This window comes from Juglans regia, chromosome 1 (genome assembly GCF_001411555.2).
Source record: "Juglans regia cultivar Chandler chromosome 1, Walnut 2.0, whole genome shotgun sequence".
Taxonomy (NCBI): Eukaryota; Viridiplantae; Streptophyta; class Magnoliopsida; order Fagales; family Juglandaceae; genus Juglans; species Juglans regia.
In genome coordinates this window covers 38,093,959-38,166,047 of record NC_049901.1, presented here as the reverse complement: position 1 = coordinate 38,166,047, position 72,089 = coordinate 38,093,959, and the positions used below count along the sequence as shown (strand labels likewise).

The 72,089-nt window shown below is 36.1% G+C and overlaps 2 protein-coding genes and 2 pseudogenes across 4 annotated transcripts; all 4 read left to right on the top strand.

Annotated features, from left to right (window-relative positions):
• Positions 1–3,529: 3,529 nt before the first annotated feature.
• On the top strand, positions 3,530–4,143 carry LOC118348778 (annotated as a pseudogene).
• A 3,681-nt stretch (positions 4,144–7,824) lies between these two features.
• On the top strand, positions 7,825–19,071 carry LOC108987246 (golgin candidate 1-like). Of its 3 annotated transcripts, XM_018960127.2 has the most exons (22): positions 7,863–7,893; positions 8,013–8,153; positions 9,478–9,558; positions 10,026–10,072; positions 10,156–10,776; positions 10,928–10,990; positions 11,556–11,633; positions 11,747–11,950; positions 13,301–13,357; positions 13,478–13,552; positions 13,627–13,698; positions 13,951–14,013; positions 14,119–14,217; positions 14,988–15,065; positions 15,418–15,486; positions 16,408–16,455; positions 16,557–16,652; positions 16,808–16,884; positions 17,677–17,722; positions 17,800–17,898; positions 17,983–18,027; positions 18,641–18,712. In XM_018960127.2, the coding sequence occupies exons 2-22, from the start codon at positions 8,126–8,128 to the stop codon at positions 18,710–18,712; spliced, it is 2,118 nt and encodes a 705-aa protein (XP_018815672.1). In that variant the 5' UTR covers positions 7,863–7,893; positions 8,013–8,125. The 3 variants fall into 3 exon arrangements, with proteins under 3 accessions (XP_018815673.1, XP_035548892.1, XP_018815672.1); XM_018960128.2 differs by having other exon boundaries at positions 7,825–8,153; positions 14,994–15,065; positions 18,641–19,071; XM_035692999.1 differs by having other exon boundaries at positions 7,826–8,153; positions 18,641–19,071.
• Positions 19,072–28,433: 9,362 nt separating this feature from the next.
• LOC108987250 (probable RNA-dependent RNA polymerase 5) lies at positions 28,434–52,895 on the top strand. The gene is made up of 19 exons (XM_018960139.2): positions 28,434–28,833; positions 30,756–30,876; positions 30,956–31,088; positions 31,827–31,901; positions 32,506–32,698; positions 33,663–33,858; positions 33,947–34,034; positions 34,163–34,306; positions 34,556–34,630; positions 34,750–34,821; positions 35,455–35,561; positions 40,585–40,733; positions 41,018–41,240; positions 47,982–48,207; positions 48,876–49,036; positions 49,634–49,799; positions 51,210–51,348; positions 52,297–52,460; positions 52,568–52,895. Exons 1-19 carry the CDS (start codon positions 28,524–28,526, stop codon positions 52,802–52,804), a joined length of 2,979 nt encoding a protein of 992 aa, XP_018815684.1. The 5' UTR covers positions 28,434–28,523; the 3' UTR covers positions 52,805–52,895.
• Positions 52,896–64,772: 11,877 nt separating this feature from the next.
• Positions 64,773–65,526, top strand: LOC108987243 (annotated as a pseudogene).
• Positions 65,527–72,089: the final 6,563 nt, after the last annotated feature.

Here is a 72,089-nt window from a genome sequence, read left to right as displayed (position 1 = left end):
ATAGGGCTGAGGAAAAGTAAGAGTCTGTTCCCTGTTGCCACTTGACTCACCTCCCGAAAAGCATGATGTACAGATAAGGAAAATGAAGAAGCCTAGCATTGCCAATCTGTTCCCTGTCCAATTGATCTCTCTCCCCCAAGACTATCAGGTCACAAGATTCTATATACAGTCTGGATGTTATACTTTAAGTTCTGGTTATGTATGTGCGTTTTCTTTGTTCAAACTTTTGACACTATTTTAGGATAAAGATCCACCGCAGTTAGATAAATTCTGTGTGCCATTGATTCTTTATTCCTGTGAGGAATGTTTTTTTTTTTTCGTCTTTCTTTTCACTACCAGTTTACACTTTTTAGCATACATCAATCAATATTGATTATGTTGTTCAGCCTTGTGGGATGATAGTCATGTCAGGTTGGTCTAGTAAATAAATACATGGTGTCCAATATCACAGAGTTTTTTTTCTTTGGACAAAGCTGGTGGTCCTGTATCTACCTTTCTACACAACACAGCAAGAGTTGCAACTCTTGCTCCAAAAAGATCAAAAAATAAAGAAACTCACCATTGTACTGAATTAGCTGTTGCATGACTTCGTTGTATTGCTTCTTAATAACGATCATTCTTGAATCTATTTCTGATCTCCAGGGCTAGTGTTAATTTTAAAACTATCATCGCCATGAAGTGATCATGGGTTGGTTATAACTAAATGTTGAGCAAACTTGCTGACTTATTTGGTATTCTAAATAGTCCATCATTTATTATCTTTTAAAGTACTCCAAAACAACTCAAAAGGCAATTGAAATAATTAGCAGCCATGCCATCACGCATGATCTTCATGATCAGCCAACGTTACCCTTGCTTAAGGCACTACTTAGTTATATTATGCTATTCATTTCTTTACTTTAAACTTAGTTAACCCCTAGTAAACTTGTAGCAACATAAAAAAGTGCACATACCAGTTAATTAACAAGCTTATATACAATGGGTTGAAACATCCTTGGCCGGGGTTCTTGAATGTGAGGTTCTTGAATGTGAAGCCTGCTGCTACGTCAACTTAAAAGATCAGCACTCGATGTAAAAGTCTGCCACATCATTTACAAGGTCATCAATTAATGTAGAGCATACGCAAAGCGTATTTTATCACTAAAATATTGGATCTTATTGGTTTTGAATCTATTTTTAGATATGCACTAACTTATAAACAACAAAACTGATGATTTGTCAATCGAAATGGCTTACCCTTCAAGAGTAACATCTAGGCAACTTCGGGAGAGCTCATGCCATACTGATGATTTTCAGCATTTGCAAACTTCTCTAACAACTTCGTCATCACCCCACCACCTTTCCTTGACAACTCCCGGCCTGGCCTGCTGCATTAGCTTTCCGCGCTCCTCAGGTACATTATATGAACATTGAAAACCCTCCACGTGCAGTAAATGAGATTCACCTATATGGACAAAATGAGATTGCAGCGTATTTTATTGCTGTTTCAGTCCTACCCCAGTTTATGGGATTCACTTTATAGTTCATTACAAAGATCCAAGAAATTAGTTATTCCATCCATGTACCAATTTATAATTTAAAACATCAATCCAAGCTACACAATTAAATTCAAAATCTGTATTGTAAAAAGCCCTTCCTCTAACCATTCAAGTTAGCTACCTGGGCCCAAAAATACGTTACAACACATATTATGATTTCAAGTTCCATAAACCCTTTCATATTCTATATTACATTTAACAAATTCAAGACCTTCTATTGAACAAACATACATGTATAACTGGCTAAGTAAAAGTAACATATAACATCACATGGAACCATTACTTGGAAACATGTTCCAATATTAGTTATAATCTGTCCAAACTAGTACACTGCATTATCTCATAACCACATCAACCCAAATGACGATATGTTAGCTTCAGCAGCCCAATCTAGTCATCTAAAAATATGCATTCCTGATTTTGTATATTACATAGGCAAATTATAGTTTAACTTTTCTATTAAACATCATGAACTTGCATCAATTCTGCTTGACCAGCAGCCAAACAATGAATTTGGGTTTGGCACTTAGTACCAATGCAACCCAGTCATAATCCACTTCTCAAAGGTCATCATTAAACCAATGCTTTCACAGTCCAGATTATCCAAGAAACTTCACATACGAAAATGGCAAATATGGGCTTCAATTTCAGTCATTTGAAATAAATGATCAACATAAAAAAAGACTTGATTGTTTTAAGTCTTACAGTTTTGTTTGAGAAAAAGGTGGATGGCATGCATTATGAATGTTCCATTTAACACCACTGGATCATTAAGGACAACTTGCTTAATAGGAAGGAAAATGAAACTCGTACGATCTATAGATGTATGCATACCATAACTTATTTGTGTACATAAAGTAGGCCTATCTATACTTGGGCAGCTCCACAAATTTTGTATAAAAAATATACAAAATAAAAATTACTCGAAATTCATATCATTTGTATAGAAGTGCATAACTCTTTGAAGTAAACCGTACATGGAAACATGAAGACATCACCTGCTTGTTCAGCCTCCCATGAATTTGGGCAAGATGACTTCTTCAGGTCAAGCATCAGAGAAATACTTGTACCACGTACCAGCAGAACATAACATGCACGAGGAAGAAGATTACAAAATTCCAGGACACGCATTAGGCTCTGGCGTAGGCCGACCCTTTCCCATTCATACCATGTACAGACAATATGGTATGAATTAGCCTGTACAACAAGCAACCAACTGCTTGTTAAGCATGCCACTACACCCAATCGATATGTATAGTGAAGGTGGTGGCGTAGATACTTACATGTTTGACTCGTGTTCAATAAGGCCTAACATCATCATATGATAATTTGCCAACATATTATCATACCTATTTAAGTATATATCTTGGGCCAAAACATCTGCTTTCCCAACCCAGCTTGCTCCCACAAAACATAAGCATATAACCTCCCATTGGATATATATACTATATATATATATCTCAAAAATCCACCATCTTACGCCAAAAATGCACCAAAAATGCCCCAATTAATTATTACTAGTAAGTACATTATTACTAGGGTAGCAAATTGCCAATTAATTAGTTTGTTGATTTGCTACACATGCAAGATAATCTTAGCTATCTCCTTGTTCTTTGTTTATCTTTCCTCAGATTTGTTTTCATAATATAATCCAGCACCACGTGTTTCTGAATGACTTTGCTATCTTGTAGTTTACTTAGAACTCACCGAGAAAAGATTTGTTTACATGTCCATGGCTGATGCATGGGTTTCCAAATAATTAGCAGGATTTTAATGGGGTGTTGAATAAATGCAGTCTGAACTAACCTTCTAAGATAATATGAATTTTATCAGCAGATCTAGGTTCAGTTCATGCTGTACGTCAACCAATACAGTAGCTCCGACTGGTGCTACTGTATTTACTATATATACATACATGCATCATGTATCACTCCACGATCGAAGTTCTATATATATATATATACATATATGTATATATACACAATATAAGAATGGTGTCCGTTGGCAAGCTTGATGTAGAAGTTGAGGTGAAGTCTGATGCAGATAAGGTCTGGGGAATCATTAAGGATTCTGTCACCATCCAACCAGCTAGCATGCCCTAATGACTACCAGGTGTGAAGTTCTTGAAGGCGATGGCTAGTGTATTGGTTCTGTTCGCCTAATCACATATGGGGAAGGTAATTATATTTGGTTCATTTCTTGTACCTACATGTAAAACTGCAAGGTTTAATTAATGCAGTAACTGAGCTGCATATTGCCTTCTTTTGATCATTTTAAACAAATATGTATTGTTTTGTTTTGTTAATTTTTGGCTTGTCTGTTTTTATTTCCAGGTTCTCCTATTGTCAAGATTTCTAAGGAGAAGATCGACAATTTTGATTAAGCAAACAAGACAGTTGCTTTTACTGTGATCGATGGGGACCATTTGAAATTCATATATTATTTCAAATGCCACATTACTGTGACTCCAAAGGGAGATGGTAGCCTGGCAATATGGCTATGCGAGTTTCAAAAGACTACTGACGAGGTTCCAGATCCACACGTCAGTAAGGACTTTGTAGAGAAGAACTTCAAGGAGCTGGACGAGCTTGGCCTCAAGCAATAATAGAGGCAATTTTGGGTCTGATACATATATGGGGATATTTGAATATTTATGGTCTAATAAATAGCACAAGTAGTAGTTTGCAGTGCAGTACCCTGTCCAATCCGTAACGTACGTGTTTCTTAAATAATATCGACAGTTAGTTAGCCCTATAAAGTTAATGTTACTGTATGTGTTAAAATCTATGGTAGGTGGATTAGATTTTCCATTAGAAGAACACAATTATAGACTCTGTAACTGGAAATTGAGAGCTTCTTCTAGTATTACAAACAGGGCTCTGTTATGACTTATTGAGAGCTTCTGCTGTAAATAAAAATTTTTATTTCTCACTCTTGATGTTCATGGGAAAAATAATTAAGTTATGCACCCTACCATTTGGACAATTCCTGGGAAAATTGCATGATCTTTTGACATTTTCCAAATTAGAAAGAGGGCCCAGCTGATTATTATTAGCAAGTAATTCACGTGGGGATAGATATATCTATGTTTTTTTTTTCTCGATCTCAATCAGTACTAGCCTAAACCTATATATGTATGAGATGTTTATGACAAGACCTCGCCTACTTCATGTTTGGACGAGTGAACCTAATTCTGCAGTCCATTGACAGGAGCCCATCACATTCAGTCTATGCAACCCTCCTTTAATTCCAAGTTGCCAACCTCATCAATGGCATTTCCTATTGTGACTGTGAGCAGCAATATTATTGGTTTGAAAATGATATTTACAATCACCCTAATTCCAAAAGTATATATTAATAATGATAAACAATAGTACAAATGGAAGCTAACGCATCATGCATCATCTCCGGCCCCTGGCCCCTGGCCCCTGGCCCCTGGCTAACTAGGGAACCCACCAACAAAACAGCCAAATTAATGACGTATATATAGAGGCCAAGAAGAAGCCCACACTTGGAACAAAGCATAGCAACAAATGAAGCAGAAGTAAATTTGTGCATCCCTACATCCAAAACGGCAAAAAAATCAGCACCTAACCCTTATAACACAGCAGCAGAGCACACAATGGCAACGCCAGTACCACTTAGGAGCGAACAGTTTGTAACTTCAAGTTACCCATCATTTTCACTAATTTTGAATGGGTGACAGTTTGGAACTTCAAAGACGGTCGAAGAAGACAAACACAAACAATGCACTAGGAAGGGGCGATGAATAAAAGGGAAAAAATAGATACAGATCAACAAAAAAAAATTCACTCAGAAACGAGGATACGCAGAGTGCAGTTAATTTAGACACTCTTAATCAGTACCCATTTTCAAAATGCATAATTTTTGCAATAACCAACTCATGCGCCTATGAAGGGGGAGAACTATTTCTTAAAGGGAACCACAGATACCTGTCAATGGACGATCTCGACCGCCGATATTGGCCTTCCTAAAACAATCACTCGAAACCGGACCGCGGGGAGGCACTGACTATGGTACGCAGTTGGTGTCTGTGACTCTGGAATGAGGGGCCTGGGATTTTCAGCTCCACAATCGCCGGGTGCAAACAGGGGCTTCTGACTGGTAGGCAAAAATGGGGACGAAGGATTTCGGCATTTGGGGGGAAATCGTGATTTGGGGGGGAAATCTCTGATTTCTGTGGAGGTTTTGGCGCCGAGATGGATAAAGCGAGATTTGGCAGCGAAATTGTGCGTCGGGAGAAGGATTTAACATTTTACGGCGGTCTAATTCGCCGTAGTTATCATTAAAATCGCTGCAAAAGTAGAAATAATATTTGCGTTGAAATTTTACGTCGCAATTAGCATTAAAATCGCCGCAAAAAACTCGAAAAAAAATGTTTCAGTTGGAAGCTGCGTCGACCAAGAAATCGCCGTGAATAACGACTTATTGCGGCGATATTAGTTCCAGCAGTCCAAAAATCGCCGCAATAGGGCCTTTTTATTGTAGTGCATTCATCACAATTAAAAGAGATTTCACAAATTCTAATGATTCCACCTAAAGCATATATAGTATCAATTATAACCTTGGGAGATCAGAAAATTGACCAAATTAGAAGTATCAACTAATTATAAATGTCGAAGTCCTACTTCACTCTCAAATCATAGAAAACCCGTCATGGATCTTTATGCAGATCGATTATTGTTCTAAATAAAAAGCCAATCCTTTTTTTGGGCACATGTAAAACGTATACATGATTTAATCAAAAGTAGTGATACGTATGGTCGACAGACACATGTAAACAACGATTTAGCTGAACTATAATTGTTGAACTTCTAACTAAAAATACTATTAATCCTTTATTGGGTACATGATGTAAAATGTCACTACAAGAAAATCGAGTATTTGTAACGAAAGTTTGGTTTTAGATGAAAGTTTAAAATATTATTTTTTAATATTAATATTATTATTTTGAGATTTGAAAAATTAGTTGAATTGAGATTTGAAAAAGTTGAATTATTTATTATATTTTGTGTAGAAATTTGAAAAAATTGTAATGATAAGATGAGATCATATGAGAATTTTGTGTTTTTTCCCACTTGCCAAGCATAATAGAAATACTAGTTTTAAGGATAAAATTTCAATGATGAGAAGTTTATTCGACCATATATACCAGTTATATTATTAGATGAATTTTTCTTATTTTTCAAATACTCAATTTTTAATGACCAAATTTGTAATGGTAGTAACAATGAACTTCCTTTTTATTAGAAAAATCTATAGATTTTCCTCTCCCGTTTGTGAGTGATCTCTAGTACTAGCCATGCATGATGAACAATAGAGAAGGAGATAGTATCTTCACTATGGATCACCGAATCGATAAAGCTGTTATCAAAACAGTCAAGGAGACAGCAAACCAAGTCATGGCCATTCCTCATCATTAAGCTAATTAACATCAATCAATATTCTTAAGATCCATTACTATTTTATTCCTTCATCAAGATGTTCAAATATCGATGTACTTTCTACGAGAAGACGTTGCTGATCATGAAGATATAATTAATTGTTGGGTTTTGGTTAAAGAGTTTGTATAATATGGTGAAATCTCTTGGCGATTGATCGAATCTAAGGAAAGGTTTGAAAAATGAGTTGAGATGATATGATATGATATGAAATAAAATAAAATAAAAGTTAAATAAAATATTATTTTTTAATATTATTTTTGTTTTGAGATTTAAAAAAATTAAATTATTTATTGTATTTTATGTGAAAGTTTAAAAAATTTATAATGATTAGATGAGATGAATTGAAAGGTCTCTCGATCCAAATAATACAAATTATATACTCTCTCATATATTTTCTTCCACTTTGCTAAATTATCATTTTTCAATGTTTATGTTATTCAAGATCTTTGTCAAGCCTTGTTAATATTGCAAGAAATATATATTAATAGTGTCTTCAAGTTATTAATGTACCTTAATTCATCAATCTCTTCCTCCACAAAGAACATTGGTAAGAAGCATGCCACGTCACCAAACATACACGACAATCCCGTTGTAGCTGAAGATCATCTTTCCTTGCATGACTTATTACAAGATGCTAATGGGCCTTACAGAGTTTTCAGGCTTAATGGGCCTTTCCGTGTTTTCAGGCCTTGTTTTCCTCGAAAGCCCGAAATCTTCTACTGTTCTTACCTGCCACGTGGAGGTCATACATTAGTGAGACCTTTCATAATTCAGTAGTAAAGGTAGCACTTGATCGCTCCCAACTTCCTTCAATTTTACTCCGAACCAAACACATCCTAACTACCGACTGTCTTGACAAAATCACGACGTTCCGATCCGATGCGCTAAACGTAGGCATCGCCGAAATTGTTTGATTGTTTTTTTCATGGTTTTGTAACTTTTATCAGCTTCTTCTCTCCAAACCAGATCATTTCATTTTCTCCATAACCAATCCTTTTTCGGATTCTAGTTGTTGGGTATTTTGCAACGACGCCGTCTGGTGCACTCTCCCTCTGGTTCATGGGATCCCCGTTGATTGGTCTATAGGGCGCGGCTGTTTCAGATCCTAACCACGTTTATTCAATGGCTTCGTGGCTCAAAGCCGCAGAAGGTGTAGATCTTTGGGCCTCTGTTTCTTTCGATTATTTGCTCTTGTTCGATATTCGGCTTCATGCTGGGGATTTAATTGTGTTTCATGCCTGCTCCGAAGCTTTATCGGGATTGATTTTGTGTGTAGACCCTAACTGTGTATTAGAATTTGCAACACACATTGGAATTGGTAGAACTCAAATGGACTCTGTTAAGCTTGATTGTCCCTCTTTTGGTTTTCATATTTATTTCGTAAACCAATTGTTTTTTTTTTTTTTGGGGGGGGGCATTCTTTGTTTTTAATCAGTATCACGTGGCATCAATTTCAGATGGTTTCAGTGACAACATAACAGCAAATGGGTGGGTGTTTCCTTGTGACTTAAAAAAAAACTTCTAGTATTACAAATGTGGTTGTTACCCCCTCCCCCCTTTGGGAAGTATTTTGCAGCCATCTGAATAAAAATGTAGCTTGGAGAGATCAAATCATTTTTTAATTGTAAAGGAAATCTTCCTACAAAAGTAATCAAGTTCATTGATTTATTTACATCCCAAACTACTTCTTTCCTAGAACATACATATTTAAATCTATTTTGTATGGTAAATGGTTAAAGTTAGCATCCCATAGCTAAGCATTATGAATTTGTATCATGAAAAGGTCCATTTATACTTGAGTTGATCACTACCTGTGATACCTTATACTGACTGATGAGTGTAGGTGGTGTATGAGATCCCACATTATTTGAGAGGGAGAAGTTCTTACTCTATATAATGATTCAAGGGGGCTCTAATTGTACCATTGACTAGTCCTTTTGCAGTATGGTACAACTATGGATTGGGCCTTCCCTTAGGACGTTGGAAATGATATCAAAGTCTATCCCACCCAGAAGTGTGGAACTTGAGCCATGCCACCTATGAGGAATAACCCAACAAGGACATCGGGAATTTAAGGGAGATTGTGATATCCCATACTGACTAATGAGTGTAGGTAGTGTCTAGGACCCCGCATTGCTTGAGAGGGAGAAACTCTTACTCCTTATAATGATTACAATGGGGCTCCAATTGTACCACTAACTTGTTCTTTTGAAGTATGGCCCAGATGTGGTTTGGGCCTTCCCCTGTGGCATTACCACCATTCAGGAACATTTTACTTCAAATATGGTGTCAGTTAAAGGTGGAAAACTATAGCTGTGATGTCCTTTAATTTATTATGTCTACATATAGAAGGTTTAGATTGAATTTCTTTATCCTAGTTCTTTCGCTTTTGAATTGGAACAGTACCTGTTGTAGGATTTAGTCACGCATTTTCCCACATTAAGAACCTGAAATTGTTTAGTTTTTTTGGTCAGATTTGTTTGAAGTTGTAGATCGAAGGGCAAAGCTGGTTGTCAGTGAGTTGGCTGACGAGCAATCTGATTCTCAATCTGCAGGTATAGATCTCAATTAACTGGGAAACTTTTAAATTTATCTCATTTTGCAGGATATGTTCTTGTTGACACTTCGCATAGGGTTCTATCTTGTAATTCTTTTTGTTTGTTATAAAACTATAATATTAATGTTTCCCTATGAAAAATAATATTATTTTTATAAGTTATACCTATAAAAAGAATATTAATGTTTCCCTCCTGAAATGGTGAGGGTTAAACTCTTCTCCTTCCACAGGAGTTGGGGTGCCTGTGGGGTTCATGTTTTTGGAATTTGTTAAATGAAGAAGTGAACAGAATTCCACTGATTATGGGGAAGTTGGACTTCATTTCTTGACTCCATAATGAATAATAAGCACAAATGATTTTCATAGAATTTAAAATGCTTTTTAGCTGGCCACAAGTGGTCAGGTGTTTGTGAACAAATATCTGGTGCTTATTTCTGTTTTTGTTTTCCTTTCTGAATTATTAAGCTTCTAATGGGCAAGGATCTCATGCCAAGAGGAAGTCAAAGACCAAGGTATTTTCCAGTATACCTGTACCCAGAAGTAGTTCTTATGTATTCTTATCAAAGGGCTCTTCTCACATGTTGATTTCTTGCAGTCCCAAAAGAAAGTCCCCAGAATTGAATCAGATACTTCACAGGATCAAACTAGTGCGTTGATGCCACTAGTAGATGTGAAACCCCAAAATAATATGGCTGTTCAATTAGTTGAAAATGATGGGACTCCTACTATATCTGTCGCCCAAACAAACAATGTCCAGGAGCACAATATTGAAAAAGATTCCCCTTTGGTAGGCATTCCTCTAACAGAGAGACCGGTAAGTGATGTGATTGAAAATAACGACCACCATATGGAAGTTCCCTCAATTCTTACAGATGTGGAAGCTGTCTCTTCAACTTCAAATGATGAGCTTGTCAATGAGAATGCTTCAGATGTTCCTAAAGAGCATCCCCTTTTGTCATTACCTGCCGAAAAAGTTGAGATTTTTAATGAAGATATTCCAAATGATGCTAGCCAAAGTATCAAATCCAGAGACACAGATGTTATGTTGAAGATTGACCTAGAGAGATCTCAATCTGTGTCTACTGATTTCCCCAGTAATAGTGATACTCAAGTGAAAGATGCTGATATCAAGGTTGAACCTCTCGTTGATCAAAAAAGACAACAGGAGCTTAAAGTTGATGATTCTCAAATGAAAGTGCAAGACCAACTTGATGAGGTAAAAGTAATTTTTTTTTTTTTTTGGGGGGGGGGGGGGAAGGGGAAGGGGAAGGGGACTATCTATATGCACTTTATTTGTTTGAGCTTTATATTTCTTGCATGCCTGCAATTAAGAGCTTCTGTTGACTAGTTCCTTTATTTATGTGCAGGCTCAGGGACTGCTTAAAACTACAGTTTCCACTGGTCAGTCTAAAGAGGCAAGGCTAGCTCGGGTAAGCTCCAAAACTGCCCCTTTATTCACACTTGCAGATGTATACCATAGTAAGAGGAATTGACATTGGGATCTCTCTGGTCTACCTTTCTTTCTTTATATTCTATTATGCTGATACTTATAAAAAAAATATTATTTTGATATTAAATGAAGCATGGTTGTTGGATCTAACTATTAATGGAACTATGGGATCATACTTGTTTCGTAACGAACAATGAAAAATGGCATATGTCTTGTTCTCCCGACCTGATTGGATCAGAAGTCTGAAGGGGTGTGTTTCCAACCTGATTGGGTTGGTGTACACTCCTACCTGCATTTATCTCTCTGACAGACCAAATAAAAAGGATCTGAATCGGATTTTTCCTCCTTATACAGGGTTGTTTGCCTCATTCCTGTTTATCTAAAAAAATAAGTTTGTTTAAATCATCTCATCAAATACAAACTGCTCTACCTGGGATAAGCATGCTCTACATGTAATCTAGAGCAGCCCCCCAGTGCAGGGTTACTTGCTTGTCAGAATCTTCTGTTTACATTCTTTTTTAATCTTTTTTGTTTTAAGTGCTCAGGTCTGTGCCGGACTTTCATCCCGTCTTCAGGAGTACAAATCTGAGAATGCACAGCTTGAGGAACTTCTTATTGCTGAGGTAGAACACCATCCCTGTTCAATTAAGTAATAAATTTCTGGTTTTTTCTTCTGTAATCTTGATGTTATGCGAGTAAGGAGTGCTGATCACTAGTTAAATTGCTATCTTTTCAGAGAGAGCTGTCTAAATCATTTGAGGCTCGTATAAAGCAGCTGCAGCAAGATCTATCTGAATCCAAAAGTGAAGTGACAAGAGTAGAGTCAAATATGGTTGAGGCTTTGGCGGCAAAAAACTCTGAAATTGAGGCACTTGTCAGTTCTCTGGACGCAGTTAAGAAACAAGCTGCCTTGTCGGAAGGAAATCTAGCTTCATTGCAGGTTCACCACACTCACCATATGCATTATGAGTCTATTCTAGTGTGCCATACCTAAAGTAACTGTCTTCACCAATTCTTTCTTCAGTTCCCATATTTATGATTTTATGTCAAATACGAGCTTTATTTTGTCTTACTAGAAACTCTAATAAAAAAAAATGTATTAAGATAAAACATATTGGGTCACTTAGATGTTGGTGTGACTAGGCCTTGTTTGGTTATGCAATTTAGATGAGATGAGATATTTTGTTGAAAGTTGAATAAAATATTGTTATAATATAATTTTTTAAAATAATTTTTGTTTTGGCATTTAAAAAAGTTGAATTTTTTATTATATTTTGTATGAGAGTTTGGAAAAGTTGTAATGATTATATGAGATGAGATGAGATAGTTTGGTTTTGTGTAACCAAACAAGCCCTAAATATGCAGATACTTCTCTTGTAGTATTCATACGTTGGTTTATTCAACCTTCTATAACTTGTATATCAGTTTGCTTTGCCTGTTTATTAGAAAAGATCCTCTCTTTAAATTATCAGCCAGAAAGACCTATATCATCTCAGGTTATTTTTCTTGTAAAGTATCTCAGCTGTTTCACAAAGTGTGTCAAGACCATTTATTGAGTTAGGACTAAGCATGAATCAGAGGGAATATATAAATTTTGGAAGGAAGCACAGGGATTTTCATGGATTTTGAAGGTATTGATGAAGCTTGTAGGTGCATATTTAATGCCATAGGTTCATAAGTTGTTATCCTTTCACTGAAATTGTTGTTATATTACAACGTGATGTTTTTTTTTTCCAATCCCCTGCTTATGACATTGTAGATTAGACTATTAATATCTGGGTTATGTAATTTATTCGTAAACTGAACTAAGTTGTGAGTCATTTCCAAACTCTCATTTTTCCTAACCTTTCCAACCCATCAACCTTTGGGAACAACCCTTTGACTCAATTTCTGTTATGAATGAAGAAAAAAACATTGTCACATTCCTTTCATTTAGGCTTGTTGTATTAGATACTTCTGTTTCCCTAACTAATTGAAAAGGATGTGCATATTTTCGTAACCTTTCCCACAGTTCAACCCTAAAAAATACCCTGTTAGCTGCTGTCTGTTTATTCATTTGCTACTGCCTCAGGTCTAGTTTGGGGATAAGAATAACTCCATTGCTAATATTTTCTATTTGGACACAATAATCATGTGAAGTACTTCTTCAGTTTCTACCTATGTTTTACCGTTTAACTACTTTGAGCTGCCCTTCATATCCCCACGAACAAAATTTTCTTTATTTCACTGTGGAAGCTCCTGAATTGGATTTAATATGATGCTCTGCTAACGCTTAGATTACTCCCATCAGGCAAACATGGAGTCCATGATGAGAAATAGGGAACTAACAGAGACGAGGATGATGCAAGTAAGTTGGTTGTTCATCCTTGCATGTAACTTCTCTTACATATAATCACTTGCTGACATGGTGAGATTAGTGAAAAATAGAATCTTTTCCAAGGTTTGTGAGAGTGACATTCTTTTCCAGGCTGTGCGAGAGGAGCTGGCTTCTGTGGAACGGAGAGCAGAAGACGAGTGTGCTGCACATAATGCTACCAAAATGGTTTGTACCTAGAATAATTGATTCACGTTTGTTGTGTTTCTTTCTTGCAAATAATCTGTTATTTCATGAAACAGGCTGCTATGGAAAGAGAAGTGGAATTGGAACATAGAGCAGTTGAGGCATCCACAGCCCTTGCAAGGATCCAGGTAATGTAAGCACACGATATGTTAGTGATCGATTGCTTATGACGGTACATCTTGAAAACCAGATAATTGTATAGATGAAATATGTTGTGTTCATATCCCGTTGTCTTATGCTTATTGTTCCACTATAATATTCATATGATGTATTTGATGCATTTTCTTCCTTTCCCAATAGCAACTTTGAAGTATGTCCTTGTCATTTGATCATGACGTGTATCATATCCATTGAATTTCCTGAATTTCTTCCGCATTTAGAGAATAGCAGATGAGAGGACAGCAAAGGCAGCCGAGCTTGAGCAGAAGGTGGCATTGCTTGAGGTAGATAAAAACATTCTTATTGTTTCCATTTTTAATTTTTTTTCCAAAGGAATTTTCTCTCCTTTCCTGGCATCCAGTTAGATTTTCCCCACCATATGCCATTAGGTTGAATGTACATCTTTAAATCAAGAGCTGCAAGACATGGAAGCTCGTGCTCGTCGTGGACAAAAGAAGTCGCTGGATGAGGCAAATCAAATGATTCAGGTCTGCATTTTAAGAGTACAATAAACCTTGAGTTCAAAAATTTTAGCCTCACTGTCTGTGACTGACCTCCTTTAGTTTATTCTTTATTGATAAATGGATAAATTCTGATATGGGATAATCTCAGGGAGCCAATGGTTTTTCTTTCATGATCAGTAATCTGATACTTGAATAATAATTCCTAATCCTCAATTGCCCATCCAAAACTCCTAATTCTGAAAGAACAGATGTTATCCTGAAGTCAGTTGGATTTGATTTGACTACAGGATTTTTGAAGCTTGGTGTTTCAGTGGTTTTTTTAGTGGGATGTGTGTCATGTTTCACAGTGGGTGTACTATACAAATTTAAGATTTTTTTTTTTAAGAAAAGTTTAAGGTGCTTGACTGCTTTCTGCTTTGAATGCAATCTTTCGACTTTTGGCTTTTGGGAATATTTTCAATTTTTGATTGGTTTCAGTTGTGAACACGGTTCTATTACTTCTGGGAACCAAGAGTTTAAATTATGCAACTATCCTGCTATTTACATACAATTAAGTCAATACTTGGGGCTCTTGCCCATTCTTATGATCCATAAAATCTTGTTTACCGAACACAAAAATAATAATTTAGTCCTTTAGCAGCGGTTGGCAGTAGTAGTAGTAATTTTTATGGTATGTTGCTATAATTCCATCATGTATGTTTATGTCCCGTGTACTTGGGTTATGCCTATTCCTCATCCATAAAATCTTTATTATTGATAAAAAAAGATTCCATCATTCTTTTTTTTTTTTTTAGATGCAGGCATGGCAGGAAGAAGTCGAACGTGCACGCCAAGGTCAGAGAGATGCTGAGGGCAAACTTTCTTCTTTGGAGGCAAGTGTCATTTGCTTGTTGCCTTACAATTTTTTTAATTCCATTCAACTTTTTGCATAGCGATACTTTTCCTCTCATTAAGGGAGGACATTCAGGATTTGACTTGAGGATTTGTGGGGGATTGCGGATTTTTTTGTTAATTGTTATTTGAAAAACAACTAAGCCTTTATCCCTTCTGAACCGTGATCAGCCTAATGGATCTTTTTTAATATATAAAAAAAGAAACTTAAAGCTCTTTTTTTTTTTTTTGCCTGCTGATGTTCTCATATAAATCTTGTAATTTTTCATCATGATTTTGGCTGGCCGGGAAAAGGCTTTGTTTGCCATAACTTTTTTGAATGTTTGATTTTAGGCTGAAGTGCAAAAAATGAGAGTAGAAATGGCTGCAATGAGAAGAGATGCTGAACATTATTCACGTCAGGTAACCTCTCAGACTGATCCACGTTTTTGCTTTTTTTTATGGTAATGTGCATTGTTTGTATTCTGTGCATGGATGAGGGGTTCAACCTTAGTTCTTCATGTGTGTCAAATTGAACTAATTTGGACATATATGTGTGACAACCTTGGTAATTTGACATAAATATGGCTACATGGGTGCTGAATGGTTACATGGGTACTGATTTTTTCTTGTTTTGCATGAAAAGTCATATCCGAACACTAGGTGCATGATATAATTGCAACTTTAAGTTTTATATTCTTTTCTCATGTCTTACTCACAAAAAAATGCTTTTCATATGCCCCACTTTCTTGTAATATGTATCAGACGATTCAGACTGAGTTCCCTCACAGGTGTCTCCTACAAATTTTTCCGAAGGATTTTATTATTTCTATGAATACATGAGCTAAACACAAGGCATCAAAATTGTCTCTTTCCATGCATATTTGGATACTATGGCTAGGTATCATGGTTGGCAGTGCACAGGAATGAGTGTTAAAAAAAATCGCTGTACATTTACTTGTATACATAAAAAATCCTATCTATCTTCTAAAGCTTTGAAAAGGGGTATTATAATTGAATGGTAATGTGCAACCAAGGAAAATCTCATAACAAGAATTTCAGTATCAAAGCTTCCCACAATTATTGTTAATTGAAGATATTTTCTTCTTTCAGGTATGAGGTTGAATTATACCAAGTTGGTGTACATACTGGAACTTGAGAACTTTTGTTGATTCCATCAGACTATCCTTTTTTTCTTTGCGACTTTCAGGACATCATTCAATTAAGTTATTGGCATTTCTTATTATTGTTCTAATTTCTTTAGGTGTCTCTCAATGATATGATTAGTTCTGTAAACAGTACATATCTAAGAAGCACTTGTTTATAATAGCTGCCATTGAACAGGAGCACATGGAGCTAGAGAAACGCTACCGTGAACTAACTGATCTACTGGTAACTTGAACTTAAAACTGCATGGTTCCTCAATTCAGTTATTATACGATATCCAATAGTATGATGAAGTCTTGTATCTCTGAATTTTATCTACTATTCAGTACTACAAGCAAACACAGTTAGAGGCCATGGTTAGTGAAAAAGCTGCTGCAGAGTTTCAATTGGAGAAGGAAAAAAAGCGCATTCAAGAAGTACAGGTCTGGTGCTCTTTGCTTTGCTTCGCTTTGAGTCATTTATATTCTGGAGTTCAATCTTTGTATATCTTGTTTTTTTTTTTTTGGGTACTTATAAAAGAAATATCTTGTTTAACTATCATCAGATTTACTTGCGATGTTGCTGTTATATTGAACAGGTAGAGGTTGAAAGGAGTAGAGTGTCCCGTAGGGCATCAACAACTTGGGAAGAAGACACTGAAATTAAAGCACTCGAGTATGTTGACTTTTGTTGAAGTATTATTATTATTGTTATCGTCATATATGTATTCATATATGCTTTCCTTGATTGTTCTGGCTCGTCATGAGCAGAACACATTAACACATCTTCTTCTTGGATTTTTCTAATAGAGTTGGTTTGAACTCAATTTTAAGGTGCTAGTTGATGCTAGTGATTCCTTCCATGTTGTGAAGTTATTGGGTAGGCAGATATCTTTTGTTTCTTTGATAAGTGGGGTAGGCAGATATCTGATATAAGAGTAGTGGTCTCACATCACTTATTTGTTAAATTTATTATTATTCCGAGACTGAACAAAGGAAATGATGGTGTTTTTAGGAAGCCCTAAAAAACATTTTTACAGGGCCACAATGCGATTAGGCTTTACAAAGCCTCAAGTTCCTACAAATTTGCACATTCTTTTCCCACTCAATTCTCCCTGGAGGTGTATGATTTATTTACTTGCACAGCCTTGTCATTTCTGGCTGAGCATATTCTTCTTTATTTCCCTGTCATTCCTGGAGTCCTTGCATTACCTTCAACTTGAACCCCCACCAATGGCCCCCACCCCCAACCAAAAAAATAAAAAACAAAATAAAACATACTCGTAGTGATTGGCATGGTGACCAGCTAAGGCCAAAGTTCCATTGAAGTGCGATTCCACGGAATTTACTTGATTGGCTACACTTGATAAATGCGTGTCCCTATGAACATGTGTGCAGCAGTTTCATCTCAATTTGTGGTTTTTATCATTTGTTCTTGTAAAATTGTCTAATGAAATAATAACTGCAGGCCTCTCCCCATGTATCACCGCCATATGGTTGGGGCAAGCCTACAGGTATGTTTGCTCTTTTATCTTGCACCATTGCCCTCTGTTTCCTTAGTTGACTTTTGTGTTCACCTTAACTTGGGCAGTTGCAGAAGGCTGCAAAACTATTGGATTCAGGGGCTGTCAGGGCTACTAGATTTCTCTGGCGGTACCCGACAGCTCGAGTTATCCTGCTTTTTTATTTGGTAAGAAGAGTTCATCATGTAGTTGTAATGAAGATTATATGGATGGATTTGAATTGTTTGATCACTATTAGAAATTATCTTCAGGTATTTGTACATTTCTCCTTGATGTATCTGTTGCATCGTCTTCAGGTATGTATATTTGGTAAATTTGCGAAAATGTTGTAAGAAGTATACTTTCAGCCATGATATATATGTTTGAAATCTTTTAGGACACGCATCATAAATCTACGTACATATTTTTTTCATCTTTACGTACGTATATAGATATAGACGATGTGTGCATCTAATATATATGTGTGCTTTACTTATAAAAAAGATAAGTTATGATGTGTATATATACATATCATGATATATATATATATATAACTTGTTTTCTTTCTCAAAGTATGACTAATGAGTATTTTGTTGTATTATATGATAATTGTGGTACTCTTCCAAGTGATGCTGATCCATGCCTGGCATCAATGTTGTAGGATAGGATAATGGTATCAGAGAGATGGAAGAAGATTTAATAAAATGTTTGAGATAAAACTGAAAAACTCGTCTGAAGTTGAAGGAAAAGAGAGGAAAGAAAAAATAAAAATAAAAGGAATCAATATGTTTTTTCCAAAAATTATCTTTGGTTCGTGTTTATTTCTAACTTATTGCTTTGTGAAAATCAACATTAGGAACTACCCCCCACCAAGCCCTATGCCGCCATTCACATATCTAACCGTAGAAATGTGTTCTTTGCATTGTTTAGGCACAAGCAGACAGTTTTGACGCTAGAGAAGTTGCAGAATCTATGGGACTTACGAACCCTACCTTGCCATGATTGGTGTAGCTGCAGCAGGTGGAAAGCCGATGCAACTCATTTCTCTTTTGCAAGGGTGCATTTTCACATTCTTAGACAAGCGTGGATTTGAAAATATAAAAAAAGAACGTGAGATTTTTGTTGGTCGATTCGTCCTGTCACAAACCATCATCCATTTTAGAAATAGTTGATCCATTGGTTGGATTTAGTAGACTGATTAAGAAGAAGGGAGACAGTTGGCTGTATGGCGAGTTGGCGACGGATGGATCCGCAGGCAAATGTTGAAAGATCACAGATTACATGTATCTATAATTCATTGTAAGCCTCTTTGACACTGAATTCATATTTGAATGGAAAAATCAATCCTTGATTCATTCACTCGCAAAATGCTTTTTGATTTTTCAGCTTTTGTACATTACTACTTGGATTTTCTAAAATTTGTACTTTCGTCCTTCCTTTCAACTCTTGTTAAAGTTTCTAACAAGGCTTGAATCTCCACATTAATAGGAAACTCGTTCCATAATGCGCGCGCGCGCGCACACACACGAGTGATGCTACCCACCGCCTCTTTTATTATCATTCTCCCACCACTCCATTATGTGGTATTAAATGATGGGTAATGATATCCTTACTACCCATCTACTACCTAAGCCCACGTGGCTTTTGTTTTCCTTCCTTGTGTCTTAATTCAAAAGCCCCTCTGTCTCCTATATTATCCCCTTTGCGTCCACACCAACCCCTCTACTCTCAAAAGCTTAGTTCCCATCCGACAAGAGCCCTCCTATCTGACCGAGAACCATCGGCGCCGAAAAGGGTTACATTTCCTAATCTTCACCTTTTTCCATTTTCAATATAAATATTAGGGCTGGCATCCTAGAACTCATCTTTAGGGATGTAAAAAAAAAAAAAAAAAAAGGGAAAATCAGACCGAACCGTTCAAACCGGTTCTATTTTAGACTGGTCCGGTCTGGAACTGATTTCTGTAATGGCAAAACTGGCCAAAACTTATCCGATTTCGGTTCTAGGCTTTTTAGGCTCGGATCAGAACGGACCAGTTCTATATAATATATATTTTAAATTATTTTTTAATATTATATATAATATTTTTTATAATATATATAATTTTTATATATAATAATATAAATTAATTTAAAAACTAAACTAAAATTGTAAAAAAATTTCTAAATCACATCAATTGAAAAAAAACATCATAAATATCAAAAGATTTGAATTTATATACCAAAGTTGTAAATAAGATCACTAAAATATTATTTACTAAAAAAGAAAGAAAATCACTCAAATATTATTACCAAATTTTTATGGCTTAATAAATTCTCAATATATTCTTTTTTATAACTACATAATACATTAGTAAATTAGTAATATTAATATACATTAGTATTATAATATACATTAGTATATAATGTATATTAATTATAATTGACATTTTATGGCCTAATACTAATAGTCTAATACTATATTACTATTAGTAATATACTTTAAGTCTATATATAAATTAGTATATAAATCACTATACTAAATAATTACATATGAAATAATGATATAGTTAATACTTTTTTTAAAACAGTTTTTTTTTTTTTTTAATTTCTTATAAACAATTTTTTTTTTTTTTTTACAAATTTGCATTTTATTAAAATCGGAAAATTAGACTGGAACCAATAAAACTAGATGTACCGGTTTAGAGGGATAACCGGTGCATAATCAATTTTAATGCAAAATCAGTACATACCGATTCGGTCCTAAATTTTATCAAAAGCCAAATCGGACTAGACCGATTACACCCCTACTCATCTTTCTCTAACACCAAATCCATTACAACTCTCACTCTCTCTCTCTCTCTTCCCAATGCTTTGCCATGGAAGTGAAAATCACACTTTTGCTTTTTGCGTCCTCCTTGTTGCTCACTAGTCCTACTTTTGCAACTACGTTTTTTGAAGGTAATGCTTACATATTTTTTTTTCATATAAGTAAGAAAATATTTTATTGATATACAGATAGGCATAGTCCAAGTATACATGAGATATATGTGTGATTACACCTATTTAGGAACTAGAAACGGTTACAAGGAAATCATGGAAGTCCAGACCGTTTAAATCTATAGCACCCACATAAATAAAGTCTTCCCATAAAAAACTCTTAAACTCTTCCAAGAAGCGCTTAAGATTCTCGAAAATTTCTATCATTTCTTTCCCTCCAGATGCACCAAAATAGACAAATGAGATTCATCTTCCACTCAACCGCAATCCGTGGTGTCCCTGTGATCCCTCTCAAACTAGCTAGTAATTCAACCACCCTCCCCAACATAACCCATGCTAATCCTAGTTTGCTGAAAAAGTAATTCCATATGGCCCTTGCAAACTCACAATGTAGAAGTAAATGATCCACTGTTTCACCACTATTTCTACACATATAGCACCAGTCAATGATGAAAAACCCACATTTTCTTAGATTATCAATGTTCATAGTCTTCCCTAAAGCTACTTTCCAAAAAAGAAAAAAACAGCCTTAGGAGGTGCTTTACTCTAAATGTTCTTCCAAGGAAAATGATTATGAGCTTAAGTAGTGAGAGTCTTATAGAAAGAGTGTACAGAAAATTCTCCTTTGCTAGAAGGCTACCACTCCAACTTATCCACCAGTGTAGTCTATAGCAGGTCCATTGGTGCATAGCAACTTAAAGAACTCAACAAGGACACCTACTTCCCAATCATGTGCCTCCCTAATGAAATTAACATTCCATTACTGCGAACCATCAGTAATTTCCCGCAAGTCAGCCACCAAAACATCCTGTTCCTGTGCAATTCTGAAAATAGAGTGATAGACATCCTTAAGAGCCATATCCCCAACCCAAACATCATGCCAAAAACTGATTTTGTTGCCATCCCCTATACACAGCCTAATTTTGCTAGAGAAAGACCACCAACCTTTCCGGATATGCTTCCATAACCCCACTTCATATGCCCCATAACTTCACTAAAGCACCAATCTCCCTTTATACTCTCATTCTTAGTATCAATCACCACATTCCATAATGTTTTCCCAAATTAATTATTACAACTTCCCAAATTTTCAAATAAAAAATAAAAAACAATTCAACTTTTTCAAATCTTAAAACAAAAAATATATTAATTATATTCTAACAATATTTTAACTTTATAATATTTTTTATTCAATTTTTTTTCTCTCATTTCCCAAAACCCAAAAAATACTTAACTCAAACTATCTCACTACTATTCACAAACTGTCTTAATTCACAAAATTCTCATTTCATCTCATTCTCTAAGTATTCCCTAAATCTCACTTTTCAAACAAGCCCTAAGCTTCATTTGGTTACACAAAACATCTCCTTTCATTATTACAACTTTATCAAATTCTCATATAAAATATAATAAATAATTCAACTTTTTCAAATATTAAAACAAAAATAATATTATAATAATATTTTATTCAATTTTTATTTCATTTCATCTACGTAGCCAAACGAGATTTTAATCTTAAAAAGAAAAGTATAGCTAATATGAATAATAAACTTGGCTTAACCTAGAAGAGGGTGTAGCAGTTATGGAACGGTTGTACAAGCGGACGTCATAGTCTTGAGTTGAAATTCCATAATCATATTCACATTCTCATATCATGGAATTGAAAGAGTTTTTGCTTGAATTACTATGGATGCATTTTGTGAAAAACTTCTTATCAATCAATGCACTCCAAATTGATCGCATTTATATTTCCAAACATCCCCTATATATCTAAAAAGAAAAAAAAAAAGTTGCACTAGTGTTAACACCTAAAAACGGTGCAGCCTGGAAAGGGAGAAAGATCTATTCCCGGACGCACTAAGGTGGCAGCCATCCAAGGTGTACACACGACATGCAGGGTACCGGTGGTGCATGCGTGTGACACGCAGGGTGTCCGAAGCCGTGCATGTGGCTGCCAAGCGAACGCGGCCGGTGAGCACATTGCATGGGCCATGTAACGTGCCTTAGGGGTGGCCTTTGGCCATGGAGTCATGTGCTGATATTGTTGTTATGGAGTGGAGGAGAGGTTTATGGCCGAGAACTGTGCTGGGCGATGAGTTTGCATGGTCGTGGAATCCGAGTACCAAGTCGGAGCTTGTCTAGTTGAGGAAGATGCATGGGGAGCATCTGGTCAAGGTGAGTTTGTCTGAGAATGGCGATAAGCTCATAATGTAGCCGAGGAGTTTTCTTTGGGAGAGGAGGATCTGTCCAAAGAGTTTGTTTTGGCCAATGAGTGATTTCGTGGAGTTCGTCTAAAGAGTTTATTCTGGTCGACGAGTTGATTTGTTCGAGGAGCCACTGGCCGGGATACACATGGTCGGGGAGTATGAGCGAGGAAGTGTCTCCTCGCCAGTTAGTGGCCGAGCGGGTCGTGGGCTATGTTGCTTATGGGAGTGCACGTATCGCCCAAGGGGAGTGTCGTGTATCCTCGGCAGGAGTGTTCGTATTGCCTGTGGAAGAGCTGCTGTTGGCTGGGTGTGGTCGGAGACCAACCCAGAGAAGTCAGAAGACGTTGATGGGTCATGAGGTAGCCTTGCTGTGCCACGACAGGGCTAGGCTGAGGAGTTTTCAACCAATGTGCTTCCGTGCGTGTGGCCGAGTGGTAAGGTCCCCGCTGTGAGGGGTAGTCATGGACCATCCCCAAAGAGACAGACGGCATCGGCGGTTCAGCAGGTGACTACTGATGCTTCTCCCGTGCTGCGCCACGATGGGCACTTCTAGTTACCCGCTATTGTGTGTTGTCATGAGTTGCTGTTGGTGGCCATGCTTTCCAGCTGTTGCAATTACGGACTTCTTCGATGGAGATAGACAATGCCAGTGGCCACATAATGGCTGCTGGTGTCCCTCATTAGCCTTATCATAGCTTGGCAGGGCTCCAATCCCGTGCCCAAGGGGAGGTACACATTGGGAGCACTGTTCACCCCCCCACCCACCCCACCTGGGGAACCAATCGGGGTCGGCGAGGCCACCATCAGAAACAGTCGGTGGTCCGAGCGGGGGCCATCGGTAGGTCGACTAGGCTCGTGCATGGCACTATTGATGCCATATATGGCCACTATGTTTCACCTAAGTGCACAGTGCACACTTGGTCTGTGCCCGTGTGCGTGTTTAGTATACTGCACCCTCTCCCATACTCCCCCCTTTTTTTGCACAATACCCTAGAAGAGTATGAGCAACTGCAATTCAAGCGGCGAATAATTTGGGATTTCCATCTGAGCGAGAGAAGGTCTACTTGTCCAGTTCTGCAATAGTACTGCCTATAAAAATAAATTTTGAAAGGTTGAGAATACTAATCTAAGAGTCTCATTTGCTCTTTCGGATGCCGAGAAATCGTTCTTCTTCTGCTTCAGATGCAAAAACAATCTCGACCCCACAAATGACACCATTGTTAACGTCGTGTTTCGTACACTTTTGTGGTAGGCTCTAACAACTCAGATTTTTAGAACTAGGCTTGCGAAAATAGAGAAGAGAGAAGCTGGGAGATGGTGGCCTTGGGGTCGGGAGTTAGGGGTGTTCATCCGGGTTCCAACCCAGGAACCCGGGTATACCCGGACTGGGACTCGAGTTTCAAACTCGGGCTGGAACCCGGACCAGGTTGGTTAGGGTCAGACCCAGGCCGGTACCCTGGTGAATCCGGATTTTTCAAAACCAGAATCCCGGATTCCGGGTTGAACCCGAATTTTTTTTTTTTTGTTTACAAAAGCTTTTTTATTATTAATTGGACTTAAAATATTTTGTCTCAATTTAGAATTTCAAATCATATTCTCAATACAACATGAGCCTATAATATAATGTGAGCCTATAAACAATTAATTAAACTTTTTAACTAAATGCATGTAAAAATAAAAAAATCAATATTCATCATGTAAAATGCATGCGACATACAAGATGCAATCAACTACATATTACATTGTTTGAACTAACTTGCTAAGAATATTACAAAACATATACATTGCTTTAATCAAACTCTAATACACAACAAATTGTTTGTAAAAAATCAAAAAAATTTCCAGCAATTAGCTCTTCTTCCAACAATCACAGGATAGTGGTTTTGACAAGCTCTCTTGGCTGAATCAGAAACTTGTATTTGATGTTGTTGCACGCTATATGTTAAAGGAGCATTTGTTACAACCTGTACAAACTAGAAGCTGTAATGCAAGTTCCAAATCAATGAGCTTAAAGTTAATTAACCAGAAACAACTTCCATAACACATCATATTATTTGAACTGCCAATTAAGAAAATGGAACAAAAAAATTGAAAAATGTAGGATTTTTTGTTTATTACCCATGGTGAAAATTAATCAAATTGAAATAGAAGTTTTTTGGGGCAAAGAAAAAAGAAGAATAATCTCATGACATTTCATGGCATACCTTTGTTGAAGTGCTAAGAAAAAACATGTTCATGAAACAAATATATGGTGAAACCAGGATTTTGCATGAATAGATACGTATTTACACATCGTGCAATGTAATTTTGGAAAAAAAATAAAAATAAGAAATAAGAAAAGAACTTACATTATGACCAATGATGAAAAGTCCACCAATTAGTAACATGGTTTGTCAAATTGAAAGGCTAAAACAAGGACTTGTAACATGGTTTGCCAAATTGAAGAAAGGGAAACTCTATTGCACTTCCCAATATATCGACTGATTAGAACGACCAATTAGTCCTTAAAGACAACAAAGACATAACAGGATGACCAAAAAATGAGCATTCGATATCAAGTGCTGCTTGAGTGCAAAGGGAAAATGCCATTTAAGTTCTCAAAACATTGATCCCAAGGTTTTAATCTCACACCAAACCAAAAACCATAGACATGGTCAAAGCCAGAACCCTATTTAGCTTATCCCATCCTACTTTCTTTAGAGTCCAAACATCACACTTAAATTGTAGTATATTTTTGTGAAATCACTAGATTTGATATCAACAATCAGTGAATTCATTTGAAATTATGGGTAAACCAGGGAGGAAATTATCCATTACTTTGTCATACACCTTGTGTGTGCATATAAATCACGAAGAAGAATCCAACCAAAAATTCACAAACAAGTTCTTACCATGAAAGGTCTCATTAATTTATACATACGAGTTTAACATCAAATATGTTATAAGAAAATAGGTTCAATATCATCTAAAACTTATGCCCTCACATACCCACGATCCAGATCTAATCCATAAAAACACTACATAAAAATTACTCCATTCAAACATTCACATCAAAATAAATCCAAAATCAACAAAGAAAACAAAAACCAGTCACATAAAGCAAGCCAAGACCAGAAAAAATAGCAGATCTAGCAAAATAACAGCATATAACAGAGCGAAATAATTAAAAAAACCCACGTTTAAAAACAAACCCAAAACATACCCTAATCCTTTCCCACACGCACAGATCTAAAACACTGTAAATAATAATAATAATAATAATAATAATAATAATAATAATAATAATAATAATAATAAAAACAGATTTGGAAGTGTAAATACGAACCTTCGGTTTGTCAAGAAGAACTAACATAGAGAATATAATTTAGTTTTTGTCAAGTAGAAGATGATGGCCACAAGGAACAGATCTTCGATCGGCGAGGAAGAGTGATAGGAGCTAGTGTTTCAGCACGAGAGAGAAAGAGAGAGAGAAGAAGACGACGGAGCCACGACCCATAATTGAGAAACTCGAAGAGAAGAGAGAAAGAGAGAAGAAGACGACGACGAAGCATAAGTGAGAAACAGAAACTCGCGTTAGGTGACCCGCATCCGAACCGTATTGGTCCGGGTTTTATAATCCTGATTTCGGCCCGGATTTAATCCGGGTTTGAACCCGGAATTGGAATCCGGATCGGGCTGGAAAAAAATCTGGCCCGGATGAACAGTCTTATTGGGGTCTCCGATGCTAGTAGAATATTTTGGAAGTTTGTAAATAATGAAAGAATTCAGGGATCAGAGAGAGTTTCTCGTACTTAGAGTTGCTATTTATACCGGGAGTCTGGGAGGGATAGATAGTGTTTGCCCCCATAAAGTCTATGTCCTGTTACTATTCCTTTTATCAGAGTCCTTTAATGCGGCGTATATCTGCGACTGCTTTATTGATGTGACGTGTAGCTCAGGTAATAGTGCCATTAATACGGTGTGGTTCTCCAATTTGCCTTACCATGTTGGTGTCCTTGGTGGTCCGTCGATGTTTCATTGTCAAAGGATCGATAATCACCTTTACTTCCCGCCCGTTTACGTAGACAAGTACTTCCCCCATCCCCTGCAGTATGCTCCCTCATGGAGGTTACATCCAATGGCCTACACTTGGGCCAGGTCGAAGAGTCTATTCATTCTGGACTGAGCCTTCATTTATTATTCATTTAGTTACCATTCTTAGGCTCGCTAAAATAAAATATAAAAAAAACCCCTTAAAACTAGCACTAATTTAAGAGAAATGAAAAAACAATCAAAATTTTGTACAAATATTTTATAATGACTTTTTTATTTAATAATTAAGGAATAGTGTTTAAGGAATTTGTGATTTTTTTTTTTAATTTTTAAAAAAGTTTAAAAAATGTCTTAAAAAAAGTTAAGCTTTTATGTTAAAAAAATTTACTTTATTAAAGTCTAGAATTAGTACTTTACTTTTAGTATTTGCATAATATGACCCTAAAATCTTTTACATTAGTTTATGCATATCCAAATATTTAGCTACCTATGAACAATTCTTATCCAAATTTGAATAACTACTATTCACTCTACAAATTATATTTTAATCATTATTTATCTATCTTCCCACTCTCTCACAATCTTTTCTTTTTCTCTCTCCTTCAACAACATAATAAATTTTCACTTGTATATTTATTTTATTATTTTATTATATTATATATTTTTTTTCATTTTATTATATTTTTAATATAATATATAAAAAAAATTATATTTTTTATTATTACATTTATATTATTAATATCAAATGTATGTAGTGGATGTTAATTGTAAAATATATATAAAAAAAAATTAATTTTAACAAAAAATTAATAATAAAATAGTAATATTTTATTATTATTTTATCTCAAATATACATAAATTAATATAAAATTTTTATTTAAATAATAAAATAAATATATAAAAAAAATTATTTTATATATGCATATGCATAGACTATTCTACAATGCTCTTGCTTTGCTCTTGCTTTGCAAGCAAGTCGTGGTGGGGGGAAAGAACTTGGTAACGAAGCTAAACGTGAATGTATACGGAGTAGTCAGAAGGGTCATCATCAGTACTGAAATGTCTCTTTTCCGAGGCAGCTTCTCGCAAAGCATCTTTATTTTTCGCAACACATTTTATTTTATTTTATTATTATAATTTTTAAAAATTGAAAATCAAAATTTTTAAATAATTTTTTATTATCAAATAATAATAAATGTTATATCTTATTAAATATGTCGAGAGTATGGTATATAATTTTTTTTATATATTTTTAAATATTTAAAAAATAATTTATATTTTTTTAATCATTAAATAAAATAATTAATATTTAATTTTTTCTTCCTATTTCTCTCTCTAGTTACTACGTGTCCCCCCCGGGGGCGGGCGGGGTCTCTCTCTCTCTACACGGCACTAGCCGTTGCATCCATTTGTGCCCTTCCCTGATTTATGACACGAAAGACTGCTTTTTGTAAAGTGAATATTCTCAGCTCTGCCTTTTCCCTGTACGCTACTGTTAATCTCTTTGCTATATAAGATCCAGTCCTTTCTTTCCCATATTCAAAAGCGCCCATTTTTCTCACTTTTCCTACAGTTAAGCCTTTCGTTATATCTTCGATGACGGATCCTTCTTCCATGCAAGTCCCGCTCCCTCACCCGGTGGAGCAGCTGCTCCAGCAAATCTGCAGGGAGCAGAGCCAGATGCCCCCCGGCGCCCAGGCGCGCCAGGCGCTTGCTTCCATTGGCGAAGAAGCGGCTGTCCAGCACCTCCGAGTTATCTCGGGCACTATAATTAGGAAAAGCCTCGACGGATTCATCCTTCACATGGTCCGCAATACTCCCTGTTCCCCGCCTCAGTGTATCGCCCCCGCCTCTCCGCTTCGCAGTCCATCCTCTGTTTCCCGCCCCATGATGAGCCCCCCTCAAGGTACATACGGACATTTCCCTATCACATTATAATTCTTGGAACTTTCTTAATTTTTTTTTTTGTATACATACATGAAGTGTTTGTGATGATGATGATGATTGTGCTTCTTCTTCGACGTAGAGATTTCAAATTTGGGTTCTGATAACAGTCAACATTGTTGTTTCAGTTTGTTTTGTTTCGTTGTACGGGCTTTGTATTTTTCTTTGTACAAGGGTTTGGTCTCGAGCTTTTCTCAACATTTACGTTTTAACCTCTGTAATTTCTTGTTTATCCGGTACAGAACATTTCCTGCTCCCTAGAATATATTTTCTGGAAAAGAAATATCTTCCATAAAACCAACCTGAGTTTTCATTTCCTGATAATTTCTATGCTCTCTCTCTCTCTCTCTCTCTCTCGCGTAGGTTTTGGGCAGGCAATGTTTTACTAGTGAACTCGATAGGAGATTAAATGGTTACAGATATGTGAAATATATATTAATATTTAAATTAATTCTATCTTGAATATATTCTATCTTGAATATATTAATTAAATTATTTTTGTCAAGTCATGGTAGTTGTGTTTTTCCTTGGAAAAGTATATGAAAAGTGAAAATTCCCAGAAAGGTTGCTTTTTTCTGTTGGGTGGCATCTTTGGGTAAAGTATTGACTACTGATAATATTAGAAGGAGAGGTCTGTTTATAGCTGATTGGTGTGTCATGTGTAAAAGGACAGGAGAATCTGTAAATCATCTTTTTCTTCACTACGAAGTGTCAAGATTCTTGTGGACTGAGGTTTTGAGTTGGACAGGTTTACATTGGGTAATGCCTAGAAAAGTGGTGGATTTATTGGAAGGGTGGAAGGGTTTGAAGGGCTGTAAGAAGGCAGTGAGAGTTTGGAAGATGATACCTCTTTGTCTTATGTGGTGCATATGGATTGAAAGAAATGAGAGATGCTTCGAAGATAAAGAACTCTCATTGGGAGATCTTAGGGATTTTTTCTTGAGTACTTTGAGTTCTTGGGTTAAAGTGTTTGTAATGGAGGATAATTTTCTGCACTTGTTTTAGTTTTTTGGCGTTTAGTTTCTTTTCGTTTGTGGAAGTTGTAGGTGTTTCCTCTTTGTATATGTCCTGTGTACTTGGGCTTATGCCTATTTCTTGAATAAATTATTACTTATATAAAAAAAAAAATTCTATCTTGAATATAGTTGCGGGAATGTATAGTTGATATCATCTATGCTTGTAAGATATAAAATCTTATTTATCAGGTTAGTTCAAGTACTTGGGCCAATTTAACCCTTTTATATTAAACAGATCGAAATAAGATGAAACTGTGTTGGAGCCAACCCAACAGAATGTGTTTATCAAGCGAGTTATAGGAGTGTCATGTACCGTTTTATTTAAACAGATAATGTGATGATTGAGAGGTTTGATTTGTTTGATTAAATGGGTTGGGTTAGGATTGACATCTATTGTATTCATTGCCGGAATGACATGAACCTGACCCATGAACTTGGATTGCTTCCCCCTTATTGTAGTTGAATAAATACATATGATACAACTTGGTAGATTGTTAGATTATTCAATACCCATGCTCCAAGTTCACGGTGTTCAATACAAATTAGAAATAATTAAGGTCTTGTACAAAGTGGTACTTTTGTGGGACAAGCACTACCTCTAATCTATCTCTACTTTCAAAGGATCTGAGAGGCAACCCTGCTTCGAGTTCACCAAAACCTATTACATTGAGGCTCTATATGTTCCTTTCTAGTTTTCAATATTTTATTTATTTAATTTTTGTAGGGGGTACATTAGTTTATTATACCAGTGTCTTGTGCTTGAACTCAGTCTGTTTGCTATGAACCGAGTACTTCTATATGATTTTATTATGGTACATTTTGTGCCCACACGTAGTGCTTCTACTGACGCAAAGTATAATAATTCTAGGGAGTCTGAGAGGCTCACCCTCTTCAAATTTAAGTTCAGCGGGTGCTGTTAGGTCCAGGTTACTGGCCTGGGGAGAACTTGAGTTCCGAAAGGCTTTCTTAATACTAAGTTACATTGGGGCGTAAGTTTTTCTTGCTTTATATTGGTAGTTGCATTTTCTGGATGCTATGCTCATAATATTGATCTGCTTTTTCCCACAGAAATCAGCTTGAGGATATTGATATATCTGCTGATGAGATTAGAAGTCTGAAAGATTTGGGAATGGTAGAGTTTGAAGAAAGAGTTTGGAAAGCCTTGGGCCAAAAATATGTTGACAGAGAACACAGAAGAATGGTGAATTTTATGTTCGAATTGTTGTTGAGCTATGATATTTATCATTTCTGGACTAATTTATTATTGCCTGACAAGTCCACTGAAGATATAGAAACTTGAAGCCGTTTTGCTCTTCATATTGTTAGGTTTTTGTTTCCATTCTGAACAGGAAGTTTATTTTACCTGGCTTAGCAAAACTAAGTTTATTTTTCCTGGAAAAATAATGTATGCTTCTGACTTGATTTAAATAATCCAAACTTTTCATAAATTGCTATTTTTATAAAATGACATGTGAAACTGAGTGCATTATTCTTTATTCTTTTTGCTTGTTTCTTTTGCCGGATGATTAGTTAAACAGATGAATGCATTTCATTTCAATATTTCCTCATTTTATGGTCCCGTCTTTTGTATTTACGAAGGAATGTAATTCATATTCCCTGAGACTTATTTTTTTATGGAAAATATCTTAATGATTGTGCTTTTAGACACCACACACACACAAGTTATTTCCTCTCATCACAAAAATAAGTTGAGCTAGGACTCTTTGGTGATGTGCTTTATTAGCAATAATGAGCTAATTGACCTATTGATAAATGGAATTTATTTTGAGAATGTTGTTTTATCCTATGGTGGATAGAATTCAAACAAGATTCTAGATTAATATGTTGATTTACGAGATGAAATATGCTGTGCTCCAGTGTTGGCTTTGTATCGCTTGTATCAACTGCAATATTTGTCTATGTTTTTGTTGTCTTGCAGACAGTTGATTGGGATGCGAAAAAGACACACCTCTACCATTGTCATGTTTCTCAGGATGGGAAATGCAGTTTCAAGGTTTGTATGTCTCCTCTGTTTTGTATATATATACAGGGACATGATGAAACTCAAGTAGATACCTGAATTATGTTCCAAGGATAAGGTTTAAACTCATGGAAGTGTACCTCAGTTGCTGGTGTTAAAGTTAATCAGGTTCTAGTCCATTATAGTTGATATTTCCGTCTGGAAATGTAATATAGGAGTAACATGCATGAGACACTGTTATTGTAAATTATCATATGGAAAGAAGTGCCTTTTGGGTTCACTTTCTTGGGTGGCTGTGATTTATATCTATTCATTCTAATGCACATCAAGAATAGGTATGTGGCACTTGCCTGTTTGACAGGTTTGGAGTTTAGTGCATCTATTCCTATTTGCAGGAGCTTGCAGTGGTAATGTGTGTTAGTTGTCTGCTAATCTCTTTCAGAAGAAAGAAGCTGCGTATGATTTTATTAAAAAGGCACATTTAAACAAAGTGAAGTACTTGATTCATACATCATAACAGATTAAATACATTACGGATTTGATTCATTTATTTTCTTAAATTCTTATAAAGTAATGATATAAATTGACATCTTTATTTTTGCTCAATATATTGTTATATCTTTTAAACTATATTCAGGGCCCTTATTTACACAAAACCAAAACTCACCTGCAAAGAGTTTTAGGAGATGAGAACGTTTTAGTTGTCAAGTTTGCTGAAGAGAGGGTGGACAGGAACAAACGGGGTATCATTTCCTTTGATGATTATTCTATATACAGCAAGATTGCAAGAGAAGGGATTCATGTTGGTACCCGTCGTTTTTGCTTTTTTGGTGAGCCATTCCTTATGCCATTGGTGAAATGAACTCTGAATTTTGGTTCTCTTATGTTTTCTTAATTTTACTCACTGTTATTGCAACTGTACTATAGTTCAGAAGCAATTAAAGTCAGGACGTGCACTTGATACTCAATCATTTTATATCATACATCCAAAAGCAAGTGTTGGTACTTGGGCTACGCCTATTTATATCATTAATGAAATTCTTGTTTACTGATAAAAAAAGCAAGTGTTGGATCCATTTTTATTTTCTTTACTTGTTTATCAAGGATAGTTGTGCACTTTCTTTTGTTCCATGGTTGGGGAGTGTGATTTCCTCGCTTGAAAGTACTGGCCTTGTGTATGCATGTTAGAGAGTCATATACAATCTGTTTCATATATGATCTGGAACAGCCAGCGGTCAACCATCTTGAATTTATGACTGTGGATGTACAGATCCACATTCACGCATGCACACCAGCCATGGAAGTTCATACCTGCCTAACTTGTTTGTATAGATGCACACAGCCATGGAAATTGTGCATTTTCTCGTGTTCTATGGTTAAGGGAGTGCGATTTCTTTGTTTGTAAGTGCTGGCATTGTATAAAGCATGTAAGAGTAAGAGAGTCATAAAGTCGTGATAATTTATTTCTCATGTGATTTGTCTCATATATGGTCTAGAACAGCAGTTAACCATCTTAAATTTATGACTCTGGATGTTTAGATCCATATTCATGCATGTGTTCATCCCTGCCTAACTTGTTTGTATAGATGGTCTGAAGGTTTTTGAGGACCTTTTTTTTTTTGTCTTATTGATGTATTGGATGTTTTTATTGCCTACTAGAAAGTTTGACTTTTGTGTTTTCTTTTACTGGAAATAGGACCAAGTATGGGTTCGAATAGTGCATGGTTTCTCCTAAATTTTTACTTATTGAAAGACCTATCCTAATTTATTCTTTCTTTTATGGTTATTGATCAGTCTTTAAAGACGGAGGCAAAGAAGAAAAGAAGAAAAACCCAACTTCTTCACCTGTGAAGTGTTATTTTATTCACATGGACTCTAATGCTACTATTGGTCAAAGCCATTGTATATTATCTAATAAAAACGTTTGTGAAGCACGATCTCATTTTATGCATGCACATAGATTGCCTAGTATGGCCAGTTATATGGCTAGGTATGTAGAAAATTAAAGAATCCCATTCGGAGAGACATATTGAAGCCCTTTTTAATGCTTTGGAGTAGTAATCTTCATTTGAAATCAGGTTTTCTCTTATCTTGTCCAAGACCATGAAGCTGGATGTTGATTTAGCATCTGTGAATATTGAAGTAATTGAAGATGTAGTTTGCAGGGTATGCTTTTTGAATAATTTTGAAGTGCAATTTCTTGAGTTCCATGAATGCAGTTATATTCAGTTTTTTATAGTCCATTTGTCTTTAACATGCATTTGTTTTCTCTTTCCTCTTTGGCTGAATTGCAGGATAGAGATGGCAAGATTGTTTATGATAGAGATGATAAACATCGAATACATACAGACGGAACTGGCTTCATCTCTGATGATTTAGCTCTGCTTTGCCCTAGTAATTTATACAGAGGAGAGCAAATCAGAGATGAAAATATTGAGGTTTGCAAACTTTGGATTTTTTTCCTTATAAGATTTACTTCCCACATACTGTGGTATAGAGTAATGAAGATAAAAAAAAGTATAGTTTATTGGAACTGATTGCAGTTGCCATTAACAGATCTGCATTCTTAACTCATGGCTGGATATTTTTATATTTTCTTGTTGTCTTCTTGGCTTCCATTTTCTTTTTGATTGTTTTCTGTGTAAATGAATTGTCTTTTGATTAATGATCTCTTTTACAATTGTTAGAGAAGTCCCAATCTTGATGTACTTGCTGGTAAGCTTTTGGCCATGGAACTGTCAGAATCTAGTATCCGAGAACCTGTATGTTGATGTAGTACTGCATACTTTTCTCTTTTTGTCCCTTTTTATGTGTTCCTTTTTATTTTTTATTTTTTATGGCTTGGAGTTTATTCTCACTTCTTTTTGCCTGCCGTTTCTAGCCTTTGCTGATCCAGTGCCGTCTCTTTAACAACGGTTGTGCTATTAAGGGAACTCTTTTGGTCAATAAAAAGGTATTTTTTCATGTTTCTATAGGAGGAGAAAATGGATTGTTTTTTCTTCTCAGCAGTTGCTTTCAAAGTACTCAACTTTAATGGAAAATGGATTTGCTTGTTGTTCCAACAAATGAAGTGACGATGCATCATTACATCAAGAATGCAATTTTTCTCAATGCTAGTGCCGATGGATGGCCTTATTAGGAATCTTATTGGAAGTGAATATTTAATAGATATGGAAATGGGCCAATAGTGGAACATATTAGAAAACCCTGCTAGCATGACCTGATGCTATTGGTTTAATCTTATATGTAACGTCCCAAGGGAAACCCAAGCCACATATGGGCCCTACTCCAAATGGACTAGTCCATGATGCAATTTAAGCCTCATTGGAATCATTATAAAGAGCAAGAACTTCTTCTCCCTCTCAAACAATGTGGGATCTCATACACCACCTAAACTTATCAGCCGGTGTGAGGTATCATAGTATATGACCTGACTCCATGCATCTTTGGCAGTAATATCTTAGGATTTTAACTTTTAAGTTACTTTGATTGCATTTTTGGCTGTAATATTAATTGGGAATAACCTCCAAATTCTATCCGATAGTCACATAATAAGAAGTTTGTGTTCTGCATTCAAATGTTGTAGCTTCCTCCAAGAACAATTCAAGTTCGACCTTCCATGATTAAAGTTGACAAAGATCCAAACCTTTCAAATATTAGAACAGAGAACTCATTGGAGATAGTAGGAACAAGGTATTCATCATTTAACCATTCCTTTTATATATTAATCTGCAGTTTATATGTGCTCTGCATTTAACATGGTACTGGTTTTCATTGTAATCTTCTTAGAGTTATTACTTATCTACTTTTTCGAGTGTGCTTCAAGTTCAAAATCGAGAAAAGAAAAATCATACATATGCAGATGAATGAGGAGATTTAGTTTATATTAGTGGGCATATTTCTTATGGCGCAAGAAATGGAATATTTGCATGTAGTAAAAGCTTGGAATTGATAAAGAGTCAAACTTTGGCTAGCAGTTATTAAATTTATAAATAAGGTAAAATCTTCCCACTTTAAACCAAGAAGTTAGTTACAATGTCCCCACTACACCATGGAAGTTTCTCCAATTTCCATCATATTTATCTCAAAAATCATACAAGTACCACATTATTAGATGATCACATCCTTATGCTTTTTTCTTTATTTTTCCATGATCGATATTTTTCAAGGGAAATGTGAAGTAGAGAGGGCTGATTCCTTTAGTTTAAAGCCTAAGGGACAACATTGCAAATGACCTTGTTGTTTGGAGTGAGGAAGTGCAATTTACTCTATAAATTATTTAAAAGTTTATAAGAATCTTGACCTTGGAGAGAAGTCTGATAAATCTTCATTTTTACATTTTTGTTAGTAGTAGATGAAGCTGCCCTTGAAGTCTGACGAATGTTTGCATGCCAAGAAAAGTTTTAAATATAATCTCTATAGATACCACGACCAGACAGATCAATAATATTGCCTATTCTCCAGAAAAGAAAATGCTCAATGACCTCAAAACACCATTGAAAACGGCAAGGGCAATTGACAGCACACAACTTGCAACAACTTGCACTCACCTAGCCCTTCACATCACATTTCAAGTCTAGTGTTGAACTGAAGACTTCCAAAATAAATGTTGTTCTCGAGGGAGAGACACTCGTAATTGGTATGATTTTAAGGACACTTACATTTGAAGATTGGCATGTTGAATATGAGGGGATGAGATTTGTGTTCCCACTCTTTCTGATATTGGTTATAAGACTAAATGAGTTCACCTTTTGGCCTATGTCCTCATGTGTACCTGTAGAAACTTGATACTTGCCCTGAAAATTATGGGCTAGTTTTCGTTCTTGCCAAAATGATCTTTGGTAGGTTCATAAATATGAGGGATGTATCGATTAAGGTTACGTTTGGGTAGTGAAAATACCTGAGAAGTGTTGAGAATGTTTGTGAATAGTTATGAGTAGAGATTGAAGTGGGTTTGTGGGTCCCATTGAGAGTATTTTGAGTTGTATGGATGTATGAAGTATGTTGAGTTGTTGACTTTTGGATAGATAATTGAAAAAGGTGTGGGTCCCATCAATGATTGATTTTTTTAATGATGATTTTATTTATATATAATAGTGATAAATATTATAGTGATTTTATTTTATTTTACATATAATAGTGATAAATATTATAGTGAAATTATTTTTTATTTATATATAATTATGATAAATATTATAGTGAAATTTTTATTTATTTATATATAATAGTGATAAATATTATAGTAAAATTATTTTTTATTTATATATAATAGTGATAAATATTATATTATCTAAATTTTTTATTTATATATAATAATGATAAATATTATAGTGATTTTATTTTTTATTTATATTTAATAGTGATAAATATTATAGTAAAATTATTTTTTATTTATATATAATAGTGATAAATATTATAGTGATTTTATTTTTTATTTATATTTAATAGTGATAAATATTATAATGATTTATTTATTTATTTATATATAATAGTAATAAATATTATAGAATGTTTGTGAATAGTTATGAGTAGAGATTAAAGTGGGTTTGTGGATCCTATTGAGAGTCTCATTGAGAGTATTTGGTATGTGAAGTATTTTCATAAGTACGAGAATATTTGAAGAGTGTTAAGAAGACTTTGCTACTCAAATGTAGCCTAAGTGAAGAAAAATGTTACTCATTATTTGTTCAACCATCATCCTTTTTATCATTTTCTGATGTGGCGTCAAATGATTGATAAATAATTAAAAGATAACAAATAATTTTTCAATAATTTAATGCCACATAAGGAGATAAAGAAAGGATGATGGTTAAAGGATTATGAATAGCACTTCAATTAAGTGAATGAAGTTTATACTGCTTGCAATCATTAATTTAAAAAATTTTTAATTCACTGTTCAAAAAGAGTTCGCAGCTGATATGATTGGATGTGATCAACTATATTAGTAAGTAGTAATAAGTTTATAATTGACATAAGATATTGTTTTGAGTAGATGCTTATGAAGAGTCAAGGCATAATAGTTGTACCCATACATTATTGTGACTTGCTTGTTTTCTTCTGTTGAAGTTAGTTTTTATGATATAACTAGTTGCAGACCCACATTATGTGATATAATGAAAGATGATACACATACATATACAAGGAGATAAATTTTTTAAAATATTTTGTATTTAAAAATGTTTCACATATGTATAAAATGTTTTAAAGATACATAAAAGTTTCTAGATTGATTTTATACAACGTAAAATCAATAAATAAGTTGAAGAACCCATCCTTGTGAATCTATTTTTTTCTGCCTTATTGTTGAGTAATGAGGTTTGTTCTCTATTCTCTATATCAGGTTCATTTTTCTCTTTAAAAGAGACATTTTGAAAACAAAAAGGCTACTAATTTTAAAATATTTAGTCACTTCACTTAACAAGTTTAATTTTATATAAAACTTTGAGACTCAATTAGATTTTTTTTTTTTTTATAGGTAATCAAGAAGTTCTATTCATAAGAAAAGAAGGCATAGCTCAAGTACACATGATGTATACATGAAAAGTACATACCTAACTAGAGTTTACAACCAAAAATAGAAATCATGGGTTTTAGCCCATTAAAATCAATGACCCAACATACAAGATTGCAATTGGGTACAGGTGCAAAGATCAGATTTAGGAAGGATGTTTGGTGTTCCGATAGTGCTCTACAAGACAGGTTTCCTACACTTTTCATGATTGCAAATGCTAAAGATGCCATGGTGGCGGAGGTAATGGAAGTTGTAGGTAGAAACATCCAATGGAATATCAATTTCTTTCGGGCAGCACATGACTGGGAGATGGGGAGCTTTGTAGATTTTTATAGTCTCTTATACTCTTGTCGCCCAAATACCCAGCATACAGATGATTTGTGGTGGAGTCCAACAAGGAAAGGGATATTTACTGTTAGCTCCTTTTACAAGGTACTTACACAAGTTCCTGACAGACAATTTCCATGGAGAAAGCTATGGCGCAATAAGGCTCCTCTCAAAGCTTCTTTCTTTGTTTGGACAGCGGCTCTTGGGAAGATTCTTACTACGGATAATCTAAGAAAAAGAAACATAATTATAGCAGACTGGTGTTGTATGTGTAAAAAAGGGGGTGAATCGGTGGATCATTTACTTTTACATTGCGAAGTAGCCAGGACTATTTGGGATGCGGTGTTTATCAGAGTAGATTTAGCGTGGGCTATGCCAGAAACTGTGGTGGATGCTTTGGCCTGTTGGACCTCAATTGGAGGTGCGAGACAGATTAAAGAGGTTTGGAAGATGATTCCAAACTGTATTTTGTGGTGCTTATGGCAGGAGCGCAATAAGAGGATTTTTGAAGACAGAGAGATCATTAGCGGAGCTAAAATTGTTATTTTTTAGGACCCTATGTACTTGGGCTAATGCTGTGGTCTTTAATGGCACGGATTTTCATGAATTTTTAGTTTCTAATGCTCCCACCTAATTAGGATGCGAGCATTAGAACATTTGTTTGTAATTGACATTTGGTTGGATGAATATATACTTATTTTACTTATCAAAAAAAAAAAAAATCAATGACCCTGCACATAAGAGCAAGATTTTGAAAAAGAAAACTTTATTTAAGCTCATCCATTGTCCTCTCACAATACTCAAAGGTTCTATCGTTTCTCTCTCACCAAATGCACCAACACACATATAGGGGCCATCTTCCAGATTGCTATCACTTGGTGATTGCCTTGGAGGCCTCTCTAGCTTGATAGAAAATCCACCAGCCTACGAGGCATGAACCATGATATTCCAATTCTCGCAAAAAAAAAAAAAAAAAAAAAAATCATCCCACATGGTCCTGGCCACCACACAATGTAGAAGTAAGTGATCTACTAATTCCCCATTTTTCTTGCACATGCAACATCAATTCAACACCAACACCATTACAAGACGTTTCCTCAAATAGTAAGAATCTTGCCTGAGGTGGCTGTCCAAACAAAAAAGGGTACTTTCAGAGGAGCCTTCTTCTTCCATATATTCCTCCAGTGTTCATGCCTTGACTAGTTAGAACTTGGTAGAAAGATTTGATCTTGAACTGTGGATCTATCTTTCTTGGAGGGGATCCAACTGATCTTGTCTATGGTTCCTTTGGTCACTCTTACGGAATACAATAAAGCAAAGAACTTGGTGATAAGGTCCAACTCCCAATCATGGGCTACCCTGATGAAATCTACATTCCATTAAGGGAAGCCGCGAGAGAAGACCAAGAGATCAACTACTGAGGCACCCTACGACCGTACAAGCTCAAAAATGCCAGGGAATGTGTCTATGAGGATATGTTCACCGCACCATTTGCCATGCCAAAAGTTGACTTGAGAACTGTCACCCACCTCAATATGTGCATGTCTTAGAAAAATCTCCCATCATTTTCTAATGTTTTTCCACAAACCCCATATGGTCCGCGTACAACTCAGTTAGATAATTATTGTTTAAGTTTGATATGTATGTTATTTAATTTAATAATAATACAATTGGATAGTGGATGATGTTGCTTTATAGGACTAACTTTCATTTGCTAATAATATAATGAGATAGTGGATGTTGTGGCTACCTAGAAGCGAAACTTCGTGCTTTGAAAATTATGTAGTATATAGATTCATCTTGAAAGAAGAATTCAGATACATAGCTATTATTTTATTTTGTTTTATTTTAAACATTTTCTGAGTTCTAATCTAACAGCAATCATCCAAAGAGATCATTTCTGTCAAGAAATTTGATTGCACTTTTAAGCTATGGAGGGATCCCAAAAGAATATTTCATGGATATACTTATAAATGCTTTAAGAGATGCCCATGGTGCCTTCTCCAATAAGCGTGCAGCATTAAGAGGTATTCTTTCTAAAAAAGCTTATAGCTTATGGGATATCATAATGTCTCTTATTTGGTTATTTCTGGGATTATTGGAATAAAATCTTATGTGTTGCTATATCTATATGCATTTGGGTGTTTTAAGTTTTTCCTTTTTCCATGTTGAATGTTTTTATGTGCTTCTCATTGGCTTTCCACTGTATCACTAATAGAAGTCTCATAACTATACTTGTCTTTCTCATCTACTTCGCTTACAATATTTATGACTTCTTGATGTATTTCCTCTATTCTTGTGCTTTATGCAGTTTCCATTAACTATGGCGAGATGGATGATTTCTGTGTTGCAAGAATGATTTTATCAGGGATTCCTCTTGATGAATCTTATCTGCAATATCACCTCTCTATACTGATGAAGGAGGAAAAGAAGAGTCTTGCAAGAGGAAAGCTTCATGTACCTGAATGTTACTATTTAATGGGCACTGCAGATCCCACTGGAATCCTCGAAAGTGATGAAGTTTGTGTTATCCTGTATGTACCTTTTTCACTGTCTATATGGTTGAAACAATTTTAAGTGTTTGTGAAAGAAAACAAAAGGAGAAAGCAACCGTACTAGCATTGGACAACAGATACTTGGACATTTATATTCTAAAATCTATGTTCTATAGGATTTAAGCTGCAGTACTATAAAAACAATGTCTGTCGAGTTCTTGATGGATATATTCCCTCAGACTGGATTTTCCTTTTTTTTTCCAAAATTAGACGTTCATTTGCAGTTGAGTCAGGAACATATTGCATATCTGATCCTTACACATTGCCATCTTAAAAAGTTCTTTTTGGTTGCACAGTTTTACCTTGACAATTGTAAATTGAATGCATTAAAAAGTTATCCCCACCTGTAATGGGTGTAACAGTATCCCTACTGTTGCAATTTTAATATAGTAATGATGTTGTAAAGACTACATGGGGGGATACATTTTCTATTTTCTTAGTTATTATAATGTCGTGATTAGTTAGTCAGACTCTCTCTCTCCTTATTTTTTCTCTCCGTACACTTCAGGGAAAATGCTATGTTTTTTCCTTGCATCAGTGTTTTTTAGCTTAGTCTTTCCAGGATCTTATGAATAGTTTTTTTGTGATGGGGTCGAGTAGGAATGTTGTTATTGATAAAAAGTGCTTTGAGTTTATGAAGACGAATGCAAGGTGGTGGAGAATCACTGAGAGTAGTTGTCGTGTTGTGAATCACATCTTCATTGAGCAAGACTCGTTAGTGTGGTTGGCTGGCATGGTGGAGGAAGGCATAGTTTCTAAGGGTCCCTCTATTTTCATCAGGTCACGTAGAAATGGCTCTCAAGTGTTGGTGATTCAGAGACAGCACAACTCTTATGGGAGTTTCTTCTCATTATCGGAGTTTGGTCAAGAGAAACGGCGTGGCTTACTAGTATAATGTCGTGATTAGTTAGTCAGACTCTCTCTCTCCTTATTTTTTCTCTCCGTACACTTCAGGGAAAATGCTATGTTTTTTCCTTGCATCAGTGTTTTTTAGCTTAGTCTTTCCAGGATCTTATGAATAGTTTTTTTGTGATGGGGTCGAGTAGGAATGTTGTTATTGATAAAAAGTGCTTTGAGTTTATGAAGACGAATGCAAGGTGATGGAGAATCACTGAGAGTAGTTGTCGTGTTGTGAATCACATCTTCATTGAGCAAGACTCGTTAGTGTGGTTGGCTGGCATGGTGGAGGAAGGCATAGTTTCTAAGGGTCCCTCTATTTTCATCAGGTCACGTAGAAATGGCTCTCAAGTGTTGGTGATTCAGAGACAGCACAACTCTTATGGGAGTTTCTTCTCATTATCGGAGTTTGGTCAAGAGAAACGGCGTGGCTTACTAGTGATACCGGAAGGGAGGAAATGTGTTGGTTGGAGGAATTTTAGTGAGTTGTTGAAGGAGATTGCTGCAACTGCAACTTCCTCTGTTTTGGGAAGGGATAACAAAGGGAACCACCCACGGACGCTGCCTCCTCCGCTACTGTAGGGGCATGAAGTTTTCTCTTAGTATAGGGAGGCTCTGTCTCGAGCTCCAAAACCTGCAGAGGGGGCAGGTCCTCTAGTGAAGACGCGGCCCTGTGAAGAAGCAAGTTTACACTGTCCTTTGTCGGGGCCAAGTTTGGAAACTTTGTTGCTGCCTTTGGCAGAGATTGAGACGCAAGTGGGTGGGTTAATTCTTAATATGGGTATACTAAAACGCGGCATTGAGGAGGGACTTCAGAGGGAGAAGCTTCTCGTGGTGGGCTAGGATGAAGGTTTCTTCAATGGGCCCGTGCTTGAGTCTGGGTTTAAGGGCAAGGGTATTGCTTCTGGTAGGCCTCATTTGCAGGCCAATCTCCCAATGAACCAGCATCCAAGTGCGTTGGCAAAGCCCATTTCTCAAGCCCAGGGCTCGAAGCCTTCGTGGAGACGCAGGGATGCCCACAGAGATATTCCACCGTTGTCGCAACCATTGGTGGTGGGTTATGGTTTCTTGTCAGTGGTGGTGAGTTTGTTGGAGGCAGTGGTGGGTTCGCCGGTGAGGTTTGGGGTGCCTAAGTTGGTGTTAGTAGGTTATAGTGCTGACGAATTGATTCCATGTACTGCTGTGAGCTGCTCTGTTTTGCTGGAATCTTCACTAAAACAGAATCCGATGGCTTCCCTCGCGTTGGCAACTCAATTGTCGGCAACCACAGAAATGGCAACCCAATCTACGGAAGCCCTCGATGAAACCAGCAGTCCTGCGTAAGCTTCGTTGGTGCATGAGGAGCTTTTGGAGGGGCCGCCACCTTCCGAGGTGGCACAGACTTTGCCGCCGACACATTCTGGCTTAGCTCCCGTCCCTCTGGTGGCAAAGACACTACCGGTGTTGTCACATAGTCCATTGTTGGAGTCGACTATCGATGTAGTTGAACTTTTGGGCCTAGCAGCGGCATAGACAGTGCCGCCGGCTCCTTCTAAGCTGATTTTTGTTCCCTTGGCTGCGAAGGCAGTAGCCCATGTGTCGGATCAGGTGGTATTAGCCCATGTTTCAGACATGGTAGAAGAGCCCAGTGTTTTCGAAAATACTGGCTCTTTGGTTCTGTTTACGGTTAACAGGGATGGGGAGGATGAACCGACTCCACTCTATTCCTTTCATCCCAATGTGTTAGATTGGGTTATCCGGAGAGCGATGGACATTAAGCATATGGTAGGAATTTCTTATGAGGATTTTAAAGCTGAATTTATGGCCTTACTTACAGCTGTAGAGGCTGTGAATGCCCAAGCCAAGTCCAATCAATCCTTGATTTCGGCCAAAAAAAGGAAAAGAGAACTCAAAAGGCTGGACTGGGCAATGAAAAAGGATGGAGGTGAGAAGAGCTCTACTCGGGAGCGTAGTAAGGGGAGGGGTAAGATGGTTGTCTCATGAAGCCAAAAATAATTTCATGGAATGTGAGGGGGTTGCATGATCCTAATAAGCGGCTCAAAGTCAGAAATTTACTTTGCTAGTGGAAAGATGACATCATATGCTTACAAGAAATTAAGTTGGAAGTTATTACACGACAAGTAGTTCGCAGCTTATGGAGAGGACAACATATTGGGTGGTCTTACCTACCATCAAAAGCTGCTTCCGGGGGAGTTCTAATTATGTTTGACACAAGGGTGGTGGAAAGGGTGGAGGAGTGTGTGGGTGAATTCTTGGTGTCATGCTCTTTTGTTAATTTAGAAGACGGCTTTAAGTGGGCTTTTGCTAGGCTGTATGGCCCAAATATCGATTCAGATAGAAGATTTTTGTGGGAAGAATTGGCGGGAGTCAGTAGTTGGTGGGAGCTACCGAGTTGCATAGGGGGGACTTTAATACTTCTCGTTTTCCAAACGAAAGGTCGGGAACTTCTCGCATCACTCCAGCTATGAGAGATTTCTTTGATTTCATTTCAGAATAGGAGCTCATGGACATTCCACTATCAGGAGGCACTTTTACCTAGTCCAACAACCGCGATTGCCCATCATGGTCGAGGATCGATAGATTTTTTGCTAACACCCGATTGAGAGTCATACTTCACGGATGTGGCTCAAAGAAGATTACCCCGTTTATGTTCTGATCATTTTCCCATCATTTTAGATTGTGGAGGCATCCATGGGGGTATAAGGTATTTTAAATTTGAACATATGTGGCTTAAAACTGACGGTTTTGTAGACAGTGTCAGACATTGGTGGACTTCCTATAGTTTCCATGGCTCTCCAAGCTTCATTATGGTTAAAAAGCTGAAAGCGCTGAAACAGGACCTAAAGCAGTGGAATGAACAAGTTTTTGGCAATGTGTTTCAGCAGAAGCGCTCTCTTATGGAGGAATTACAGGGCCTGAAAGGTGAGGAGGAGGCCAGAACCCTTTCTGAACCTGATAAAATCCGAAAGAACCAGGTAGTTGCTGATCTTGAAAAGGTTACTTTGATGGAGGAGATTTCTTGGAGACAGAAATCAAGAGTACTTTGGCTTAAGGAGGGTGACAAATGTACGAAGTTCTTCCATAGGATGGCTAACTCTCATAGGAGGAACAATGCTATTGATACACTGATGGTAGATGGGGCAACTTCTTCGGATCAGATGGTTATCAAAAACTACATTGAACAATACTATCAACAATTATTATCAGAAGAGCATCATTGGAGATTGAGAGTGGATGGTTTGTCTTTCTCCACATTAGACCAGCACAATGTAGGGTGGTTAGAAAGGCCATTTACAGAAGAGTAAGTGGGCAATGTTATCAGAGGTATGACAAGTGATAAAGCTCCCGGTTCGGATGGTTTACCCTAGGTTTCTTTCAAGTTTGTTGAGAGGTGGTCAAGGAAGATATTATGCAAGTCTTTCTTGAATTTTATTCTAATGCTAGATTTGAAAAGAGCCTCAATGCCACATTTTTAGCCCTCATTCCTAAAAAGGTGGGGTCTAGGGATGTGAGGGACTATCGCCCCATTAGTCTTGTGAACGGGATGTACAAGATTCCATCCAAAGTGTTAGCTAATAGACTAAGCTCGGTGGTGGAAAAACTAATCTCGAAGCTGCAAAATGCATTTGTTAAAGGTAGACAAATCCTTGACTTGATTCTTATTGCAAATGAAGTATTGGATGGTCGACTTAAGTCTAGAGAGCCTGGGCTACTTTGCAAGTTAGACATGGAAAAAACTTATGTTCATGTCAACTGGAAGTTCCTTCTTTATTTACTTGGAAGATGTGGTTTTGGGGGGAAATGGTAGAAATAGGTAGAATTTTGTATCTCTTCAGCTCGTTTCTCAATCTTGGTAAATGGCTCTCTGGTGGGTTTCTTCAACTCTTTTCGTGGCCTGAGACATGGAGATTCGCTCTCTCCCTTACTTTTCTCTTAGCAAGATGATTGAGGGGCTGGTGGATGGTGGGTTAATCCATGGTTTTTCGGTGGGGAATGTCGATCTTAACATTTCTCACTTGTTATTTGCTGATGACAAGCTTATTTTTTGTTGTGCACAGCTCGGTCAAGTCCAAGACTTGTACTCCTTTGTTTAACTGTTGTGTCAGGATTGAGTATAAACCTTGCTAAGTCAGAAATAGTGCTAGTGGGGCCCGCCCCCGATGTGGAGATTTTTGCTGCTACCTTGGGATGCAAGATATCTTCGCTTCTATGAAGTATCTTGGTTTACAGTTGGGTGCTTCTTTCAAATATGAAAGGATTTGGAATGAGGTAGTCGAAAGGGTGGAGCGCAGATTGGTTGCTTGGAAGATGCGCTTTACTTGTAGAAAAGTGGTAGGTTGACTTTGATTAAAAGCACTCTTTCTAACCTACCCACCTATTTCTTGTCTTTGTTCCCGCTTCCCACAAAGGTGGCTAACCGCATTGAGAAGTTACAAAGGGATTTCTTATGGAGTGGATTGGGGGAAGAGTTCAAATTCCACCTAGTTAATTGGTCTACAGTTTGTACCCCAATATCTGAGGGAGGTTTGGGGATTCGCCACTTGCTGAAATTCAATCAAGCTCTTTTGGGTAAGTGGTTGTGGAGGTACCAAAAATGAAAGGGAGGCTTTTTGGAGGCGGTTATAGATTCTCAGTTTGGGGAAGCTTGGGGAGGATGGTGCTCGAATGAGGTATGAGGCACTTATGAAGTGGGTTTGTGGAAAAACATTAGGAGTCTTTGGGGGACCTTTCGAGTATATGAACATTTTGTTGTAGGCGATGGTTTGCGTGTCCGTTTTTGGTTTGATATATGGTATGGTAACCATTGTCTACGAGATACCTTCCCTGCCATCTTTGTGCTTGCAAGAGTAAAGGAGGCATAGATTGTCGATCTTCATTCTACAGTAAATGGCACCCCTCATTGGAATATTGACTTCATTAGGGCAGCCCATGATTGGGAGTTGGAGTCTATTTCAGAATTCTTTGCTTCTTTATATTCCGCAAGTATTCCAGGGAGCTCTGAAGACAAGTTGCTTTGGAATCATTCAAAGAAAGGTATCTTCTCGGTCAGTTCTCTTCATCAAAAGTTCACGAACTCCGGTTTGTCTATGTTCCCTTGGAAGAGTATATGGAAGACGAAAGCTTCTTCAAAAGTAGCTTTCTTTGTCTGAACAGCGTATTTGGACAAGATTCTCACTATAGATAATTTGAGAAAACGAAGGGTCATTGTCCTAAATTGGTGTTGTATGTGCAAGAGGCATGGGGAGTCTGTTGATCATCTGCTTTTACACTGTGAGGTGGCTAAGGCTGTATGGGATGATTTCTTCTCAAGAGTAGGATTGTCTTGGGTTATGCCTTGGAGATTGGTGGATTTCCTCGCTAGCTGGACAGGACTACACGGAGATTCTCAGGTAGCGGCAATTTGGAGATCGGTACCAATATGCATGTGTTGGTGCATTTGGAGGGAGAGCAATGTTTTGATGATCAAGAGAGAACAAGGGATGAGCTTAAAGTTTTATTTTTTAAGACATTGTTCCTATGGGCGGGGGCTATAGTTTGTAACGGACGTAGTGTCCATGATCTTCTTTCTATTGTATCATCTAGTTAGGCGTGTTTTCATGTATATTTCCTGTGTATCTGGGCTATGCCTATTTTTATGAATATATTATCTTTGATTACCTATAAAAAAAAAAAAAAAAATCTTAATTATAATATCTTGGTTTTTCTCTCTCTGTTTTTTTTTTTTTTTTTGGTCAATTCTAGTGTCAATTAATAATGTTCCCTTTATACTTCTGTGCACGCATGCTTTTATCTTCTTCTTCTTTTTCCTTTACATAAATGTAGTGAAAATGGACAAATATCCGGGAAGGTATTGGTGTACAGGAATCCTGGTTTACACTTTGGAGATATTCATGTTTTAAAGGCTACCTATGTGAAGGCCTTAGAATCTCTTATTGGAAATGCCAAGTATGCCATATTCTTCCCTTGTAAGGGTCCACGGTCCTTGGCGGACGAAATGGCACGTGGTGATTTTGATGGTGACATGTATTGGGTCTCAAGAAACCCCCAGGTTGGCATTTTTCATTTATTTCAGTGTCAGCTAGTTTCTTCATTTTCTTTGATTTTTATGTAGGAAGTAATATCATATTCTGAATTCTTGTTAATGGTTGCTTTTTCCCTTCTTTCAGTATATCCTCTGTGCATTTGTATAGAGATTTTTTTGTGAACCTCATAATTCTAGGTCAACAATTTGTGCATTTGAAGTGTTAGGTATTAAGTGTTTATTTTAGAAACATCCTAGGGACATGATCTTCAATCTTATATTGTATCAACAATTTCTAAAGGGCATGCATACCCTGAATATTATTATGTTGTCCCAATTGGTACCCTTCGTATCAGTTTTAAACTTAACACAAACATACACAGGTACGTATCTATTGGTCGATAACTTAATTTTTCGGATGTCCTTGTATATTGGAAAAACCAAATCACTGTCAACTCTCTAGTCTTGTGTCAAAATCTTTTGAGGAAAACCAAATTGATACTGATATATGTTAAATGATGCGTGGATTGAGTAAAGAAAAAAATGGCAGAGGATGGATCTCAAGTTAAAATTTGAGGAGGCCTGCATTAATAAACCAACAGTAAAACGTCAGCCTTGTTTCAAATACTTATTTCCATTTACAATGTGTCTGATATAAATATTTTGACATTCAGTACATATTTTTGAATCTTCAGCTATTGGAATATTTCAAAGAGAGTGAGCCTTGGACACCAACTTTGTCAATGCAACATGTGTCCAATCATGATGTGGCCACTAAAAAGCCCAGTGATTTTTCGTCTGAGGAGCTCGAAGAAGAGCTTTTTAAGTTATTCCTGACCACTAGGTTTCAGCCAAGGTATGCACTCGATCATGTACCTAATATTTACTGTGGAATATAACATTCAAGTGAACGCAAATTTCCTTAAGCTTTACAATCTTGTAGCTATTGCTAACCCATATCCAAAGTTGAACCCTTTACAATCTTGTAGCTATTGCTAACCCATATCCAAAGTTGAACCTTTTGATTTCAAATGAACAATTCCGGTTATAGTCCACAGAAAATAAAATTAGTTTGAAAATCATTTTAGCTTATACATTGCTTACTGTTTTGAAGTTTCAACTCATTGTTGGATCCCAAAAACCTTGTTTGCCTGGATAATGAGTTTGTACTGACAAACTTAAATGGAGAAAACTCATATAAATGTCTTCTTTTCATTCCACAATAAAGGTGGTAAGGTTTCTTCGTTGCCTAGCTGAAAATTGTGGTGGTGAATCTGCCATATTGATACTAAGACTGTGGTGTATGGTATAATTTCATCCTCTTCTTCTTTTTCTTTATAGTATAATTTCATCTCTGAAATATTGTTTACACCTGAAATATGGGCAATAGATCTAACCTTTATTATTATGAGACAATGGTGTTTTTATTTGGAATTCTTTCTGCTGTTTACAGTTATGCTATGAGTGCGGCAGCTGACAGTTGGCTGGCATTGATGGATCGGCTTCTGATACTTGGAGATGAATGTATTGAAGAAAGAGATATTTTGAAGGCAAACATAATTCAGTTAATTGATATATATTATGATGCTTTAGATGCACCAAAAAAGGGAGGACGAAAGGTTAGTTCTATATTTTTTCCCATTATTTGCCAGATACTCGGGCATCAGAAGCATCTTATGTTTCTGTTTGACTCTCCCCCAATTTCAATATTTTGCATATAACTTTAGGCTGATTATCCTCTTATTACCAATATTTATATCACCTGCCTTCTTAGGCTGAAGTTTTGCAATGCTCACCAGCTGATCACCTTAATTTTGAGCTGCCTTTACTCTTCCTTTTTCTTTGAGAAATTTTTACAAAATTAGTTAACCAAAACATGGGCAAGGTTTCCAGCTTTGTGGCCTGAAATACCCAGATATTTATATGTATTTGTTCAAAAGTCTTTGCTTGCAAGCAGGAATTGCTGGGAAGCTCCTATCTGGAAGACCATTATACGTATTTGACGTAATGAAGCCCCAGTTGCTCATGCTCAATATATGGATTATAATCTCCCAGAAGATGTTTCTATATTTTGACCAATTGAGTTAATTCCTTTAGTTGCATTCAAGAATTCATTTAACACCTATATTTGCACCCTGCTGAGATTATAAGCCCACCTTTTCATTGTCCAGCTGGTCCAATGTATGCGTTCTCATAACATACATAATTTTTGGAGTAAGAGCTTTGCTCTTCCTGAGATAGTCCTCATGTTTTATCATTTAAACATAAAACCATTATGAATTCTAAAGGTTTTTAATCATTTATCATTTTCTATTTTTCTTTTATTTACCCATAGAATGATCCTTAAGTTCTATGTTCAATCCAAAAAAAAAAAACGACCATTCGACTCTCATGAAGAGAGCTTTGTATTTAACCACATTATCCATAATTCCACAGCCATAAATCTAAATTTATTAAATAAAAAATCAACGTAAATAATTACATAAGTAATTTAAGAGTCTTCATTTTGTAACCAATGGATTCATAATGTTTATTGAGTTTTTTGAGGAAGTTAAAAGAGTCTGTAAGTTATTACTCTTATTGGCCAAAGTTATTTTGGAATGCTTAAAAAGAGCTCTTCCTAAGTCTTTCTACTCGAGCAAAGTTGTGAGGCTTCCCATCACCAACATATAAGCAAAGGAAAGGAAAGTAAGCAGAGAGAAGAAGATCATGATGCTCAATCAAATTTTAGAAAAAAATCAATGTGCTATGATCAAGATTTTGTTTATCGTATTATGGTTCAAAATATGCCTACTTGGTTGCATAATATATCAATAGGAGGTAGATGGTTAATATGAAGAAGGATACTTGGAATCAATAATTAATAAAAGTTTTATAATCGGATATTAATTGGAGCTCTTAGTTCTTTTAGAATTCATCCTATGTTTATTCATATTTAGTTATTTAGTCCCCATGATCCTTATTGCAAGTTGCTTTGTGGTGATTGGTTCTATTTTGATATTAATAATATTCATTTTTTCTTTTAACAGATTGAAGTTCCAAAAGAATTGAAGGCAGAATTGTTTCCACATTATATGGAGAAGGGGAATTCTTTCACTTCTACATCTATTCTGGGTTCAATTTATGATGCAGTTATGTCATATCAAGCAAAATGTCTGCCGATGAAAGGTGATGAGTATATATATTAAGTCTGCAATAGATATCTATTACTTTTCCCCCTTGGGTAGGGGTGTAAACCGGTCGGTCCGGTCCGGTCAGTCCATTCGGTCCGGCATTTTTTTTTTTTTAAATCAATTTATAAAAAAAATTTATTTAATATACTAAATTAAATTAAGTGACTTATTAATATGGATTAGGTAACAAACTCAATAAAAAAAATATTTTATATGGTCAATGATAATAAATTAAATGAAAATTACATTATTAATTTATATAATTACTATATAATTAACTAATTGATATTATATATTAGTTAATTCATAGAATATTAACAAGTGTTAATAACATATTTAAAATTTTATATTGTTAATAGTGATAGGTTAGATTAAGATATATATAAAATATTGTTAATTTATAGAATATTAACAAGTATTAATAACATATTTAAAATTTTATATTGTTAATTGTATAATTATTATATAAATAATATATATAATATTTTATTTTTTTTATTTTTTATTCGGTCAGTCCGGTCCGGTCCGAATCTCCACCCTGGGACCGGACTGAAGACCGAAACATTCTTATTTATTGGACCGAAACCGACCATGCATTTGGTCGGTCCGGTCCGGTCCGGTCCGGACAGAACCGGTCGGTTTCTCCGGTCCGGACCGACCGGTTTACATCCCTACCCTTGGGTCACCCTTGGCTTGCTGACCCAAGACTGTTTATGCTATAAGTGAGACAAAAGAAGACAGAAGCTAGATGTAAAGGACAGAGAGGCTAATTTTCTTCCTCAAATTATGTTCTGCTGGACTCATTTATTATATTTTCTGTCGTTAGAAGTTTTCAACACCATATGGTACCATATGGTGCTTGACGTAATGAAGATTGTCGAATTGGTGAATGGGAGAGAGAGATGAACAACAATTGATGACATGCTTATTTCGTGCAATCCAGATGTTTGGAAACTCCCTTGTTTTGAAGTTGAAATCCCTGAAGCCTGCTTGGACAAATGGAAGAAATGCTACGATCAATACAGGAAGGAGATGACTACTTCCTTGAACCAGGGTAATGAGGGCAAAAATGAGGCTGCCGAAGAAGTCATCAAAAAGTATAAGAAGGTGGTGATGCTTTAACATATGCTTCTTCTTAGCTTCTCAAATTTTCACTCCCATGAATATTGGAAAACCCTTTCCCTTAATTGCATTGCTAACTATTTTCACTGTAGATTTTGTATGCTGCAGCGGAATATGAAGAGACTAAAAGAAGGATGGAAGATATATTTAACGAGGCACTTGCAATATATCACATCACTTACGATTATGCTAAAAGCAAAGGCTCTGCCAGCTATTGTGGGTTTGCTTGGAAGGTTGCAGGTCCAGCCCTAGCCAAGTTCCATGCCATGAAACAGGATGAAAAGTCTTTCATCTGTCTCCCGTCTGTTTTGCGGGAGATATTAAATTAACAGGTTGCAATGGTGTATCGATGTTATAAAGAATATGACGTGTTGTACTGTAAAATATGCATCATAGTGTTGTAGTACTACTAACCATCTACTATTCAAGTATATTTCAAGTTTTTTTTTTTTTATCATTTTCTTTTAAGTATTTTTTTAACATCTTTAATCATTAAGAAAAAATTAAAAATATATATAACTTTACTAATATTCACTTAATCATTAAGTAAAATAAAAAATTAAAAAAAAATCAAAAATAAAAAAGTAGTAGATAAGTAGTAGAAGAGTAGTAATCCTATCATTATTCTTTTATTAGTATGAATTTATCTGAGTTGGTTTGAATTGTTGGGTCCTGGCTAGTATTTACACAATGCTTTTTGTGTTTTGGTTACCATGCAAACGCATTACAAATTCACATAGACAATGACGAAGAGATAGGAAATTAGGAATTTGATGAATCTTAGCATTTTGAAAAGCAAAACAAATTAATGCCGGCTTTCTTGCTTGTAAAATTTTATATGGTCTTTTGATCGAGGCCGAGTGTTGATTAGCTTCAACCAAAGTTTTATATGCGGGATTATATTGCATAAATGTGGTTGTTGTGCTAGTCAAATTTCTAATTCCTAAAACGTTTGTAAGGTATTGTATATACTTTTCTCGTAATTGCATTTTATAATTTGAAAACAAGACTTAGGTCTCGTTTGGTTACACAGATGAGATGAGATGAAAGTTGAATAAAATATTGTTAGAATATAATCTTTTAATATAATTTTTATTTTGGAATTTGAAAAAGTTGAATTGTTTATTATATTTTGTTCAAAAGTTTAGAAAAGTTGTAATGATTAGATGATATAAGATAAGAAGATATGATGAAAACAAACCAGCCTTGGAGATCCTAGTCAAGTACCCTACAATAGACCCAAATTTTTTATATAGAATGTAAATTTAACATGAGAGCACTGTCTTATTGGCAATTCTACGACCAGAATTAAGTAATATGAAAAGCAAAGAAACTCATTCCAGTTCAAGTTCTTGGACTACAAGAGTAAAGGATGGCGCTAGACTAGAGAGATCATTTTGCTATTGTGGGATTCCATTGAAGCTAAGGAGTTCTAACAAGACTAATAGTTTTGGTAGACGATTTTACAATTGTCCAAACTATAAGATCAACAAACAATGTGGATTTTTTGAATAAATTGATATTGAAATGGAACACAACACTTGTTACAAAATTACTTTGGAGTTAGTTCAATAGAGGAACAATAGGATAAATGTTGAACATGTAATTACTGAACAAGCAAAATTTAAAGCCATGAAGAAGAAGTACAAGAGAACCTTTAAAACTTTATCATTGGCATGGTTCTGTTTTGTTGTGATTTGTGCTGAAATTATTATGTATGCAAAAAACAATAATGTACGTCAGTCAATGCTAAGATATGGAGATTAGGTCGTTTGTCATCCAGTTAATGTCTTTTTGAAATGTTGTAATGATGTAATATTTGTAAGACATTTTGGAATGTAACTTTGAATTGCTTATAAGACATGTTTATAGTGTAATTGTTTATATTTTAGTGAATTGTGATTCTAATTGTGATTGTAATGTTAACAATATATGTACAAAATTAGAACCAAAATCTATTCAAAAATACACTAACCACCAAAATATTTTCAGAACTATAACAACCAATCTATCTAGAATTACACTTAACAATATTTGTCCACAATTATAATCAAGAATTAAGCAAAATCTGGACAATCATGTCCTATCGTGAAAAACATCACACCCACACACAACGATAACGAGACAGACAGTGAAATAAATGCAGAAACACAGGACTCAACACACACAAACGACACACATAATTTAACGTGGTTCAACAACGTGCTTACGTCCACAGAACTGTAAAATATTTTATTCCAGAGGATATTACAATCACACACATTGAGTTATAAGAGTTCCACTCTACTCACACAAATCTCAATTGTCTCTCTCTAAGACTTTTTTTTTTCTCTCTCACTCTCTCTCTCTCATACAATACTGCTCTACATGCCTCTTGCCTCTTTCTGTTCAATCTGATACGTTTATGTTCCAAAACATAACATATATATATATACTAGTTAAGGGCAACGTGCGCTGCACGTATGCCCAGTTGTCTACTATTAAATATTGTAAGATGTATAATAGGCAGTAAAATATGACCAATTTCAGACAGAATCATCATGTAAAGCAAATTATCATATTATCACAAGCAGCATATGAATAAGGATTTTTAACTAAATCATTTCCCTTTTTATCTCATATTATAAACCCTAATATCAATGCTTATATCCAATAGTATTTTTACGAGTTCCAGATAAATAATATATAATGAGAATCTTGGATCTTGTTAGGTAGCAAACTCAAGAATTGAATGCATTTAAATGAAATGTAACATCCATAAGAAAATTAAGATTATTTCTTTTACTAAAAATAAAATATTGTTTGGTTAACCTTACCAAAATCTCTTGTTTAAAAGACTAATGTTTCTATAATATTAAAAAATAATATTCTAACAATATTTTATTTAACTTTTAATTTGCATTTCAACTAATCTCATCTCAATTAGGATCTAAGCTATCAAAAAAAAAAAAAAAAACCTCAGTATCCAAACTCACCTAATCGGCAAAAGAGTAAAAACATAAGAGAACCAGATTTGATGAGAAAAAAGGAAAAAAGAGAGAGAAATTGATAAGAACACTGTTAATCCCTTACTTATTTTCAAATAAAAGTCTATTTGAAAATAGATTTTATTCCAAAATTTTCATATCATATCATATCTCCTTTTTAAACATAACTGAAATACAAAATTTTAAAAATAATCATTACAACTTTCTCAAAATTTCAAATTTCAAATAAAATATAATTTATCTTTTTAAATTTTAAAATAAAAATAATATTATGAAATTATAATCTAAGTGTCTGATAATATTTTAATTTTATAATATTTTTTATTTAACTCTTTCTCTCTTTCAATTATTTTTTATAAAATTTCATCTCATCTAACTCTCTCCAACATTATATAAATTTTCAGAGAAGGAAAAAATTAAAAATGTTCTAATATATATTAACATATTCTAGACCATATTATTTAACACTACAAATAATGTTAAATTATTGCGTTAGTTCAAAGGCAGTTTAGCTTTTAATTTAAAAATGCAAACCAGATCATCTTAATTTATTTCAAAAGTTTTCATAACTCTTTTTAATATTATTAAAACAGAAACACTATAAAAAATAATAACAATAAAAAGCATTAATTTATTTAACATTTTCATATTTGGGTAAATAAAATAGTAATAATGACATATTATATTTTTAAATTATTAAGAAGTTATAATTTATTTCCTTATGAAAATTTGTAATTATACTAACCAATCTACTATTATTACTCTTAATAATTATAGTTGGATGCGCATGTTGTATATTTGTTATTTTCAAAATAAATATATAATGTGTCAGTTTTAAAATTCAAAACTACAGTGGTAAGTATTAAATAATTTAATCATATATTTTATAAAGTCTCATCATTTACATTTAAAAAAAGGTAATGATAGGGTTACTACCCTATTACTACCTAATTACTACTCATAGTTAATTTCAAGTTTTTTATTTTTTTATCATTTTCTTTGAAATATTTTTTTAACATCCTTAATCGAAAAAATTAAAAAAATATATAATTTTATTAATAATCACTTCCTTAACCATTAAGTAAAATAAAAAATTTAAAAAAAAATCAAATATAAAAAGAGTAGTAAATGAGTAGTAGGAGAGTAGTAATCCTATCATTTTCTTTAAAAAAAAATTAAACAAACTATAGTACATTAAAAATTATAGATCTACCTCAAATAGTGTAATTAATTTCAAGTTAATTAATAAACTATTCAATTTATCCAAAAATGAAAAAAAATATTTAAGTTTATTTCTTAATAAATCATTAAACAAAAACCATTAATAAAAGAAAAAAATTAGATTTATACTGAAACTGTAACAATTCAATTCAATATTTACATAATTCAAAATTAAAGGAAATAAAACACAATAAAGACACAACGCTCCTATCAATAAAATAAAATTAAATTAAATTAAAAAAAAAAAAAAACAGAGCCGCGGCAGCTTGGATTCGTCGTGGCGGTTAACGGCGGCACGATAGGAGCTGATATTGGAAGGGGAGGAACGCTGGACGGAGGGGAAGAGAATGGGTGGGGTGGTGTTGGCCACGCCGGCGTGCGGCGGAGCACTGGAGGCGACAAAGAATCGGACGGGCCGCGGTTTCGATTCGCTCGTGGCGGTCAACGGCAGCACGAGAGGGGCTGAGATTGGAAGGGAATGGACGCCGGTCGGAGGGGAAGAGAATGAGAGCGGCGGTGTCGAGCACGACGGCGTGCGGCGGCGCACCGTAGCAGATGAAGAAACGAACGGGGGAGAGGGGAGGAGGGGCTCGCGCGCTGGAGAGACAGGGGCAAAATGGGAAAATTATCAGTGGCAAAACCGTAATTTTGGAATAAAAGTAGGGGTAAAATTGAAAAAAAAAATGTTAGACGAAAACACTGTTACAGACCTCTTCGCGCTTTATATATAAGTAGATATATATATTACAAACATAGCCATAAAACCCTAATGCGGCAAAACCAGGTTATTTGCTAGCGTGCCTCGAGCGAATATTTCATCCAACATTTAGTCAAGCCAACCATTGAGCGAGCCTTGAGCGAACTCTTTACTTGAGCTTCACTTGAGCCAACTGCCGAGCACACCTCGAGCGAACTCATTACTTGAGTTTCGCTCAAGCCCTTTGACGAGCGAGAGTTGAACGAATTCTTGGCTTGACGTCTTCTCAACTAAAAAACAAACAGACTCCATAATCCAAAAATCTCTCACTTGGAGACTGGTTCTCCACATCCCAGCTACTATCTCTAGCACAAGCCATATCACTTATGCAGCTCTCCTGTCTTTTGTAGCTCATAACTCCCGTCTTCAAGTCAGAAGATGAACTTAAGTCGAGCCTGACTAATCTCTCACGTACATTGCCCTCAGTCAGCACATTTACTGGGCAACTCATAACTCTCATTGCATTGGGAATATCCGATCTCGAATTGACCCTGGCAAATATCAGAGAATCTGTTGTTGACGTCCCATTCTCTGATTTGGGCGACTGATCCCACCTGCTACTAACATTTTCTGTCTTTAGTTGACGTGCCCATCTCTTGTGCAGTCTTTGCTTCCTCCTTGTAAGTCTAGTTTGCGTCCTTTCAGCTAACTTCCACTTACTCAATCTCCCGTCTTGCAAGATTTCACCTTTGTACCATGGCTCACTACCTTTGTTCAAGATAAATGACCACCATGGAGGTATGGTCGTCCTGGCAGCTTTGCAAGCAGCAACTATAGGTGTAGATGTCCCTAGAACACTAGACGCTTTGTCCTCGTCTCTCACACATTTGCTTCGCATCTTAGTCATGGGAGATTTTCCCAAGCTTACATGAGGAACAGCGAAACTGACTCCATTTTGCTTCCTTATCCGATTTGTAAGATCAAGTCTGCTTTGTTGCACTATTGTATTTTCCTGCGTATCACTAGACCCTAATATCAAATATAAAGTGTCAGTTCTCTTACCACACTCCAAGAGCAGTGCACCCATCATGACCTTCTACGATCTTCCAAAAAATGCTACTGCATGACTGTTGTCGTCAAGTTGTCCCATAGAGATCAAGTTTTTCTTCAGATCTAGAAAGTGTCTTACTTGCTGCAAAGTCCACATGCTCTTATTTGGAAGTACGATGCGCACATCGCCCACTCCCACTACATTCAATGCCTCTACATCAGCCATGTACATCTTCCCAAAATCATCAGCAACATAGTTTTGCATAATATCTTGATTTGAGGTGCTATGGATCAAAGCCCCTAAATCTAACACTCAATCGTCAATTGGACTGTGCATTGCAATAAATAAAGCATCCTATATTTCTTCAGCCACCGCATTCACAATGTCATCCTTATTCTGTTTCTGATTTCGTTAGTCACTTTTTTATGTGGATCGACTTACCACAATTCTAGCAAGTGATATGCTGCCCCGAATATTGACTTGCTCATGCCCCTGTTCCTAGACCTATCATGTCCCTTGCCCCAATCACCAACACTCAGGGCCAAAATCGGTACCAGAAAACTCTCCAGAGTCTTTCTTGCATACCTCCTCAGCGAGAATCATATCCAGTAAGTCATCATAATTCAATTTCATCTTACTGGTTGAATAACTTACCACCATTCTGATAGCCTCCCAACTATTTGGTAACAATACCAACATAATCAACGCTCTAATCTCATCATCAAACTCAACTTCGACAGATGAAAATTGATTTGTGATCATATTATAGTCATTCAAATATTATAGAGGTACCTTCTGCCATTTTCATATTCAACAATTTTTTCATCAAATACACCTTGTTATTCGCCGACGGCTTTTCGTATATACCGTACAAAACCGCCATGAGATCCGCCGTGGTTCTCTCATTTATAACGTTGTGCACCACTGATCTAGACAGGGTGAGCCGGATAACCCCTCGAACCTATCGATCTAATAGATTTCAATCAGCATCGTCCATGCTCTCCGGCTTCTATCCCAATAGAAGAAGGTGAAGCCTCTTCCCAATAACCAAAATCCTTGATCTACATCCTTCTAACCAAAATATGTGTCATCGGACTTCTCCATTCCAAAATTCACATCTTCTTCAACCATCATTTAGTCCCGAATTCTAACTTTGGAGCTCTACTACCAATTGTTATGAAAAATATCACACCCACACACAACAATAATGAGATAGACAATGAAATAAATGCAGAAGCAAATGAATCAAACATACACACATGACACACAAAATTTAACGTGGTTCGACAATATGCCTACGTCAACATAATTGCAAGGGATTTTATTCCAGATGAGATTACAATCACACATAGTGAGTTACAAGAGCTTCACTCTACTCACACAAATCTAAGCTCTCTCTAGGGATCTCTCTCTCTCTCTCTCTCTCTCTCTCAATATTGTTATACACTCCTCTTGCCTCTTTCTACTCAATCTGATACGTTTCTGTTAAAAAACATAACATATATATAACAAACGGCGTTAGGAAACCCTAATGCGGCAAAATTGGGTTATAGGCTTGAGCAGAGTGTCGAGCGCGCCTTGAGCAAATATTTCGTCCAACATTCGGTCAAGCCAACCATTGAGGGAGTATCGAGCGAATTCTTTGCCTGAGTTTTGTTAACTGTCAAGCACACATCAAGCGAACTCACTGCTTGAGCTTTGCTCAAGCGCCTTGATGAGCAAGAGTTGAGCGAACTCTCAGCTTGACGTCTTCTCAGCTTAGAAACAACCATGCTCCATAACCTAAAAATCTCTCACTTGGAGACTAGTTCTCCACATGCCAGTTACTGTCTCTAGCCCAAGCTCCTTTGCAGCTCACAACTATCGTCTTCTATAGCTCATAGCTCCCATCTACAAGTCTGCAATGTCGTAAAATTGTATCATTAACTTACTTTTTCTCATCGTAGGATAATCTTGTGTCATTACATGCCCTAGAGAGTTTGGTATATCGAGAATAACTCGACTCTTAGCATTGATTGTTTATCTTTCTAGTTTATAATGTTGTGGCAATCTATCTACTTTTGATTTCTTGTCAAGGACACATAGGATATACCTATAGAGAATTTCCATAAACTCAAACATATGACATGTATATGTTGTTTTTTTTTCTCCACTCTCAAATGTCACATAATAAATAGATGTTTCTTTGCCATGAGATGCCACTCCATATGTTTAGTTTTCACCCTCTTTATAAAATTTGGTTGATTCGTACCATTGACTATTGAAAAACTCATCTTAGAAGAACATGAAAGACTTTCTTGTATAGATGGTTGACTCTTCTTCAATTTTGTGACAAGTTTTCAATATTGTCTGTGTAGGTTTTGTTCGCATGTCATTTTCTTTCTCTTTAAAATAATGTGCATATAAGACTTTCTCATATTAATGGACAAAGTCACTAACCATAGTGCTTGAATGAATATAATTCTTGAAAAATTTGTTCATGCTTTCACTTCTTTGGGTTATTGAGATACTGGCACAAAACTTTGAACGCAAGTAAGCCGGAACCCACTTATCCAATCGGATGTAAAAATTTTGCAGCTAAGTACTATATGCTAGCTCGTACTTCACTAATATTGAACTCTATTCGTGCTCGAACTCATAAGTCGTTATTGTCTTATGGATACAATGACAAAAATCTTTTCGAAAGTCTGGAGATTTATTTTATACATGGGCCGAATGTTCAAACAATTTTGTAAAATGTGTCACAAGCACAACCTATGAGTTGTATTTAGGAGAATCTCTATAATGGCATTGGTCTTCACCTTGTCTCAGTAATCATAGGTGTAAAAGCACACTCAAGTATTGCCTCTTGCCATGTTCTTAATAACCATGTATATGATTCAACTATTTCATTAACTAACAAGGCACAACCAAACATTATGGTTTGGTGATGATGGTTAACTTTAGAAAATAGCACAAAGAGCATCTTAGAAATATTTGTCAGGTATATGACATCAAATGTGACAATATTCCCAAAAAATTGGTATGCAGCCCTTGATATTGCATCTGTCCAAAAATAACTTCTCATACATCCATTCTCATCAACTTGCATGGAGTACACAAATTCAAATTATTTACATTGTCGATCAAGAAAGTAGGCATAGAACTATTATGAATCTCCCTCTTCAAATAATTTTATTATTTTGTTTCCCAAGTAATTCAATATCTTTACCAATACAACCAATGTTAAAATCACTGTATGATTCTTTACTTAACATTGAAATTATTATTTTTTTCGGTACACCAGACTCATTCAAAGTGAGAATGAGTTTTTTTGGACACATGTCACTCCTATATGTCCACAGAGCAAACTAGTACTTCTCGATGTGAGTAGCTCATGGTTATGTGATGGCACAAACATGCATACTATCAACTTTTCATCATCTTTTTATTATTATCATCATTACTTTACGTCTAATCTTTGTTTCAACAGATTCAATAATTGTTCGTTCTTTTTGTTTGTGGCTTTCACACTGAAACCCTTGTCTTGTGCAAACACAATTTACTCCAATTAGTTTTATCTCCTCTTTTGACAGCCTTGTAAAATTCTTGGGTGTCTTCTACATCTTCAAATTTCATACCAACAAATAGATCCAAAGGACCACTACTGGAAGAGAAAATCACTTTCACTCCATCTCTCACATTCACTCCATCTTCCACATTCGCATCACACTATTCTTCTACATTCACATCACATTCAACTTCCACAATTTCATCACTATCCAAACTTGAAATACGATCAATCAATAAAAAATAAACACAAGGTTACCAATAAGCAAAATATCACAATTTGTGCAAAAAAATATCACAATCAGCAAACTCATGTTCAGAATTTCCACAAACCCTACTTGAGAAATTACAACAACCAGAATGCACAAAAACCATAAATCACATGTTAGTCATACTTGAGAAATCATAAAAACTAGAATGACCAGAGTGTAGATGTCATGGATACACGATGTGATATAATGAGTTGTTTTGATGGGTTAAAACATGACGTAAGGTTCAATTCCACATATTTGATCGGTTAAAAATATCTTTTTCTGAATTTGTGTAGCCTTTTTCATTATTCTGAGGTGCGATATTGACCTTTTGGAGGATTGTAAAAAAAATTCGTTATTTACTTTCCAATATTGGAACATTAAATGAAGAACAAAAAAAAAGAAAAAAGAAAAAGAGACAATCAAAATAGGAAGAAGGAGACAAGTGATTGGAAGGTGGATTCCTTGTTGAAATGTAGAAATGCTTTTGTTTGGCTTCAATGTAGAGATGCATTGAAAAAACAAACAATTTCTAGATCCAAGCAACAAAGACACCAAGCAGTGGTGGACTGTTGCGACGGAACCAAGAGGCGGTGGACTGCTTGCGATGGCACCAAGCAGCTGGTGGCAAAATGAACTATGAGGCAAGAAGACAACCACAAAATCAAGCCTCAGAAAGAAGACAACCAAATGAGGAAGAATGGGGCTCATAGGTTTTGGTTTCTAGTAAGAATTCATTGTGATCATCCTTATTTGTTTAAATTGTATAACACTGACGTAGCCTCTTTCTATTGGGGGCGTTAAACCCCATTTGACACCCAATCTATTCTGAATCGAAACTATTTATTGTAATCTTCTTGGTACCTAAAACTTTTGTAGGTTACAATGTAGCAAAAGGGGCTCATGCCCAGATTTTAGAGCCAAATTGGGTTTTGCTCAATTTATCATCTTGCTAAATTTTCCTTGGAGCTAGGTTCTACCTGGTAGTCAAGGTCTCGTGACAAGCTCTGATCAAGGGAAACTTTTAACCTAAATCTTTCTTTTTTCTCGCATAATTTGAGTTCTTTCCTGCACCACTGTTAGACTGCATTGTTTTCACTTACAGGATGGTGCTCTTAAATGAGAATTCCCCCGAACTTATTAGTTGAACTTCAGGCAATATTCCTAATTTTTTTTTAATATTCCACCATCCCGTGCCTTGCTCATAGTAATAAGTTTCTCTGAGAATCCTACATCTTCATGCAGGGTGACTTTAAAGTGACTATTGTTTCAAGTCAGTTATCATTCCAAATGTTAACATCGGATAATTGCCTACCCTCTATACATAACTCTCTGTAAGACTTTCTCTTAGCTTGTCAAATGCCCTTCCAAGAATAACTTCCTCTAAAAATTCTATAATTTAAGTGATTGACATGGAAAGTCATTTAACATATATCATATCAAACAAGTGTGACTGAAAATCATAAGATAAATATTGTTGTGAATCCTATTATGAATTTCTTGCTATAGGATCATCATTAAGTGTAGTTGTGAAGAAATGATAAATTTAAGATAAAATAATAATATTCTAGCTATGGACAGAGTTTCCCAAGGTAGGAAGAAACTTCCTCAATCCATCTCTATAAAAATGACATATGTCATTTGAGCATATAACTAGTCCAACTGTTGTGTCTTATGGCAATAGACATAATATATATACATATTCCGAACAGTTTTCAGAAAAACAAAAAGTAATAACTTTTCGTTCGCATCTTTAATTGGCATCTATAAATAGACTCATTGGCCTGCCATTTGAGTATTCCAAAATTTAATTTCGAAATTCTCTCTCTCTCTCTCTCTCTCTCTCTCTCTAACTCTCTCCCAAGTTTTCACTTCTTCAAAACTTGTTAGAATCTGTTTGAGAGAACAAATTTCTAATTTCTTGGTTGAATAGCAAAATTTGAGGGTATTCGAGATCTAATTTTGTATGTGCATTACGCAGTTAGACAAACATACTTGTTTTGGACTTTATTGTATTCGGGATCTAATTTACTTGGGCTTTATTGGTGGGGGCAAATATTGTCTTAAGGAAAACGACATTATAATGCACCATGAAGTAAACTTTTCTCTCACTATTTTTTATTTTGCAGCCCATTTTGTTCCAACATGATGTTATTTTGATGGCTTCCATATCTTCTTGAATGCCTTTTTTTGTGCCATTGATGCAATATCTTATTTTTTGTGCCAGTAGTGACCCACGTAAATCCTACTTTTTTTATTTTCTTTTATTTTTTAAATATCTTTAAACATTTTTAAAAAATAAAAAAATATCAATGCTCTAATAGTCACTTCTTTAATCATTAAGTAATAAAATTTAAATACCGGTCAAAATAATTAAGGAAACAAAATGAGGGGGCATACTATCATTTTTCATGAATTATAGAAGCTGTGAAGTTTTATCGTGCTCTTTCATACACTTCTATTCTTCAATATTACATTAAGCAATTTTATTATATATACATGTTGAACCAATTTGTATATTTCCCTTAGATATTTGGAAAGATGTCCGACCAAAACCAGCGCTTGAACGTATGTAGTTCCCACTGTAACAATGCTTGGGATCATGCATGAAAGCACGCCTTGTTGGTGTTGCAAGAGGTCATGCTCTTTTTAAGAAGAAGAGTGATGCTTTAACCATGTAGTTCCTTCAGATTCTTAAAAAGATTGTTTCCAGAAATTAAAATAGTCTATGGGAGAGATCATGAAGACAGCCTCCTCATTTACCTTAACTGAAGCCAAGTATGTTGCCGGAGAGAACATTAAGCACAAGCACTTGATTGTACTTGAGAATGTAAAAAATGCATCTCTTAAAGTTCGATTGAAGCAAGAAAATGTTGTTGGCGTGAAGCTGCCCAAGTTTTAATATTTTACTGATGGTGAGATCAAGAATGACCTCACTGGATTGGCTAGATCAGGTGGACAACAGAGTCAGTAGTGTCGGGTGGTTTATGTGAAAGCAATCGAGGTTCTCGTTGAGCTTGCTTCACTTCAAACATCATTCTTAACACTTGATGAGGCAATTAAGACCACTAATCGAAGGGTTAATGCACTAGAGAATGTTGGGAAGCCAAGGTTGGAGAACACCATAAATTACATTAGGGGGAGTTGGATGAGCTGGAAAGGGAGGATTTCTTCAGGTTAAAGAAGATCATACAGGGTTATAAGAAGAGGGAAATTGAGAGACAGCAAGCAGTTTGCCGAGGAGCAGTCTGCAGAGAAGGTATATTTGCAGAAAGGGATTTCAATAAAAGCTTAACGTATGTATCTGTTCAGGATGTACGTGTTGTTTTGTTTGTTGTACTTCATGTTTGGTCTTGCTGAATGAAAGCTTAACGTATGTTACATTTTCTTGTGCATTATTTATGAATAGGCTTTAACTACTTCCAGGCTCTGTAAGTATTTGTTGACTGGAGTTGATTTTTTGAAATGGAACATTAACTCTGTGAATGCGTTAATAAACTAAAAGTTGGAAATGGGAAGAGCACAGGTTGGAACAAAGGGGCTGCAAAACAGACAATAGTGAGAGAAAGTTTGCTTCAAGGTGCGTTACAATGTCGCTTTCCTTAAGACAATATTCGCTCCCACCAATAACTGTATGCACACGGGTTACAAGCAAATTTGCCTCCAAGATACAATGAAGCCCAGAACAAGTTTGTTTGTCTAACTGCGTTATGCACACACGAAATTAGACCCCGAATACCCTCAGATTTTGCTATTCAACCAAGAAATTAGAAATCTGTTTTCTCGAGAACAAGCAGATTCTAACAAGTTCTAATAATATGAAGAAGTGAAGAACTTGGGAGAGAGAGAATTCGAAATTATATTCTGTCATATTCAAATGGCAGGCCAATGGGTCTATTTATAGATGACCAAAGGTTGTGAACGAAAAGTTATTACTTTTCGTAATTCTGAAAACTGTTGGGAATAGATACATATATTATGCCTGCTGCCAAATGACACAACTGCTGGACTTAGTCCAATGGTTGCCTTGCTTCCTCTTCAACTGGATGGCACCAGTTCGAGTCATGAGACGCACACTTTCGGAGTTTTATTTTCATTTTCCCGAAAGTTTTATTTTCATTTTCCCAAGCATTGCAGCACCTCACTGCATGTGCCTCGCGCGCGCTCCTTGAACACCAAACATTGCAGTGCTTCACGCATGCACCCCTTGGTGGGCACGCCTCTTTGAGAGGCCTCTAAAAGAATCCACAAAAACCCTTCCTATAGAAGAAGTGTGGATCGAACCCAGTCCATGGGTTTACATGGGAAGCATCAATACCACTCAACCAGTTAAAGGCTTATGGTTGCAAACAAAAACACAATAATATAGCCATTATAAGTTTCCATAACTTCTCTCTTTCCAAACAAATTCACAACTTAAAAAAATAAATCCCCAAAATATTATTAATAAATATTATATATACTATTTTGAAAATATTTCCAACAAAGTGCTTGAGAATAGTTTTTTATGAACTTCCTCTATTTTTCAATAGATATCATTTCATTCCTAAGATGTATTTATAGAGATTTCTCAAATGATCATTTTGTGAAATCTCTATAAATACAAATCACAAGTTGATCATATGGCTTCTATTCATTCATTCTGTTACATGAAATTATTCTAGAGCTAGGACATGTGTAGTTCTTTCATTTGTCACTTGGAGAATCTTCCTCCAGAAGTTGCAGATCCTTTGAGCGTGCCTTCTGTGTGTGTGAGGAGTCTATTACAGCCACAACTGCTTGATCAATGATTGCCTTAATAGCCCCCCTCGAGTCAAGTTGCATCGGAGATATGGTGAGGCTTGATCCAATCAAATTAAAATGAGGAGTTGAAAGTGGTTTATTGAAGATGTCCGCAAGCTGATCTTTTCTTGAAACGAATGAAATTTTAAGTGTCTTTGCAACGACACGCTCACACACAAAATGATAGTCTAGAGCCACATGTTTTGTACGAGATTGCAAGACTGGATTTACGGATAAATACATTGCACCCATATATTATCACACCACAATGTAGGGGGATCAACAAAAAAAATTCCAAGTTCACCAAGTAAGAATTGAATCTAAAGTAGCTCACAACTGGTATTAGCAACCGCTTTATACTCAGCTTCTGTGGAAGACCGAGCAACAGTAGGTTGCTTCTTGGATCCCCAAGATTCAAGATGCGAACCAAAATACATGCAAAAACCACCGGTGGATTTGCGATCATCCGGACAACCAACCTAGTCAGCATCAGAAAATGCAGATAGAGAAAATGAAGAGATATGAGAAACATGTAAACCAAAATGTGAAGTGAGACGTAAGTATTGAAGAATTCTTTTAACAGCTTGCCAATGAGAAATTCTAGGAAAATGCATAAATTAACAAACTTTGTTAAATGAAAAGGAAAAGTCAGGATGCGTGAAAGCTAGATACTGAAGACTCCCTACAATGCTACGATACAGTTGAGGATCTTCAAAAGAGGATCCTTCTACTGCAGTGAGCTTAGCCAAAGTGGAAATAGGAGTTGACACTGACTTTGAATTATGCATGTTTGTTTTCTTGAGTAAGTCAGTTATATATTTCGTCTGAGATAGAAACAAACCTTGAGAATTTCTTATTACTTTTATACCTAAGAAGTAATGCAAAGAGCCTAAGTCTTTGACATAGAATGAATCACGCAGGGAAGCAATAAACTCAGAAATCAGACTTTCACTAGATCAAGTGACAATAATGTCATCCACATAAATTAACACATAGACAAAACCATTATTTTTACAGAAAAAGAATAATGAGGAGTCTGATTTTGAAGCAAAAAATCCAAGAGAGAGCAATTTATTGCTTAATTTCGAAAACAAAGCCCTACGGGCTTGTTTGAGACCATAGATGGACTTGCGTAGCTTGCAGATGTGGGTAGGATAGTCCAAATTTGCAAACCTCTGTGGTTGGTGCATGTAAACAGCTTCCTTCATATCTCCATGCAGGAAGGCATTTTGAATGTCCAACTGATGTAAGGACCAAGAAGAACTTATGGTAATGGAGAGGAGAATTCGGATGGTCACAAGTTTTACAATTGGGCTAAAACTTTCGGTGAAATCGACTCTAGCTTGTTGATAAAACCCTTTAGCCACAAGACGAGCCTTACGGCGTTTCAAGGTTTCGTCGGCAAGCCTTTTGGTCTTGAGGACCCATTTTGATCCAAGGATATTAAGGTTAGCCGAATAAGGAATGGGGTCCCATGTTCGGTTATGAAGTAATGCCTCAAACTCAGAGCACATGGCTGCTCTCCACTCAGGAAATTTCGAAGCCTCTGTGAAGGAGGTGGGTTCTTCAGGAATGGGTAATGAGGCAAGGTGGTGAGGTGAAGTGAAGTGAAGGTTTTGAAGGCCACGGTATGGTTCCATCTGAACGCTATAGAGGACAATGGATTTGATCTCTTGATCGTGTAACCATAGGATGTGTAGAGGATGATTGAAGTGGAAGAGGCAAGGCTGGGTCTGGGTGCGGCGCAGAGAGGTGTTCTTGTGAAGAAGATGACCTAACTATCGTGGAAGGGTCAGATTGAGTGATCTGGGCCATAGAAACATGTTGAAGAGGAGAGGATGTGTGATGAGAGGAAATGGGCTGGGTGTTTGATGAGGGCCCACGTGAGTGTGTGTGTGTGAAGTTGGTAAAGAAGATGATGGGCTAGTGTCAAGGGATGAGTCCAGGATGGGATTGGGTATCAAAACCGAAGGTGAGGGAGAGACTAACTCGGGTGGGGAGTTGTTTTGAGCAAAAGAAAATTTATTCTCATGGAACTGAACATCACGTGAAGTATAAACACGACCAATGGGAATGTGAAGGCAAGAGTATCCCTTATGGTCCGGAGTGTAACCCAAAAAAACACAAGGCTTGGAGCTGAAGTCTAGTTTGTGTCGATTGAATGGCAGCAAATTGGGCCAACATAGACACCCAAAAGTCCTTAAAAACATATAGTCCGGAGCTTGAAGAAAAAGAATTTAGTAGGGGGATTGATGATTGAGAATTGAGATAGGCATTCGATTAATAAGAAAAACGGTCGTGAGAAAAGCTCCGGCCCAAAATTTTTGTGAAACAAAGGCATGGGCTAGAAGTAAAAGGCCAATTTCCACAATGTGACGATGTCGCCTTTCAACCGTGCCATTTTGGGCATGTGAATAGGGACACGTGACGCAATGATTAATGCCATTATTTTGAAAATTTTTTTGTAAGGGCTGAAATTCCCCACCCCAATCCGTTTGGACTGACAAAATATTATAAGAGAAAAAATTATTAACATATTTATGAAAGGCCAAAAAAATAGGAGAAACATCATATTTTGCTTGAAGTGGAAAGAGCCATATGTATTCAGAATAATTATCAGCTATAGATAAGTAATAACGACACCCAGTAGAGGAGGACACAGCCGCCGGTCCCCATACATCCAAAAATAAAAGACTAAAAGACTTGGTTGACCGAGAGGGGGTGAGAGGATGGGGTAGAGAGTGTGATTTTGCTTGTGAACATGTAGAACATGGATCTAATTTGGTATGTGCATTAACTGGAAGATTAAAATGATTAATGGTAAAACTGGTTGTGCGAGAACTAGGGTGACCCAGGCCAGAGTGCCAATTTTGTGTAGAGGTTCATTCACCGAGCATAGCTTGTGGAGAAAAGGTGGTGTGAGCCGAGTTCATCTGTGTCGAGACATCAGAAGGCATTTCATAAAGTCCATTCCTAACATGGCCCTGAAGGAGAGCAACTTGGGTGTGCAAATCCTTCACAACAAAAAAAATGGAATGAAATTCAAAGAAAATAGAATTATCAAGACAAAATTGACGAACAAAAAGTAAATTGCAAGTAATAGATGGAACATGAAGAAGTTTGTGAAGTAAGAATTTGCCCGCGGGAGAATGTAAGTGAGTAGATCCAAAATTTTGGATGGGAAGGGAAGATACATCTCCGATGCTAACTTGGTCAGTTCCCTGGTAAGAGGCAACATCCAAATTTAAGTTAGCAAAATCCGCAGTAAAGTGGTTCAAAGCTGTAGTATCTGGAAACCATGTATTGGCATTCGAAACAGGTGAAGCAACCGAGGTATAATGAGCAGCAAGAGAGCTGGGGGGAGGAACTTGATAGCTTTGATTGAACCTGTGATAACAGGTAGCAATCGTATGACCTAGTTTCTGACATAACTGGCACACTGGCCGACTAATGGACTGAGCAGAAGAAGGTGTAAAGCTACCACAATGGCCACCACGACCACAGCGACCTCTTGTAAAGTTACCCCAACCTCGGTTAAAAGAGGGATTTGGAAAGGATTGTCTGGTAGCAGTATTAGCAGTAAGAGAAGTGCATGAAGCAATGAGTTGGTTTGATGGACTAGTCTAGATTCGTGGTTCAAGAGGTAGCTGAAGACTTAAGGAGTGCTAAGAGGGTCAGGCCGTGTGTGGTTAAGGAAGTGACAATGGATTCGTAGTCACTACCTAGACCAGCAAGAAGATAAATGATAAACTAAGATGATGGAAGAGGGTGACCAGCAGCTCCTAGGGTCGACACAAGTGAAGAGGCTTTGTGAAAATAAGTGGTGATAGAATCAGATCCTTTCTTTGAAGTGGCTAACTGAAATTTTGTTTGCATAATGTGAGCTGATGATTGAGCCGAAAACATTGTTTGCAAAGTGGACCAGACTTCAAATGAAGTAGAGCAGGTGAGAACCTGCGCTAAAATCATGTCTGATAAAGATGCATTGATTGTAGAAATTATGAGATGGTCTTGCAATATCCAGTTCTTATATGCTGGATTTGGCGAGCCATCAATCGTGGGAGGGGGTTGAGGATTTGATCCATCAACATATTCAAAGAGATTATGACCCTTGAGGAAAGGCACTATTTGAGCCTTCCACAAGAGAAAGTTATCAATGGATAATTTGATTGTAATATAATGGGTGGAGGAGTTTATGATCGTGGGGTTGACGACGGGTGGGCGGGCCATGGATTTGTTGGGAGAGAAAAAAAAGAGGTAGATGGACGTTGGTCCTAAGGTTTTGATACTATAATAAACTAAAAACTGGAAAGGGAAAGAGCACAGAAAGTGCTTGAGAAAAGTTTTCTGTGAACTTCCTTTGTTTTTCAATATATATATCATTACATTCCTGATATGTATTTATAGAGATTTCTCAAAGGATCAAATACAAATCACAAGTTGATCATACGGCTTCTATTCATTCATTCATTCTGTTACATGGAAATATTCTAGAGCTAGGATAGGTGTAGCTCTTTCATTTGTCACTTGGAGAATCATCTTTTAGAAGTTGCAGGTCGTTTGAGCGTGCCTTTTGTGTGTGTGAGGAGTTTGTTACAGCCACAACTCCTTGATCAATGACTGCATTAATATGCGTAAAGACACTATAGATTGGCTCGTTTATAAGTTTGCTGGTCTTGGTGTTGATTCTAAAGATTTTGGTCTGCAGTTCTTCTTATAATGTTTATCCCAAATCTCATCACTTTCCAATGCCAACACTCTCTGGAAGTGGAAGGTAAAGCTAGTTTGCCACTTCTGTTCATGACAATCATTCCTTTGCTGTAACAACTCTTTGATTATTAATATAGGCGATAGTTGTGTGAATTCAACCAAAGTGGCATGCGATGGATATGAAGGGCACATAAATCCAAACTTGGTTCAGAGTGTTCCAATATTTTCTCTTTGTTTGTTTGTTTTTTATTTTTTGAAGTCGGAGAGGGATCGAATCTAAGACCTCTATTTTGGAGGTTCTTGTTGGGGAAATCAACACAGCGGAAGGGATAAAAGCGGTAATAAAAGAGTACACTCATGCACTCA

Excerpts from the sequence above, each read along its gene's own strand:
- LOC108987246 (XM_035692999.1), top strand. The coding sequence starts at position 8,126 with ATGGCTTCGTGGCTCAAAGCCGCAGAAG. Across the intron at positions 16,456-16,556 it reads GTGAACTAACTGATCTACTG|TACTACAAGCAAACACAGTT; the intron begins GTAACTTGAACT and ends TCTACTATTCAG. Across the intron at positions 18,028-18,640 it reads ATCTGTTGCATCGTCTTCAG|GCACAAGCAGACAGTTTTGA; the intron begins GTATGTATATTT and ends TGCATTGTTTAG.
- LOC108987250 (XM_018960139.2), top strand. The coding sequence starts at position 28,524 with ATGACGGATCCTTCTTCCATGCAAGTCCCGCTCCCTCACCCGGTGGAG. Across the intron at positions 31,089-31,826 it reads ACAGAGAACACAGAAGAATG|ACAGTTGATTGGGATGCGAA; the intron begins GTGAATTTTATG and ends GTTGTCTTGCAG. Across the intron at positions 49,800-51,209 it reads CAAAAAAGGGAGGACGAAAG|ATTGAAGTTCCAAAAGAATT; the intron begins GTTAGTTCTATA and ends TTCTTTTAACAG.